Below are 72089 nucleotides of genomic sequence, written 5' to 3'. Positions count from 1 at the left end.
GTTAGGTTTTGGCCCATTTTCTCACCTAGGGCACCGTGCCCTTACTTGGTCAGGACCCGTTAAGTAACACTTGAATATCGGAAACATGGACTACGCTTTCACTTGGAGGTGGTGTTTGACCCTGCCTCCATTGTTCTGAAAACTTCCCACCCATGTTTTTATGGTCATTTGCATTGATTGTTAGTCCAGGTGGTCAGAAACCTTGTATAGCCTTTGATATCTTTTGTAGATGACAAATTTTATATTAAAAAACCTTTATCATTTTTTGGACTTAAAAATATAATTTTCCTTTGTTTTAATATGTGTTTGTTATATTCCTGATGCTTGTTTGGTTAGCAAATGACCTAAACAAACACACCTAGCCTAACCTAACCTCGGGTATGAGGTCCTTACCCTAGTGCATAGTAGTTTGAAAATATTCCATACACTTAACTTATTCTGATTGAGAACTATCAATGGGATTAACATCCTTATATTTCACTTGTTTAGTGTTTTCCCCCCACTGTGGCCCCCTGAATTATAGGATACCTAAGGGTTGGGTCCACTAAGTAAAAGTACTTGTTTGCTTGCAAAATGAATGTCAGAAATTTTTAAAGCACAGATTAAAAGAGGAAAATTATATTTTCAAGTCCAAAATATAATAACAGTTTAAAGTAAAATATAACCTTTTGACCAAGGGTTAGGCTAGCTTGGCATAAGTTAGGCACCCTGCCATAGACTTTTCCTAGCTAGACTACAGTAGTCTGTTTGCTTTTTTTGCTTAGTGTCCAAGGAATTATTGTTGATTTAGCTAATGTGTCATTATTTTTATTGGCCTTAGTGAATCTGTGCTACCAGCCTAGCTTAATATGTTGTTTTTACTACAGGTAGTTGCCCATAATAATTGACATAATTTCTGTATTTTCTTGTTCTGTCTATTTTGTCAGTTTCACCAAATTTTCTTGTTTATTTTCCCACACAATTGTACAGGTTAGTTACTGAGGTAATGGTATGATATGGAAATTAATACGTGTTTACATATAGTGCTAAACTTATTAAATTAAAATATTTTTCAAGTTGCATTTTTGCTGCTGGAGATATATTTATGATCACACTAGAAGCTCTAAACTAGGTGAAATATGGTTTTTTTATAGTTTTTGGTGTGATTCTGTCATAACTTTGATTAACTATTGTCCTAAATACATGGTTAACTCATTACAACATCCGTGTCTTAATAGAAAAAAAGTATAGGCAGTAACGTAACCTTTCTATCTAACCAGACCTGGGAGTGAGATAATGAAAATGAGTAAAAAATGGGGAGCCTGAGTCCCTTTTTGGAAAACATAACACCCCCTCCTAACTTAACCTGACCCCAGATGGTCACTACTTTCAGTCGTTGAAGTTTCATGACTTATATTCAAATCATTTACAATGTTATTGATAATGTTATCATGGACTAGTTTTAATACTGATTATTTTTTTCTGTTAAATCTGAATACATTACAAACTTTGTAGCAAACTACTGTAGTTAGAGCCACATTATATTTTCTGATCACCTATACTGTACTGTAAATGATTCATATCACAAATGATAATGTTTATTAAATATGTGGTGTTGGAGCACCTTAGCTGAGGTATGGTCTGTGGTGAAAACCACTGCCAAGGTCTAGTTTTTAACTACTTTTAGAATTACTGTAAATGCTTTGCTACACCACAACTGCTCTTTATCATTTTCTTTACATTTTTCCACTGCTTGCTCATGGTTTGCTTACTGAATAATTAATTTCTTTTCCTTTTAAAATTTCACTTCTTAGTCATGATTTGCTTGCTGAATTTTTTATTTCCTTTCCTCTTACAGTTTCACTTTCTTCTCTAATGTTTGAGAATTGTTTCCTAATTTTGGAGTATATAATTATGTTTTATAATGGTTCATCTAGGTTGTTTTATTATTGTTTGCTACTCACACTCATACGTAAGTTCCTTGTGCACATCTAGACCTTTTTATTTATGTTGATAATGATACTGCAGTCGAACATATGCAAAAAAGTGAATGATCAGTAAGATGGCTGATGCCATTCGCTTAGGTAAAAAGCAAGTGTGCCATTAATAACGTTCTTGGCACGTAGACAGAGATGTAATGAAGAGGAAGATCAAAGAGTTACTATCACTGATGCCTTACAACCTTCCAAGCAGTGTATAGAAGTTGTAAAGAATGACAAGAAAATACTAGGAATCATTAAACATCATGCTTTTAGAAAAATAGACACTATACTAACCAAGTGTAAGTATAATTTACCTGTCAGACCTAGGACATAGGAAGATTAGAAGCAGTATCATCAATAGACACTATGATTATAATGCACTTATTAGGCCTAGAACATAGGAAGGTTGGAAACAGTACCAACAAAGGAGGGTAGAACATCTCAGTTTGCACGCTATAGAAAAGCACCATTTAACAAGTCAGTTGATGGGAACATTTTCAGTGCTCAGAGGTATAAATATTGTAGGCTAAAGGTCTCTATATACATTTGTGTGGTAACCAAACCAGATCCAACAGATTGAAACAGGAATGATAGATGTTCTTCACCAGATGCATGATTGCTTTACTTGCAACATTTTGTTTTTTTGGAACTGACTACCAGCCAGGGTTGTAAATAGTACCACTACTGGCAAGTTCAGTAATGATTTGATAAAGTTACTGACAATGGCCAGTGATTTTTAGGTGTTCTCTTTCTCTTTCTTTTTCACCTTCTCTCTCACATCTACAACAAGAGTGTAGAGTTTCTTCTTTGTCGCCCCGGTAGCTTCTTTGAACATCTTTTCTGTAGCTGTTAATATTGGTTCTATATTTATTCCTATTATTTCAATAAATATATTTTGCAGGGCAGTTTTGCTTTTCCCAAATTTATATGGGTAAGATTATTTTATGTCAGTATTAAGTAATGCTTCACAATTAATCTTTGATGTGCTTATAATTCATGCAATTAATTGGTCCTTTTTCTCTTTGTTGTAGAATATTTCATATCATTATCATATGAAATAATGAGTGAATCAGAGGCCAAGAGAAAAATAGAAGAGGAGGAAGAGGAGAGTAGTGATGATGATGGATGGATAGGACCAAAACCTGAGGAAGCAGTAGTAGAGCCCAAACCTAAAAAGATTAAAGGTAAGGATTTTTTCCCCTGATCATTTTTTAATATGGGTGCATAAGCAAGCAGGTCTTGAAAAGGCTGGGGATGGTTAGTCAGTTCATTAGTGGGACTTGTGCAATATTATTGTTTTCTCGAACTCTGTTGACAAAGACCCTGATATAGCATCTAATGCTTGCAGAGGTGATGAGTATAATTGCAAGGATATTTTCATGAAGCATGGACCTTTTTAGTGAATTTTGAACCCAATATGAGTGAGGTTGGATCTTTGGCTGCAAGTAAGGATAGGGTCCAAGGTTTAGCTACCACACAGTTTCATAGTATAGAATTCAGTGGTTTCCTCATTCTTGGCCTGCATACTAACAGCCCAGTCTTTCTGTGCATTCTGGATTTATGTGCTTTGTAATTGTGTAGATTTTTGTTAATGTTTGTATACAAAACTGCTCAGTTTTCAGTGTTTTGTCTTATGGCAGTAATAAATGTTATAATGTAGATTTCCAATTAATTCAGTGTAATACCAAATAATTTGGATCATTATTTACTCTTGAATGACTTTATTTATCTTATTTAATTTTTTAATCACTCATAGTCGAATTACTAACTCATTTTTTTCCAGTGTTGGAATATGAGCAAATGTACCTGGACAATATGCCTTGTGCCGAGTATTATGAGAAGAGTTACATGCACCGTGACACTGTCACACATGTAGTGGTTACCAAGTGAGTTGTTTCTTTTTATTATTTTATGATACAGTATAGTTATCTTGCTTTGTCTTTCCTGTTAAAGTGTGATTACTCATATATGCAGAAGCAAAAAGTATGATACTTCCAGTGGCAATAGATAGGACTCCAGTCCAGACTTTCTGCAACATTATGCTGTTGGGTTGTTATTTATGATCATTGCTGTCTTGTTATTTCCATCTCATTTCCCTAATGGAGTTTATTGCTCATAAACCTTGGTAGGAATTGACAAAATTTGTGCTATAACTGTTCATATTAAAGATTAGTATCCCAAATGGCTGCAACAAGAGTACAGAAAATGTTTCTCTGTTTTTCGTTAATGAGTTATATTCCTTTATAAACATTATTTTTAAAAGTATGAGCATTTTTCAGCAAACATGTTACAGTATTAGTGTAGTAAACTGGCGAAGTAATAAGCTGCAGTATAGTCTAGTGGCAAAGGCTTCATGTGCAGAAAAATGATGTTTCTTGTGACAAATACACCAAATTTGATATATAAGTACTGTAATGTATGGTACATTTCTTATTCACTTATTATTTGTCTGTTATCAAAGTATTTATCCATATACATGACTCTGACCTTGTGGAATTTAAAGTGTTGTATGCTGTCAGTGTAAAATGCATATTTTTGTTCATATTTGTTGATAAGTTAGTAAACTCACTGAAAAAGATTTTGCAGTACTCCAAAATCTTTTGGACAGCACCTTAGAAAGTTCTATTTTTGCAACTTTCTACTGTATTAATGTACAGTATATAATTAATTCCCAGCTTTTTCATTTGAACAGAATTTTTCATTTACTCTCATATTGTAGCAATATGCTACTAAATTAAAGCATGTTACTATTATATATGTAGTTCCAAGGCATTTGTAGTTACAGTCAACCCCCAGTATTCACAGGGGATGCGTACCACTACCCCTGTGAATAGCTAAAATCTGTGAATACTTGAAACCCCTCTAAAAATGCTTATAACTGCCTGTTTTGATAGTTCAAAACACCAAAAAATCATCTAAAATTGCTTATACCTGAATATTTTAATAGATTTATCACAAAAAGTGCATTTAGTCACAAAAATCATATGAAAATACAGTAACTTGTGAATGTTTCTCTATGAAAAATACTGCAAATAGGCGAATTTTCTGCGAATAATGTGTATATATGTTCCATAGAGAAATCCGCGAATAGGTGAGTCCGCAAATCCGCAACCGTGAATAGGCAGGGGTCGACTGTATTACTATTTTCATGTGATATATGTAAACATAGGTCTATGAAAGTACACTATAGTATTAGCTTCAGTAATATTACTATTGTATTGTGATTTACATCAAATGCTGTTCGCATAATATTATAAACAAAACTTTTCATGAATAGCATCAAAGTGAATTTATTTTTAGCATATTTTGTAATTCATTTAACCTTATTCATTCTTGATCTTGTGTCAAAGAAACACTTGATACAAATTAATTGTACAGTCTTGTGCATTATTTTCGTGTAAGATAGAGAAATACGATGTTATAGTTGTGCTTACCTTGTATGCCAGTATATGAACATTTTCCCAGCAGAACAGACTTTGTTATTACTGGGAGCTGTGATGGGCATATAAAATTCTGGAAGAAACAGGAGGAAGGAGTGGAATTTGTGAAACACTTTCGAGCACACATGGCGAACGTGCAGCACCTGGCAGCAAATACCTCTGGTACCAGACTTGTTTCAATATCCAATGATAAATCGCTCAAGGTGTTCGATGTTGAAAATTTTGGTAAGATCATTATTTTGTTTTAATGTTATTCTGTATATTATTGACGACATAATTTCTATTGGTTGTTATGTATTCATTTGCAAGAGGGAAATCTACATAAAGTATATTTGTGTGTGCATTTTGAAATATCATTAAGAATTACTTTTTGTAACTCAATGCCCTGTTTCATAAGTTTTCTGGGTATGGAGAATAGTGCGCAAATTAGATACCTTTTAAGTAATAGCTGATGTATGTTTCAATCTTTTTACAGATATGATAAACATGATGAAATTACATTTTGTACCTAACACTGCTGAATGGATTCACCCTGTTTCTGATCCGTTGCATACGGTTGCTGTGTCGGATTCAGAATCTCCAAAGATTTATATTTTTGACGGCCATGGGACAAATGAAGCATTACATGTGCTTGATTCACTACACACCAAGCCAGTTACAATTATCAAGGTAAAGAAATAGGTTAAATATATGGCATTGATTGACATTCAATTTATAGCATATTTTTAATTGTTTTTAAATACAAAATCAGTGAGATTTTATGCTCTTTTGTAATATGTACAGTATTTACATTTTACAACTCAAAATGGAATATATTTTGCAATGTACCTTAAGTGGCTCAGTGCAGTGTTCTTTGTATGTTTGTTGTTTATGTTTAAGCTGGCTTTCTGCCAGAACAGGTTCTTGCTCATCGAGCAGCCCATAAGTGATTTACTGATATGAATGTGAAGGGTAGGATGCTCTTTGCAGCATCCTTTGTTCTAAAATACCTCACTTTCCCTCTTGTTTTCCCATTCCATTTGGTCTCTTTCTAAGTAGCTGTTTTTTACCTTAAAGTTTCACCTTGCACTTTGTAACAAATCTTTCTGACTAACCTTGTGAGTGATTACCAAGAGTTGTTACTCGGGTGTCTGGTTAGCTGAATTAAAATAACTTCTTTGCTGTATATTACTTGTTTGTTTACTTTATTTTTTTAGTTTTACAAAAAAGATCTTGCCTTTTTTTGTTGTTTGAGTAACAGATTGTTCAGTCAACATTCATGAATAATGAGATAGTACATGTAATGAGTAAGTATCTTCTTTTACAGCACATCATTGATGTCTGACATAGCTTTAAATATCTTTAGGTGAACATTGCCTTATGTAAGAATTGATTTGTCCCAGGGAAAACTTAGCCCCTAGTGCTAATATGTTTTTTTCCTTTTAATTGCCTCTTCCCTAATAATTTAAGGTTTGCTCCTCGAGTACATCTATAAAGACTCCTGTTCATTTCATCTTTTCCTCCAGAAGGGGCTAATGCCAGTGCACTGTAGACATTACTAAAGGGAATTTGCAGAAATTCTTCAGTCCCTGACTGCACCCACTTTGTGGCCTTTTACTTTAAATCTCTTCCTGCTTCCTGTCTTCTCTCTTGCTGCCAACCTCTTTAACTATTATTTCGTAGTACAGCTTTGTGGGGGAGGGCGTCTTGTCCTAGTTTCACCTTTAGATCTCATACTTCATATCATTTATTTTCAGGATCTCTCTCACCTTTCTGTCCAATTAGTGCTAAATGGCAGAAAATATTTTTAGCCCATAATTCACAGTTCATTCATAATTCATTTACTGTAATCTCTTCCAATCCAAAGTCTCTCAGTGTAACTCTTTATTGTTTCTGCACCTGACCTGTTGTCTTCCGTGAGATTGTTTTGCTCTTTCTTGTTCTTTACTTGACTTGAGACATTCCATAAAAGTCTTATCCCTTTTCCATATTCAAATACACTTAGGTAGTTTTTACTACACTGTTAAAAATGAATGCATACTCCCTTTTTTGTGGCTCTTTAGAAAATATCCTAATTTGTTCACTGAAAAAAATAAATTCTGAAGCAGTCAGCAAAGGCTGTATTTTAACATCCAAGTTTTATCACCTGATACTGACTTCAATTTTGTTCAGTATTTAGGATTCCTAAAATTTCCAGTACGGTTGTAGGCAAAGTTTTCATGGACCATCATGAATTTGGCTCTTCATGGGATAAATGTTATAGATTTGAGAATACTGTACCTTATTAGAGAGGATATTTAACGAAAAGTGATGAGACAACTTAGCTAAAACCTTCTTGGTGCACCTGTCATAAGCTAGAGGTCTCTTAGATTACTATTAATTATTAGTTATGTGGTTTAAAGTACTGTAATTAATACTGGTCTGTCATTTGTTAAAATGGTCCAGGGTATTTGGGGAATTGGGGTTTTGGCATGGAGTGTTCTTGCACAAGGTTTTAAATATGACAGAAAACGTTGGTGAGAATCATAGTAGAAAAATTCATATGAGAATTATACAGTAATTTGAGTCAGTATACTACACTAGTTAGTCATTAAGTTGATGGTCAGTGCTCAGGACTTGTGATTTAAAATTTTCAAGTAGAACCATCAGATCTGGTATTTCAGATTTTTATCTACCGTAACCTAAGGATGACATCATGGATGTGAGATGTAAAGGATGATATCAGCAGTATGACAGTTTCAGATCCTTGTGATATCGTCATTAACATGTGGTATCATTTATGTGATTAATAACGTTATGGTTTGAAGAGAGCCATGTTGCATTTATTAATACATATTGAGGACTTCCTTCAAGACCTAGAGATATAGTAAAACTGCTCAGCAGATCATATCTCTTTTTTATGCATATTTTTAGTTGTTATGCCAATTTATTCAGTAGTTGGAGGATTTTGATACAAATTTATATATGGTATTTATTTTTTTCAGTACAATGTGGCCTATGATGTTATAATTTCGGTTGATGAGATTGGTATGATTGAGTACTGGTCTGGAACGAAGAATGATTATCAGACAGCCACTTGTGTCAGCTTCGAATCTAAACTAGATACCGATTTGTTTGAATTTGTGAAAAATAAAACATTCCCAAGATGTTTAGCAATTTCGCCTCAAGGATCCCAGTTTGCTACCCTTGGTGCAGATAAAAAGGTAGGTCAACTTTGAAAGTACAGTGCATCCTCATACACATAGGTGTTTGTCCTAGAAATTCCTTAATTATTTATTAGTTTTTAGTTGTTAGTGATAATTTCACCCAAATCAAATTTAATCAAATCTCAGACTCTTAAATATGATATGCTATGTTTAATTTGTCTTTTGATATCAGGCTTAAAAGGGGAGTTTCGTGTTCACTTAAATTCATGAGTATGATCCATGTATTAGTTTATGAAACTTGAGTTTAGGCAAGTTCAGTTCTGTCATAGACCATAAATTTAGAGTACCCTCCAACCTTTTTTGTATTCACATGTTAACAGTAATCTGATGTATGGGTTGCAGTGGTGTAACCACCAGGTTTTAAAGGTTTTAGATACCTTTCGACTTGTGTCAGGAGTAACTGCCCCCATTATTATATGTACATTCATTCAGTAATGAAAATACTGAAAGAGAAGATAAGTTTAAGACCCAGTTATCCTTATCTTTTTCTAGTTTTTTCTATTGATTGTAAACAACACTTTTCTTTTGACTACAAGAGGAAATTTGCAAGTCAGTGCTGGATACTGAGGAAAGTCTTACCAACCTTAAATTCCATTGATACTAAAAGGCATTATACAGTTTTCACCCATTGAGATTCTGTCATCCATAGAAAGTTGGAGGAAAAGATTAGATTGTGAAATAGTTTAATTCTGTTTCCCATACAAGTAGGGGCCATTTAAAGAGAAATATTGTTTTACCAGTCCAGAAATAAAAAATCATGCTAATATTTTACCCTTCCTTATTTTTCATCACATGTTTTTTATGCAACAACTTACATACTAGAGATATATGTATATCATCTGAAAGAAAATATATTGTAATTTTTCGTTAGTGCAAAAGAATTCATAAATCTCCATTATGTTTTAGAAAATATTTACTGAAAGTGAAAACATTACTGTTCTTGGTTAACTCCAATATATTGATTTATTGATATAACTTTTTTTTTTACATTTTCAAAGAACCAAATTAAAATTCAATTATTCACCATCAACATAAAACCAAAAAATAGCATTTTATCACACACAAAAAAATTATAACTGTCAATAAAAGAAGGTAACTAATATTTTCTGAAAGAGGTCAAATCAGAGGTCAGCAGTCACTTGTTTGTATTAATAAGTATTACTTATTCATCATTGATATCCTTTTAAATGTAATGAAGTGTTTGAAGATATTTTTAACTTTCTTGTTATACAGTTCAGCCTGAGGAGTTTATTTTTTTTAAGACCTCATTTTGACCATAATCAAATTGTCCCAGTTAAGTGTCAGTCACTGTTGGTTAGTTTTTATACATGGTACCTTGCTATCAGGGGCAGAAAATATATGGTTTCTCGATATCATCTCTTTTTGTTGCTAAGAAGGCTTATTGTCTTTTCTCAGTTGCTTCTGTCATGTAAAAAATTAACATAATTTTTCAGTAAATGATATAACCTGAACTATTACAAAAAGATTGTATATTTTTCAGTTTGCTGACTAGTATTTTTTTATGCCATTTCATATTTCTCCTTTTGCAGTGTTATAGAAGCAAAATTAATTTAACAGTCAAAACCTGAAATGATGCGAGACCAATATAGTTTTACAGTACTATTGATGAGCAGTCTGGACTCTTAACATCACCGAACAGCAATAGTTTTTAAGCTGTTGCTGTAGGATTGACAAATGGTATTGAACCTGTTGGCTGTACTTTTACTAAATTTCACTCTTGAGTGGTTGGTTTCTGTCTTAAGTCAGTGGTAAGAATATTTTAACTAGAGGTGTCTTTTACCAAGACTGAGGTAAAAAAGAATTCCTCTATTTTTTCCATTTCTTCTCTCATCATATGCAATTCCTTTATGATGAAATGTGTAAAACTTTCTTATTGACTCTCTACAAGAGGTTAATGTGTTTTATCCTCTTAAGTGTACAGTTAAAAAAAAAAGAAATGGCTCTCTTAGCTGGTAGACTGACACAATGTAAGTTTTTAATGACTATATTTTAATTATGTAAGTTGTTTCCATGCAGGTTCGTGTCTTTAAATTTTTGACGGGCAAGTTAACCAGAGTGTTTGACGAGAGCTTACAGCATTACGTAGAGTTGCAACAGAAGAAACAGCAAATACCTAACATGGAGTTTGGACGAAGGTCAGTAAATAACTTTTGATGCAGGTACTGTAGTTTTCTTTTTTCCAAATTAGAATAAAATAAAATGATGAGCTATCACAGGATCCAATTAATAATTAAATATTTTTATTGCTACAGAATGGCTGTGGAGAGAGACGTTGAGAAAGGTGGTGCATTGGGAGTGTGCAACCTGGTTTATGATGAGAGTGGTCATTTTCTTCTCTATGCCACTATGCTGGGTGTGAAAGTTGTTAATTTGTTTACCAATCGCCTTGTGCGGACAATTGGCAAGCCCGAAAATTTAAGAATATTGAATCTTGCCTTATTCCAGGTAAGATATGTGTTAGTGACTGTAAGTGGTTGCGGTACCTTTGATAATACCATAAGAAAGAGAAACCATAAGATTTTGTTGTCAGAGTGTTATCACAATTTGTTTGTTATTTTAAGGGCACTTGCAGGGTTGATTTATAACAGAATAAGAAAGAGAAACCATAAGACTTTGTTGTCACAGTGCTATCACAGTTTGTTTGTTATTTTAAAGGCACTTACAGGGTTGATTTATAACAGAAAAGTCTTGTATATTTCACATTGTATTGTACACATTGTATTTTAATCATGGTTAAAGTTTGTTTATACTGTATGTGTTTCATATTTTATTGTGTTTTGCAGTTAGAAAGGAGATCATGTTTTATGCTGTTTTATTTCAGGGAAAAGTGAAGAAGAACAAAGGCACCATCACAATGGAAATGGAAGCCTCGGATAACCCAGCCTTAGATTCCGTGAAAGCTGACCCCACTCTAGTTGCAACAGCATTCAGAAAAAATCGTTTCTACCTCTTTACCAGAAGAGATGCAACAGATACCAAGAGTGTAGACACTGATCGTGATGTGTTTAATGAGAAGCCATCTAAAGAAGACATTATTGCTGCAACTGAACAAGGAGGTAGGGATAAGAGTGTATTACTAAGTTTTCTTTGCTAGGCACACAAAATTCTACAAAAGGTTTTTATTGAGTAGGATCCTTTAGTCCTCAGCTACATCAGTTTTATTTTTAATCTGATTTCTTTGGTCTGTTATCACCTAGCTGTCCATCTTTTTTTTTTTTTTACTTTGTTTCAATTTTCACCTTTTCTTCAAGAACAGATCCTTCATCAAAGCCAAAAGAAAGTTTAGAAATGTAAATCAGTGATCTTGTTTATCTACTCCATAATACTTATAATATTATTATTATTATTAGAGTATTATTTTTGTTGTTGTTGCAGCAACGTCACCTTTGTTGTTTAGCTCTTTTCTCTTTATGAATAAATTTTTTAGGATGTGAAAGTAAATCTCAAAATGATTAATGTCAGCGTTGGTGTCTTTACTACAAGGCCCAGAAATTTCACACAAATTATATCATGTATAACAATATTTGTGCCCTTGATTTTTGCTGTTTAGAAAATTAGGGGTTTATGTATGCATCTTAAAGGTATAGATCAGTTTACTGATGTGATATCCTTGTTTACAAATGGTCCAGTAATCTCTTTTCATTTTAGCCAAGCTGCTGCTACTGTGTCATGTATTGTCCTATTTTTACTAGATTGGCAATACAGTATGTCACCAAGATACTGGTATTGTTCTAAATCCTTCAAGGTCTTGCCCTCCATGTAACATAATTCTTCTGATATATTTTGGACATCAAAAAGTTCTTACTCTGTTTACATGAGGGAGTCCTTTTACACTCATCTTATAGTATGCTGTACTGCATTCTCACTTTCAGCTCTTCCTCAGCATCCACATAGCCATTTTCTGGAATGAACTTTGTGGCCATTTTCTGGACTGAACTTTGTGTTTTGCTCTGTTTCTGGTCGCTAACCTTGTTTTCTCTACGTTGATTTTCAGTCTGCTCTTTTCTGTTTCACACTGTCTTGTAAGCATTTTCAAGATTACTGCTTCCTTTATTTTTATTATCACCAGATCATCTGCATATATTTGTTGATGTATCAGGTTGTTGCCTACAAGCCCTTGGACACCTCCTTAGGATATGTGGTGGTTACTAGTTTTCGCGGTCTTTATATTTGCCCTCTCTTTTGGGTTCATCCCTTATAGTGCTGTGATAAACAATGAAGAACCCACTACTAATCCTTGAGGGACACCAACATTAGCTCAGATTCTTTCGATATACTTGTCGTTGTCGTCAGTCCAGATTTTGTGTTAAGATGTGCAAGATATAGATAACTTGAAATGGGGTGGGGTGTAGATATGTTCCTAGGGTTGCCATCTGCTTATTGCTTTGTGTGTGTTGGAGTAGACTGCATTTGTAGTGGGGTTTAGGCCATGCAAGGATTTAAGGATTTATCTAACATTGTACAGTTTTATTTGGTAAAATGTAATCTGTGATATCAGTCAGCTGGTATTAGGATGCCAGATTCCAGAGTGCTGTGTATGTTCATGTGTCCATTATTATCATTGTAAATTTTATGAAATTATAATTTTCAGGTGGGCAGAGACTCTATGAGACTGCCATCATTCACACATCCCTGGGAGATATTACACTGAAGCTCTTCCCAAAGGAATGTCCCAAGACCGTGGAGAATTTCTGTGTCCATGCAAAGAATGGCTACTACAATGGACATTTGTATCATCGTGTTATTAAACAGTTTATGATTCAAACTGGAGATCCTCTTGGTAAGTTAATAAACTTAGAAAGAACTTCTTAGTTTTTTTCAGGTATACTTCTCTGTGGTTATAGATTGCTGTTCTGGAATTCAGAATGAGATTACAAATAATTTCTGTGTATTGAGAAGTACTCCACTTTGTTAAGGGAAAATGCAAGATAGTATTCACACAGCTCGAGATTTCCTTAGAAATTATGTAAGTCATGTTATCGTACCTTTGGTTTAAAATTCTTAGTTTTGTAATTCATTTTCCAGATTTGTTTCCAGCATTTCAGGATGTCTGTAGATTTGAAAACCATTTGAAATGGCAGACAGAAATTATGTTGAATTGAGAAATTTCATGAGTGGTTGCATATTGTGCTTTTGATCTTGTTGAGCAATAGATAAATTATTAAGACAAAATTGCATAAACCCATTTCATGTACAGTACTATTGTGGAAATTCAAGTTAATATTACAGGTCTGTTTTTCAAGATCCCATATGTCATGTTCTCAAAGGACTGCTTTGATTTTAACTTTGATATGTATTTCAGTTGTTGATATAAATGGCAGTGATGCAGTTTGACTTCCAAGCATCAGTTATTATGTTTCAGTTTTTGCAAATTTTAATTTTGCATATTAGGTAGGACATTTTTTCACTGATCATTAAATGTATTGTTTCTCTCATAGGCACTGGAGTTGGTGGAGAGAGCATCTGGGGAGGAGAATTTGAAGACGAGTTCCATCCATCACTAAGACATGATCGACCATATACCGTCAGTATGGCCAATGCAGGTCCCAATACCAACGGGTCACAATTCTTCATCACTGTTGTTCCCACAGTATGTAAATTAATAATTTTTTAAATCCTACATATTACTGTTTGTGACTTACTATGTAATCAGTTCCTCCCAAATGGCATACAGCCTACACTGTGCCTTGTACAGCATGCTAAAGACCACTAAAATTTCTTCAAAATATCTCTTTGATCCCAGCTACATTGCTTTCTGATTTTTTTACTTATATCCATTCCCTTGAGTCTTTATTCACACAGCTGTCCAATTTCTTCAGCTGTGCTTTGCTCCAGTTTGCACCTCTCATTAAAGAACAAATCTTTGGGGAAAACCCTGTGGGTCTAGAAATGTGACTCAACAATCTCTTTGAAGTACTTTGTAATAAAGTATAGAGCTTTGTAATGCAGTAGAGAGCCTTTTAACCAGAGTTATCACACCCAAGAGTGTTCTGTATAACTGACCCTAGGCATAAAGCATAGTCTAGGTCAATTCAGTTAGCCTTGACAGTTTAATTATGAATAGATATATACTGTAAATAATGATTACATATACAGAAATCATATCAGACATTAAGGAGAAAATCTATTTCTGGAGAGGGGCCCGTGTCACCTGGTGAAATAGTCCATTCAGCACTTATTTCTAGGTCAATTCCGTTGCTAGATACCAGAGAAAGCTAAATGAAATAACAGTTTACAAAAACACGGAAATTCCCAATGTGAGTCCCATAGATGCATACTCGCGGACTACAAGGCAAATAATCCATTAGCACCCACCTCACTAGAATGAAGTTTATCAAGGGAGGGAGAGAATGAAAAACAGGGGTGGGTCACCGGGTGACATGGGGCCCTCTCAGAAATAGATTTTTCCTTTGTCAAAATCCTTTTTCTGGAACCCGGTGAAAATAGTAACAGAGAAATAAACCTCATTCTTATGCTATTAAAGACTTAAATAGAAACGTTGAAAACTAGGAGAATTCTACCCTGAACATAAGTAAGGTCCTCTAAGTTCATGTAATGAAAATAATGTAAGTGGTCACCGTCTAAGATCATGAGCTTAGAACAGCACCTGAATAGGCTTGTATTAAGAAAATATATAGCAGACCCAATGACAGTGCCCCCTTTTTAAAAGAGGACCTGACAAAATTAGGTCCTGTCTAAAAAGCCTGCAAGAAGAAAACTGGACACAGAAACAGACCTTGTAAAAGGGGGAGTACTTTGTTGAGGACCTTCAGATAGGTTAAGGAATCACAACACTAACTGATGAGGGGAAAGGGTGTTTATGTATATCCTACTTCCTTGTTCCTTCAGAAGGGAAAATGCTAACTGAGAGGGAGGGTGTTTATGTAGCCATAAGGGGCCAACCCATAACATGTTGATTAAATTGAGAGGGTAACAAAGCTAAGGTAGCTGTTATAAACACCATAAATCTTGATCTTTGTCTTGTACCTCAGGCCCTTTTATAGGTGTTCAGGGAGGTTTCAGGGGTCTCATTCAACTGCAAGATCCCCTGTATTTTGACAGGTCTTGTATCTGTCTCCTCATAAGGATCCAGGACCTTCTCAGGCCTTTTTGAGGTGTTCTTGGTCCATGTCACTAAGCCAGCTTTTGGCTTCTTTGCCAGAGAGGTTAGACAATCCCAGTGGGCCGTAATTCTGGTCAGAAGCCAGGTTTTTCACCTTTGGCTACTTGGGTATTTTCAGCATTATCACCTACTACTGAGTAAATCTTTAATTTAGGAACTTGCCTTTCATAGGGGGGCAACCGCTCAGTTTCTAACACCAATAATGTTATGGTACCATGATGAAGTCAACTCCTCTTCATTGGAGCAATTTTTTGCTGCAAAGTTTAAATTTGTCTTTGAAGACTGGGAAGGTCTTATGCTGCAAGGTGTATGGGTTCTGCTGCTGCTGTCCCAGCGCCTCTTGTATTTTCTGTGGATCCACAGTTTCCTGAGTTAGAACCTGATGGGGAAGAAGAGCAGGTCACCTCTGCTTTACAGAAACTTCATCTCACGACAGCCAAATTTCCTGATTTTTCTGAGGCTCAGGTAGTCCAGGACTCCTGGCCTCTTAGGATGGCCAGGTTGGAGCCAAGGGCTGAATCTTTGCCGACTCCTAAGCTAGCGAAGTCAGCACTGAACAGGTTGTACTCTGCCACAAAATTGCTTCAGAAAAAGTTTTCTTCTTCTAAGTCTTCCTCACCTTTTATTCAGTTGTTTATGAAGAGAAGGGCTTTCTCTGTTACAGAAATCATGTTCTTTACCAAAATGGCAATTGCAGCTACTGAAATAGTTTCGGCTCCTCCTCCAGGGAAGCAACAGTTGGGATGAAGTTTTCATGGTGTCATTTGTCATCATCAGAATCTCAAAGAGTTGATAGAACTGTTGGCATGGTTGAGGCTCTGTTACATGCATTTATTTGTGTACCTTTTGAATGATACCTACCAGTAAGGAATATCAAATTGTCTGTGATGTTCAAATGAATTTTGGGCAATAATCAATTGTACATAGTGATCCCCTATTATGGAGGTTGACTTCTGGCAAATTTATATGCAAAGTAGGTATTTTATGTGAAATAGGTGAATACATTCCTATCCACTGTGTATTATTCAGGCTGTGATGGGTTTCCCATATTTGTCACATATTTGTGAAGAATTGCTTTATACCTTGTATGATGAAAATTAGAAGTCACAAATTTTGTGGTCTTATTAGATCTGCCATTTGTCCTATATTATCTGTGTTGAGTTCTAGTGAGTATGAATCACATTTCCGAGTTCTAGTGAGTATGAATCACATTTCTGAACTAATGGTTTCTAAGCATGAACTATAATTGTTTTGTATTTTTCATGCAGTTTTAGCTGTATTCTTTTTTCCCCCTTTCTTTTTGTTTTGCGTAGACTAATTAATCCTGTAAAGTATTTACCTTCTGATTCTACATTTTTAATTTCTTATATCACTCATAGTCTTTGTATTGTTGTTCAGTGTTATAAGATATTTTGTGTACATTAGGTGATGGCACTTTGTCACGGATATGCAGTTTAACAATACTGCAAGGCAGTATGCTAATCAACTTCCATTTTCCATACAGAAAAATTGCGTTAACATTATATCACTTGTGTGGACTGCTTGCCCATCAGGTATTTAGTAGAGGTGTTGCATTAGTCTGTATATAGCCAGTTTGGAAGCATACCCATTCAAAATTAGAAGTGTTTGCATCAGTGTTTTGAGGGGCTTGGGATTTTGTCATCTCTTAGTAGCCCAGTCATTCTCTTTTATGTTTTGCCATTATATGGCCTGCAGCTGTTAATTGACTTCTCAGGTAGCAGGCTCTGCCAAAGTCACTTGTCGGGTAGACCAAGCTGTGACTATGTGAACTTTCCTTGCATTGATAATAAGGGAAGCTTATGCATCTAATGTAAAGGATAGCAGAAAAAGATGGAGTTGGGAAGCACAGTTACCCGAAAAGTAAGATCAAATTCTCTTCATTAGTATTTGGGAACTTTTTGTGGACTGATTTGAGGCTGATTTCTGATAGTGAGGTGAAATATCTAGAAATTTATGAGAAGCATGAGTGAAGGCACTGTATGTAGAAGCAGATGGAAATATTTTTGTTTTAGGATAAAATTTTTCCATTAAGTTTGTTAGACTTGATTTTATGTGTGTATTGTTTGTTATAATTTCAAGTTCTAAGACTACAAAAACTACATAAACATACTGTTGATGAGCCTGTTTACATATGAATCATCAGGTATTTTTACACAATTTATAATTATTAAATGTTAAATAAGATAATATTTCAATGCTTATTTTGTCTCTTTACAGCCTTGGTTGGACAACAAGCACACAGTCTTTGGTCGTGTAACTCGTGGAATGGAAGTTGTACAGAATATTTCAAATGTTAAATGCAATCCAAAAACTGACAAACCATATGATGACATAAGTATCTTGAATGTAACTGTGAAATAATGACTTTGCATTGTTTCTCTAGTAAATTTTTTAATGCACTATACTTTGGGTTTTTATGCTATTCATTGAAATGAGAAAGCTAGTAAGACAGGCCACAAAATTGCCTCATTTTGCTTCAGTGTATGAGAAAGAAAGTACTCGGAAAGGATAAAGAAGAAGTGAGTCGTTCCCAGGTGTTCAGTTTTGTTGTGTCTACCTCTTTAAGAAAGGATATCATAAAAACAATGGTGGTAAGATTGTACTCCAAGCCGTGCCATTTTTGTTAGCTGTAGTGAGTAGGGTTCTATCCTTATAAAACTATTCTTTTATAGAAATAATAAAGATAAATTTCCTGCAAGATATATCACTTGTAAAACACATTTTCAGTATTATACAATATCGTTGTGTTCATACAGATGCAACACATTTCCCATAGAACTGACCTGTGCCTGACTTGAAGGACCTTGAGCAGAATTGCCACATGCCATGGGATATCTTGTCATTTTTCAAAGCATCAGCCAAACTTGGGGAACATCCATATAGTTTCTGGAGCCTTGCTGATGACTTAGGGACCTCGCCTGAGAAATCCATGGCCTCCTAAATGGGCCTTAAGAACCCATAAAGGAAGACTCTTGTAAGAATCTAATCTCAGTGCTCTCCCATGTCTGGATCTATACTATGTTACAGAGTTGTAAGTATTAACCATGTAAGTTGAGCCTTGAGGGCTTGTTTTTACTCTGGACTTTGTGCCAAAAATGTCATGATAAGAAGGAAGACAGTAGAGTTCATTTGTCATCGTATTTTATTGAATTCACTTGTGAGTTAGAACAGGCTTTTATTCATTGTCTAACAAACCCTAACACGCTAATTGAGATGATGATGTCCCATTCCATTGTGTATACAGTATTGTAACCTTGTTATGATCTGTGATTGGTGAGTATCTTGACTTCATGATTTTAGTAACATTCCTAAAATAACTGCTTTTAAAGATGAATCCATAATTTCATAATTTATAACCTCATAGGAAAGAGAGAAGGGCACATGAATAAATGGACTAGTATAATATACATTAAATTATTACCATGAGTATCCAGATGTGATTCAAGTTGCCATGACATATTCCAGACTGGAAAATCCAGTCTGTTAGACAGTTTATAGCCAGACTACTCAGTACTTGTAAGTTGAGTAATTTTAATGCATTAAGAAAATTTGGTATATCAATTTTCAGATAGAAGCCATCGAGCCAACTCTCCTTTAAGGAAGTAAGGTTTGTATGTCAAATCCAAAGTAAAAAAAAACAAAGGTTGAAGCTGTTGATGTGAATTGCATAGTATGTATGGTATAGGAAGAATTTAAGTGACGAGAAATTTAGAAATCCATAGAAGTGGTGAAATGGTTAGCCTAGGTGAAAAGAATGGAGTGTGTTTTCAAATGCTTTGGTCATGTGGAAAGGATTCAGGACAATGTGTGATCAGGAGGGAAAAGGAAAAAAGTAAAAATTGCTGGAGAGATGGTATGGAAGAAGAATTGGAAAGCAAGGGCCTTGATATCCAGAAAGCATGAGAGTGCATGCAAGATCAATGATGAGTGTTACAGAGTGTGTAGGTGTATGGAGTGGTTATTGCCGTGGAAGTTTTTTGCCCAGGATTTATTTGTAATTTGTTGATTTAAGTAGTAGGGAAATCACTCTGTGTTGGAAAACTTTTGCATTGTTTACAGTGAGTGTTCTTGTAAGCTGTAACCCACCAGTTAAAGGTATGAATCCATTATGTTTTGTTGGTGCCAATGGAAAATGAGAAAGGAGGCATCTTCCACTGATGCCACCTTGCATGGCAAGTAATGACCACTAAAAACATACTGTACTGTGAAGTCAGGTAATGGTATGGTCTGGTCCTTAGAAACTGACAGTAAAAGCATTCTGTAAGACAACCATTTTTAGCTATAAAACTCATAGAATTTTAAGATTTGCCAGTTTCCTGAACATCAATTGCTTCGTAGGGGGCCAGCACCATCAGTGCACCTCATGTGGGTTGCAGTGCTCTTCCAGCCCCTGCCTACACCCACCTTTTACTTCTTGCGTATGTCCATCCCTGCTTCCTTTCTTCAGTCTTGCTTTCCAACCTCTGTAATTGTTACTTGTGCAACCTTTTGGGTTTTCTCAGTTTTATATTTAGATCCTTGTACTACTACTTTACTTTGTGAATCATTTTTATCTTGGTGTCCAACCAGTCCAGCTCCCTCTTTACACAGTCATAACCGTTGACTGACCAAAATTGCCCCATGGTACTTTCGGCCTAAATTTCATAAAGCAAATTCGTAATCTGAACATTCGTTAAAAGTGAGTGTTGAAGACTGCTTGCTGGGTGCTTATTTACAACTCTGTAAATTGGTACAAGATGAGTTGGTAAGTCCATACCCTTATGATTGCATGGTAATTCTGTTATTGTTGAGCAGTGATTTTGATATCGTACATGAAGGGAAATTAGCCATTTTGTGTAGCATGCACAGTATTTAAAACTTACTTCTGATGTAATATCATCATGAGGACACTTGGTTTACTGAAATCTTAGTTACATTGCACTGTTCCTCCTGCCTTGGGTATTTTCCTTCATTCTTTTTGTGGTATTTTAGTACCTTCAGATGATATTTCTTAATTATCATTTATATTTATTTGTAGATAATAGTTACAGTATACTGAGTAGAGGATATTGAATTGTATTAAATTTCTTCTTAGTGCTTCTTTATATTAATTTTCCATGGAACCAGTAATTCAGTAAGTTCTACCTTTGTTTACCATTTTGTTGAAAGATATGCTTAAGCATCTCTTGATAGGTCTGTTTGTCTTTTCTCTGGGATATATTTACTTTGATTAAAGATGGAACTTACTTTTATACCCATCTTTTTTGTTTTTAAACTTGGATGATGAGTGTATTTGAGTTATGTATCAAAGAAAATTTTTTTTTTTTTTTTTTTTTTGTTTATTGAATATTGCAAGATACATTATTGTATTTTGGAGGAAAATTTTTTCAATCTAAGTTGTCTTGTTTCTTTTTTCTGTCATTCATGATTTTATATTTCTTTTCACTGATTCATATTTATCCACTGTCATTTATACCACAAGGTTGAACCATTCGATTGACAAGTTCGGTTTTCAGCTAATAGTACAGTATATATATGTCAAGTATCAGAATCAAGTCCTTGAACATTTTCAGTTTTATCCCATGGTATTTTTAAGGAGTTACAAAATATCAAATAAGATCTGGTTGATTTATTGAGAACAATCCTTTGGGCCAGCCCTGTGATGGCTAAGAATGTTAACTCAGCGGTATGGTTAAACTATTAATAATAATAATAATAATAATAATAATAATAATAATAATAATAATAATAATAATAATAATAGGAGAAAAAGACCCATTGAGTTAAATTTTTTCTGTTATCTTCTTATACTTTATACATACATACATACATACATATATATATATATATATATATATATATATATATATATATATATATATATATATATATATATATATATATATATATACATATACATATACATATATACATATGAACAGTTTACTATTATTGTACTTAGCTTACAATGGCTTCTCATCTGAAGATGATAGCAAGAGCTATCATAAGCTAAGAGCAGTATGTAATGTGTCAATAGTTCATATGAAAAACAGTGTATAGAAAAAGAACATAGAAATGCAAATTGCATTTAATGGGTCCTTTTTTCATGTAATCAACTGGAATGTGATTGTTTGTCAATTGTTATCAGTAAAAATAGTGGTATCTATTGTTTGGCCGGTATGATCAGAAGCTAGTTTAAATTAATTTTCTTCTTTACCACAAATGTTAGTGCTATTTATTTTCTGTCTCTGTCCAAGATTGGTAGTTTTAGAGGCATATTTTGTATCAGATGTTCAATACTAGAATATTTTTACACTTGACTAGGATTGCAGTCTGACCAGTTATTCATCTTGACTATTTTACTTCAAGCCACAGGTGGCATGGATGCATTTTACAGAATAGGGTATGCCATAGCAGGTCTCTTCTACTATGGTGCAGACTTTGTTAAACTGATATAGTAGCATCTTTTCCATGGCTAACTGGATGATTGATTGGCAACCCAGAAAAGGGCACCTATTGCTTTTCTTTTTGAAAGTTTTTTTTTTTTTTTTGTATGTCACATAATTTTTACCACTTGCCATAATTTAAAAATGTGATGAGTAAATGCATCAAGGGAAAAAGCCATGGGGAAAATGTCATTTGGATGCTGTGGCAGAAGTGTGTTAACTAATGCAATACTATATGTTAAATGTAACAAGATAAAAGATGCTCATGAGCACAAGACATGAATGAAGTAAAGAATATTTTATGCCCAGAATGTGTAAGAGGATAATTGGAGAAGAACATTCTTGTGCTTTTTCCCTGAGTGAGGTACAAGATTTTAAAGCTGATAATAAAACCCTTGTCAAGAAACAAAAGCACTTGCCTGAATGGAGTGGAAAGAGATTACAAGACCACTGCTAAATGAAAGTATTGCATTATCAAACAGCAGGAACCTATGACATGTACTGTATAAGGAGTAGAAATGGGGATTTAAAAAAGATGTGACACACGATGCCAAGATTTCTCCCTGGAGTGCATTTGGAAGATTAAGCAATAAAATGGCTTGGACATGTGATGAGAAGAGGAAAACAGCAGAGTAGCTGGTTTAAAAAATAGGGAAAATGGACAAAGAAGGATGAAGACTATGGGAAGGCTTGGGGAATCTTTGAGAAGGACAGAGAAGAGGACCTTAACTAGATCAAAATTATGCCGAAAGTTCCCAAGACAGCAATAACTTAAGGTAAAAATTTTTATGATGATGTTCAAGGAGGCTAGTATGTAAGAATTGTTTGTATATCAAGAGTTGTTTAAGAGCGTGTTGGATATGCTGCAAAGCGTCGAGTTAGTTATACTAGGCTACTATCATTGCTTATGACTTTTCTTGTGTCACAGAAGCTTTCTAGTTATCCTTGCTCATCATGTATTCAAACATCTAAGTCTTTGAGATCACAGTTTTTTTTTTTCCAGTAATTATGTTACATCTCCCAACATATTCTTCATTCGTAATATGATCTCGCAGTCTTTCAGCCAAGTAATACAGCAATGAGCACTTCTTGTGGTAGGTAACTGTGTAAAAAAGCTGGACTGGTTAGATAGTTTTACTGATGAAAATAACATTGACATTTACAGCATATACGAGTATCATGGTAAAATAAAAAAAAAAAAAAAGTTGCATAATTTCATGATGGAATGGGGTTGAAAAGTTCTTGGCAGGCTACACTAATATTTGTCCTCTAATGAATATCATTGTGCTTGGTTTTACAGAAGATCAAGTTAAGCAAAACAACAGATAAGGAAAAAACGTGGGAAACAAGCCTCCAAACAATGATAAACTAAATATATAGTGATGTTGACAAAGTTCGGACGCATTGGTGTTTATCGTTAAAGTTGATTCCCATGTAGATCCCGAGTCATGCAGTGAAGCACAATTCAAGACATGGATTTGCAAATAGCCTCATGGACAACTACTTTTGTACATTGACACGCAACCTTCCATAACTTTCAGTAGGCCATGACTGTGGGACAGTATAGAAAGGTGGAGGCCTTGTCTGGACACTGACTAACCAACAGCGACGAATTGGACGCAACCAACCAATGAAAATTACCCAAGTAACCAATACTGTCTGAGTTTAACATTGCCGAGGCATTGAATAAAAAGATATATTTTTAGTGTTGAGGTTATATATAGTTATATATACTTTTGTTCAATCCATCATAAGAATTTCAGCCCAAATTGTTAGGAATAACACAAGTCAACACCACAAAGCACTGCCAAAGATGGCGGCAAAATGATTAACTGAACGGTGATGAGCATAACGGGAAATGACGGAGGCTGAGCACTGTAAGCGGTAGTGTATCTTGGTAATGGCACTCGATATCCAGTGGTCTCTAATGCCACGGTCTGCTAAGAGTTGTACACCTTTCCTCTACGACAAGATTACAGCATTTATGCTTCATTTATTAATTTATGTGAATTGCAAGTGCCTCCCAAGTTATATATTTACTTTCACAACCATTGTTTACATCCCACTTTCCATATCTACAAACATTTAAGGATTACCTTAATCTGTCTCTAAGTTTCGAATGAAAAGGCATAAAATTACATGAAACTGAAACTTTTATGTATTTGTGTTCATTGCATACACACAAGTAACTGCACCCACAGATATAAGCACGCGATTTTTCGTCAAATGAAAAAGAATGAAAAGAGGAAATGGCAAGTTGGCAACTCGACCACCTTACGACAGTGGAACTCGTTGATTTGAGGTCTCCACACTCTAGAATCCATTGCTGTGGCATGTTAGATTTGGGTGTGTTGTGTCAAAAGGAGTGCTGTGTTGTTGACTTCCTTCGATTGTCTCAGTTTATGACCTTTTCTGAAGATTTGCGGTAAGACAGCAATATGTTTTCAATCCACTAATAATCGTGATGGCTAGGCTATGCATGGTTGTTGCTGTAGCAACATGGGAGCCTGGAAGAGTATAAATTGGAGAGGTGTATTTCGCCATCAGTTTTCTTAATTATCACAATTTCCTCAAATTATTTCAACCTTACTGCCTTGCATACACCATTTTCCCTGTAGTTCAGTCAGAAAACTGTATAATTATATGATTTCTCCATGCAGAGCTCTTTCTTAGAATTACCAACGTTCAGGAAACTTAATCAGAATCAGAAATATCTGAAGTATCGTTGGGATAAAAATTTTCTCACTCCTCTTTCTCTGATTTTGGAGGCCCTGGATTTCAGACTGAGAATGGTAAAGCAAACCTGCTACAGTGAAAAATTGGTATAGCAGCTGGTCCCCTGGAAACTTTGTCGCAAAGAGATACCTAGTTACATGATGTTGGAAATACGGTGATTGGTTACCAGGCATCTTAGTCCAGTCTTTGACTTTCCTCCAGATTTTCATTAATTTTTGTGTGTATATCTGGATTATAAGGGTCCACAAAAGTTTTAGTAATTGTCTGATGTACATGACGCAAAGGCATCCAAGTCTTGTAGGCAGAGCACTCAATAGAGCTGCCAGGCTTAATATATTCTTTAAATTATAAGGCACTAATGTGGCAGCATCTTAGTTAAGAGCATATGGCTCAGTGAGAGGCACAATAAAAACCTTTTTAGATTCCCATTTATCTCCCCCCCCCTCCCTCCCCAACCCAAATATCACTATATTTCATGCTCAAATTTTTGCTTGCAGCTCATGTATTTCAACAACTGGGCCACCATTGGGTTGTAGATTAGAGAGAGGATACTCAGTCACCTCTGAACAAGCTCTTCCACTCTACAGCAACGTGACCCAACACTTACTTAAGAGGTCATTCATAAACTAAGCCAGTATCCATGCTGGAAGGTGTGAACCTTTCAGTACAGTTACACTTACTAATCATCTGTTTTTGGATTGGTTGCAATACCACAAGTGGGTGCTGAATAATCCTGATGGGTTCCGGAGCTTGGTCTGTAAGACATAAATTTCATAATCAGCCAATACCACAAGTGCCTTGACTTCCCTGTAAGTTAATGAATGATTGCTCTTACTGCAGTCTTACGAATTAGGAAGTACTGAATGTTTTCAAAGAAAAGTAATTGCTTGTCCCTGTGGAACATAAACAATAGCATGAAATTTAGCTCTGCAACCAAAATAATCCAAGGAACAAGTGTTTCACGCCTGCGCTGGAGGAGCTGTAACCAAGAACCGAAGCTGGTTTTTTCTAGCAATGCTTGAATTTTAAAATCCAACGAAATTGTTGAAGATCAAAACAAAAGAACTATTCAGGTTTCAGCATTGCCCACACACCCATTTTTCCAAGTGTAAACAAGACATTTAAAATACACAAACCATCCTTATCCACAGTAGACTATGATAAAAAAAAATTTGATCATAAACCCCACTCAAGTGAATGTTGAGATGTAAATTAAGAATTTAGGAAAAGTCCATTGGTAAATTTGGGTAAATAAATTTTCCGTTGGTTTTAGTATAATTTTCTTAAAGTCACTCCTCCTACAGTATAGTGGATTAAAAGGCCTGCTAACCAGTCGGGGTATTTCTACCAATGCAATCTAGGTTTCTCTTTGTTACCAAATTTCTTGGGGACCAGATGCTAACCCACATCCTTGTGTTTCGCTCTTTTAGTGTTTTCGCCTGCCTAAAAACCTAGTTTTCCCCACTGTGGTTCCCTCAGAATTGAAGGGTTTTTGGAGGTTATATCTATAACACAGTTCATTTGCTAATGAAATGAACGTCATAAATATTCACAGCACACATTTTTAACCGAAAAATCAGTTTAAAATCTGGAATGTGATCATGGTTTAAAGTAAAAATTTCCCAGGTTTTATGCTAACTAAAAAAACCATGATGGTTGTTGCATGGCATGGCTGGATTTTTTAGTATTTATAAATCTAATTACAAGGCCGTATCAGTGTGAAATCTGAGGGCAGCCATAATTCAAGTGTATGGCTATGGAAATAGCTATTTACTCCAACAGGGTTACAAACAATCATTTTTATGTTGGAGTATTCTTCAGCTAGGAGCTGATACTGATTATTGTTGATCCTTGGTAACATGGTAGTTTGAAGTATAGTTTGTGGAAGCCAAGTAATGATTATTTTAGATAACAAAAACGCAACTATTAGAAACTACATTCCATGACAGCATTCGATACAAGATCATTTAAAGCTAAAATTGTCATAACCTAAAGTTTTGGTATTCAAATTATAAGTTCAAATTAACATCTTATGTTTAAATCTTTTAATGGTTTAATCTCATTGTCGTTATTTCATTTTTGGATCGTTTCCCCCCTAAAAAAATTCGTCTACTCTGCTTTGTCAGCTGGTCATTTTCAAAGAAGACCTACTGTCATTGCTTACAAAAAATCTGTAAAAATGTTTTAATATTACAAAATAATGTTTTATTTATTGATATACACTCCTTTTATTGCTAATAATACTGTATTTGGTTGAACAACGAGTAATATGTGAAGATATGTGCTAATTAAGGTTTGGTACTGCAGAGAGTGGGTGAATTTGAAAAATGGAGAAAAGTAAATCTTTCAAATTCTACAAGATCTATAATGCAATACATGCACAATTATTAAAAAAGAAATGTGATACGAGGCATTGTTACACACGTACCTATAATCAGCAGAGCTAAGTAACAATGGGTCTTGCCAGGCACTTCACCTCAAAAGACAGAGAACTGGAAAGCTAACACCCTCTGGAACCTCAAAATACTGTCTGAGAACTGGCAAGTTAGCACCCTCAGGAACCCCAAAAGACTATGAGAACTGGAAAGCTAACACCCTCTGAAACCCAAAAAGACTGAGAACTGGAAAAGTAACACCCTCTGGAACCCCAAAAGACTGTCTGGAGAACTGGAAACCTACCACTCTCTGGAACCCAAAAGACTGTCTGAGGACTGGAAAGCTAACACCCACTGGAACCCCAAAAGACTGTCTGAGAGCTGGAAACTTAAACACTCTCTGGAACCCCAAAAGACTGTCTGAGGATTGGAAAGCTAACACCATCTGGAACCACAAGAGACTCCCTGAGAACTGGAAACTTAAACACTCTCTGGAACCCCAAAAGACTGTCTGAGAACTGGAAACCTAACAACCTCTGGAACCCGAAAAGACTGTGAGAATTGGAAACCTAACACCTGGAACCCCAAAAGGCTGTCCAAGAACTGGAAAGCTAACACCCTTTGGAACCCCAAAAAGACTGTCTGAGAACTGGAAAGCTAACGCCTAAAGCTTCTCCCTCAAAGGGGAAACGACTTAGTGGTAAGTGAAACAACTAGGACATTGCTACCCCACAGAATGCAAATGGTTTAGGGTACAGATATTCTTGGTCAAGTGCTGTTGACTACTTAGTGGGAGGAAATGCCTTCTGAAGGGCAAAGCAACCTTTGCCCCTGAGGCCAGCGGCAGGCATGCTTTTCACCACTGTGGAGGTCTGGGAAAAGAAAATTATAGAATCCTTGCTGCCAAGCATGGTGAGCAGCGCCATTTCCTGTTTTTATTGTGGGGAAAACTAGAGAGAATAAAATACAAAGTCTTGAGGGTTGAATGTGCTGGATGTGGTGGAGTAATTTTTTGAGGAGAGAGATATGGACGCTTTGACGCAATCTGATTTTTGTTTTGTTTTTTTCTGTAAATGCTGAACTATGTCAGTTGCTAGTAGTTGTTTTAAGTTTTATGCATTTAAGTGGTTTTTGTAATGACAATTTTATTCATATTGCTAAAAAGAATATTTTATAGTTTTAGTGCCTAATTATCTTTAATGTACAAAGCTAAATAGTAATCCCTATTTATAGATTGTTTTTGTTATGGAGTTGATGACTCAGTAGCTGTTAACAACATTGCAGTTTAAGATGAAACACTAATGATTGATAATTACTGATGAAAACTCACTTTTGGGTCTACTCAGCGCCATATCTACAGTATGAAAGTGCTTCTCTTCCATCACTATTCCTTCCTAAGCCACTCTTAATAAATTACAAGAAACGCTTTGTCACATATGCATCACATTATTTTTATCAGGTATCGTTCAGCCTTAGAGCATTAGGAGTCAAATTTGAAGAGTTTACATCTAAGAAAATCAATTTATACATAAGAATAAAGCTCACATATTCCCACCAAAAAATGGCATTCTTTCACTTTCAATATTGAGCCATGTGCATACATAGGAATTCAGTCGTTCCTCCAGAACACAGTATACAAAGAACAACCCCACTCCACTAAAAGTTATAATAAATTCACCATAACTGATAATAATTACATTCAGCTGCAGGCTGAATGTAATCCTTCCTTTTATGATCGCGTGATTTTTATGATGAAAAATAAAATTGAAAACGAGGAAAAATGGCCTCACAATTCTGTCGTGGCAAAGGTTCAAACTTCGTTACAGGTCTTTCCCATTTCACCCCTATGGCATACTACTCGAGGGGACCTCATTGTCACAAAACACACACACACACACACACACACACACACACACACACACACACACACACACACACACACACACACACCAAAAGTCTTACCCAATGAGAATGACAGATTAAAGAAAGGACAGTTTGGCTGGCTAATAGTACAAGGATACGTTAGTACCTGTCCCTCCTGGAAGACTTTTTGGAAATATTAGTCAAAGTGAATTTTAACCCCTATACATGGAGAACATGACTATTACTATTAATCAGAATTAATATGCAAGTCATTGAAAGTTGATGTTTCTCTGGTTTTGCATTCTCCCCACCAACATATATTTTTAACATTATATCAAGATATACACACACGGGAAGGGTTTTATTTTAATAATAATAATAATTATAATAATAATAATAATAATAATAATAATGAACACCAACATACGCTACTTTCCCATATTTTCAGTAGAGGTCAATGAGCGAAAGAGGAACAGAAAAAATGTAAATAAAAAATAAAGAGGTTTCTTAAGCACTGAGACGAGCGTAATAATGTGAAATGCAAAAATGAGAAAAAAATACAGAAAGCAAAACGAAGACCATAGAACGAACGAACGGCGTATGAGAGACGAAAGACGTGCAAACGTTTGTGGAATGAAACGTTCACCTAAGAAACAGGTCAACCTAAGGTCCAGAGAACAGTCTTGGGCCAACCCTCCCAGCGAAATACCGAAGGACGAGCTTTTGTGAATCATAATGAACGACTGTTTTTTTTCCCTTTCACTGTCCTTATAATTAAATACAACAACGATATGTAGAATGAGCGAGGAGAAAGATGCACCAGGAATCAAGAAAAGGAGGAAGTAAATCCTGTAAAGGAATGGAAAAGGACAATTTAGTAAGAACGTGAAAATGAGGAAAGTCCTGAATGATAAGCAAAGATTTCTGGACCACCACCACCTCCTCCTCCTCCTCCTCCTCCTCCTCCTCCTCCTCCTCCTCCTCCTCCTCCTCCTCCTCCTCCTCCTCCTCCTCCTCCTCCTCCTCCCAGACTAGGGAAAGACCATTAGCAAGCCTAAAACTAGTCTTCAAAATCTTGCAACAACGCCAAAAGGGGAAGGATCTTAAACATCAAGAAATCTAGTAATTTAAGGTACACCAAAACTGCAGTTAGCTTTCTTACCTGACACTGTATGTGCATATCAGATTTAACTAAACGCCCTGGGAATTAACTGTTGGTTGAAAGCCTGCACAAGCCTCTCCCAAACATTTTCAGAAGTCACGATAGGAATACGGTTTTTAGCAACTCACAAAGTTATAATAAAGGTAGTAGTATGGTATAACAAACGCTAAAGGGAAAACTAAAAAAATTAACGTGTTCACTTCTAAAGAAAATTATAAGTGCCACGTCGAGCTACATAAACAGGAAAAACATGATCGTTATGCCCTCAAGTTACCTGAAAACTTTATTATTAACATTCACCGGTCTCATTATACCAGGTAAATAATGCAGAGGAGCTTAAAAAAGTGTTCTACTATACGTCAAATCATCGCCATATGTAACACATGGCTCCCTGCAGCTACAGTAGCAATGCAGCAGGAATGAATAGATGAATGTAGGAATTACGAAAGAACAAGACAGTACCAGAACTGCTACGGATGTTGTCCACCTTCATGGCACCCCACCCCGACTCTTTTTAATAATGAGACTAAAATAATTCTTTTAAAGACAATGAACCAGATTTTGAAACCAAGCCTTCCCATTTTTTGTGGTCGTCATCCAAAATACCACTTCCGCTAAAAAAGCACTTTTCTTTAAAGTACATCAATCTTTAGATTCAATCCTCAGGGTCTAATGTGGACAAACTCCAATTTATGAATCAATATGAACGAAACCGGAGTAATGACCTCATAAAATACAGGCAGTTACGATCAAATCATAAAATCTAAATGCAAAAGTTGTCATCCACGAGGGTTCTCTTGAGTTAAGCATTAGAAAGTTTTAGAAATTGAAAATATCCTTTCACCTATATAGTTACAAGAAAATACCTGGTTGGTATTTTCTTGTCTCTCCCTAAAAACACACCACAACAAGAATTCCTCTCTGGATATCAGATTTTAAAGAACGTCCAAGTATAATTTGAAGTGCTTTACTAGAAAACACTTAGATTAATATTCATATTATTGACCGTCAATCTGTTATTTGGCCTTTGACCTTTGTCAATCGATTTGATCTTCCTGATTAACACTTGCTGTATGATCTATATTACCCAATTTTTGTAAGCACTGTATTCCACACAGTACACTGCACACTAACCTTGAACCTTTATACTGTTACAAATTTTAAAGCTAGTCTCCTCTGCATACTAAGACTATCAGTGGTAATATACCCTTAACTATGATTATCTTACATTCGTAGGAAGGTTACGAAGCTGTTAATCGTAAGTTGAGATTTTTAGACAATCTTCTGACTCGAGAGAAGACCAACTTTCCACGTCCACCGCAATGAACGCAACATACATTCAAATCTCACCAGAGGGAGACACTTCTTAGCCTTAAGCAGCACCTAAGAATTGTGGACTTTAAAACGAAACAATTTTTAGATCGTCTAAACTTCTCACAAGAATGATTTATACAGCCCACAGCCAATCACAGGCTCCGTGTCATTCCCTTTAAACTGAGTAAAAATTCCTGATCGGTTGAGGGGACAAACGAGACCATTTATCTTCTGAAATATAATGCCCTTTTAAAGACGTGACCTCACGAAGTTTAAGAGAGACTTCTGCTATTGACGTGAAAACTATGAAAAAACTGAATTTGGAGTTGTTCTTGTAACTGTGAAGTTAAATGCTGATTGGTGAGTTCAGCAAGCGTCACCATAAGCTTGTACAGATGTTCTCTAACATTTCTGGAACCTGTTGGACAATTGTTGTAGATGGAGAACAGGTAAATAATTAGCGATAGACAAAAGTTTACAATTAAGAAACCATTTAAACAAACCCAGATCTTTATCTTGATTGGCAAGCAGCTGCGACTATTTTGTTATAAAGGGAAAATATGAAAATCGCTTAATTAGTCGTTGATCGTGTTGTTATACTCTGTACTTTACTTCACAAGTATTTTATTGAGTCTCTTCACTTCATGTTAGGAAGATATTTTTGTAAACCTGTGCCATATGATTTGCTTTGTTGAAAGATTTACTACTATTAGCGCAATATTAACTGTTAATCAGTAGAATAAGAAAAATCCTGCTATCAGCTTGGTGTTTTTGTTTAAAAAGTATAGCATTAAGGTCAGTGATTTCACTTTCCAACGAAACAAACTAAGTAAGAGCCATTATATAGATTCCAATTTCCTAAGATTTCAACAGTAAGCAATGATACCAACATTTACTTCCATGTATCAAGAAAAGAAATTTTGTAAATCAAATTTTAAAAATTATGTAAAGTTAATGAAAACTAATTAATTTATAAAATAGTTTTAATTATATAAAACATTTTGTTTTTGAAATAATTTGTTCGAATATTGGCAAAATGTGGGTTATATTTTTCACTGTGTCCTCTCATTCTTTTGGTAACACTGAAGGATTTGTTTACGTTGAGGACTTCGTCACGCGGCCTTAAGGATAGTGTTGAAAATAATCGTTTTCACGTTACATTTGCATTACAAAAAAATAATTTGGCGTGTGGTTAGTAGTATTCTAATCATACTGAAGATAACTTGGGATAAAAACTTGATCTGCCGCAGGAAGACGTACGTGTAATAAAAGCAGGATGGAAGCCTGCCCAGATATGGTCCAGGGTTTTAAGGGTAAGAATATTTAGGTCACTTGTTCCGTTGTATGTATGTTTCGATAATTATGCTAAAATCAGCGACTAGGCCCTATACTCCAAGATGTAGGCTAAACCTAGGTTATCACTATTTTTGCCCAGGCCATCCAGGCACTTTTTGCAACAAGGCTAGGGCTATTAGGCAAGCATACCTAAACTTAGGCCAGGGGTAGAGGCTAACCTGAACAAATGTATGTTTTCAATTCTGGTTGATGATAGCAGGCTGGAACCATGGGGCGAGGGGTCACGTCCCGCCACTGATGATAGGGATTTCAGACTGCTTATTCTGGGGTTTTGTATACATTTCTGATCATTAGCCTAATGCAGGTGGGAACCGTTCATTTTGGGACAAGTGAAGGGCGATGGGCACAGGATTTTTCTTGCAGGTAAAAACAAACCTAAGCTTCCCTAGAATGCTGAGGTGGCGCTAACCAGACCTTACCCCTAACCTCATGTGAAGGCGTGAACCATGCTGGTGGATTTAAGATTGTGAAGCTTTGCCCTCCTGAAGGAACTTGAAGTAACACTAGCCCTATACATCAAAAATATGGACTAAGCTTCTGTTCGAAGGTAGGGTAAATGATCGGGACTGAACATCTTGCTGAATTCTCGATGCTTTGAACACTTCCAGAAAATGATTTGAATCCAGAACAGCAGCATCAGTGAGACTTACTGGCCCCTCTGTCAGCTGCATGGGGGCCTTGGGATCCTGGTATCAAAGCGTTGCCCTAACTGTTTTCTCATAAATTACGAAATAGGCCTGCTGGCTTATTTCCAACAAGACGGGTTCATTAAGGTTTAGACTTCCGTCAGGGGGCCGTGCTAACTTACCAGGATGAACAGCCTGAAATTTTACCATTAAAACACTTTAAATGAAGATGGGTGACACTGTCTCAATATTTACTGAGTCACTTTTGTAAACAAACTGCCCATTTCTGTGTTAAATTGGAAAAACTTTGTCGAAACGGACACACTGCTACCATTTCTCTTTACATCAGACTGGTTGATGTGTCTCTGGTGGCCATTGAGACCTGGAAAATATGAGTGGACAGTAGGAACTAGCAGAATTTTTAGGTTCCCCAGGATGCTGTCCATGAGGCTGGAACTAGATAATATTTAAAAAGGTTAGAAGCTAAACACCAGAATATAAAGGATATAAATTGAGTTTGTATGACTCTGGCGTTCATTATAATTCATTTGAAAATATTCATTGTTTTTGGAACAAATCCAGGTCCATGAGACAAATTTCATTGCTTTTGCTCTGTTGCAATGTTGAGCCGCCTGATGTAGCTATTTTCCATATTTTCTATCATTTTTTATTTATTAATATATATTACATACAGTGTCTTATATATTACATACAGATGGGAATTCCATGTTCCATACTTTCACTACTATAGGCAACAAAATGTTGTTTTATCATGCTGATTGCAACTAAAATCTTGAGCAATATCAATAAACTTTATATATATACACAATTAGTGTTCAGTACACCATTAAATGGGTGCTGGTGGTGGGTCATGCAAGTCGGTATCAGGGTGCATCACCATTTGCAGGGGACGCTGCGCCAGAAAATCGGGATTAGATTTATTTTTACGTGGCTAAGAACCAACTGGTTACCAAGGATGGAGATCAAGGACCTACAGCTTAGGAGAGGAATGGGGTTCACATTATGACTGAAATGAAAGCTATCACCAGAAATCTGGTGTCTAATTCTTCCTCTGGCCATGTCAGAGAGTTAAATGCTGTCGGCCAGCATCATCCTGCCAGCGGTGTTGTGCTCTAAAACCCTCCAATTTGAGGCACAAAGATTAGACAAGGCCACTTACAAGATGCAGTGCTACCCCGTTTTTTGAACGGGCGTAGAATATTGGCCTGGAGACGGGGTTGGGGATTAAGCCGGGGTCCATCTGCTGTGGGTGAAGCCAGGTTGGCGTTGATGGGCTGCTCACGCCTCAGTCAGGCTGGCAAGAAGCAGGAAGTGGGACACTTTGGGTAACTCAAACTCTTCACTAGGTACGTCAGGTATTTACTGTTGTTTATTAAGGAAATATTTACAATAGTGCTGGTAAAACATAAGAAATCAAAGCACGATCATTTTACTCATGAAAAAGAAAGAAAGAAAAAAAGCATGCAATTCACATGAAATCATTGGGCTAAACTGGATAAGTTTTGTGTATGATTGTCTACTCTTCACTGAAACTTGAGTTTGCAGCTTAGCAGGGTGTTAGTCGTTTTCCAACGTAATGGTTTTCTTACATTCAAATATTTTTCAGCAATTGCTTTTGTTAATAAATGTATATGATTGTCCAAAGGATCAGTATCGTTCCATATGATACCCAAAGTTAGTAAAGATTTCTTTGTCTTTATAGACTGCTAAAACTGATGTGGACTAACTTATGAAAATCTGTTTTTACTAAAGATTTTGTACAGGACATCATTTCTCTTAGTTTTAACTCATGAAAATTATACATATGTCTATTACATCATCTGATGGGTTTATCAATTTTCCTTTGGTTTTCAGTTTAATAAGAGAATGGCGATCACTGCCATTCAGACAAACGTGGTTGCATCAATGCATATTTATAATGTAAACCCTTTTTCAAAGAAATGCCTGCCAAACCCCGCAATATAGTACAACAATGTGGTTTGGACATTTTGTCAAATGGGTAGGTGTCAAAGAAACGAGAAGGTAAACATATTCATCATCACCAGGTTGTTTGTCTCATCCGACTGACACAGTCATCTAAAACTTTATTGACTCAAAAGAGAAATTTATAAACTCTTATAGATGCATTATTTCAATAAAACTTGCAACTGTTAATATTGGATACAGGATTTTAATGGTAAACAGTTGCCTTTAACAACATCCATTATGACATTTGTATAAATACGCATAAAGTAAAAATGATTAAAATAGGCAGACCTGAGAATTGTTTTAGGCGTGACTAATTGAGCTTGAAGAAAATGGGAAGTCACCTCCCAATCAGCGGAGACTTAATTAATTTGTCCAAAAAAAGCTCATCCTGGCGCCGATGGTCTTGACTTAATTTGCAAGCGTCACCAGAAATGTCAAGATGCCTCAACATTTCTGGAAATGTTATTGTTTAGATAGATAATTTAGCTATAGACAAAATTTTACAATTAAAAACCATTTAAACAAGAAACCCAGATCTTTTCTTGATTTTGCGACTATTTTTATTATATCTTGAAAATCACTAAATTTTAATTAGTCGTTGATCGTGTTGTTATACTCTATTACAAGAAAATCCAAGTATTTTTATTGAGTGTCTTTCTCTCTTGATGTTGGATGATATTTTTGTAAACCTAGATTTCAAATGCCATATGATTTGCTTTGTTGAAAGATTTACTATTAGCGCAATATTAAAGTTAATCAGTAGAATTCAAAACCACTAAATCAGCTTATATTTTTATCTAAAAAATATCTCAAAGAGGTTCCAGTGATTTATAAGAACAAATGATGTTCTTGTAACTTAACATTCATTTTTTCCTGAGACAAATATGTGCAGCCATTACAAAGATTTTGTTAAGATTTCAAATTGAAGTTCAACGTTTACTTGGATGTCAATAAAAGAAATTCAATGTATTTCAAATTTTACAAAATTACTGTCTTTAATGAAAACTAATTAATTTATAAAATAGTTTTAATGATATAAAACATTTTGTTTTTGAAATAATTTGTTCGAATATTGGCAAAATGTGGATTATATTTTTCACTGTATCCTCTCAGTCTTTTGGTAACACTGAAGGATTTGTTTACATTGAGGATGTCGGCCTTAAGAATAGTGTTGAAAAAATCGTTTTAAGTTACATATCAAAAAATAATTTGGCGTTGGTTAGTAGTATTCTAATCATACTGAAGATAACTTGGGATAAAACTTGATCTTTGGAAAACTGTAAAAGCAGGATGGAAGCCAGTTAAAAGATATGGTCCAGGGTTTTGATAAATATTTAAACTTGTTCCGTTTTATAATAAGTTTTAATTATGTTAACACACGACTACCCATACTCCAAGATGTAGGCTAAACCTAGGTTATCACTATTTTCTAGGCCATCCATGCACAAGCAACAAGGCTAGGGCTATTGGACAAGCATACCTAAACTTAGGCCAGTATGGCTAACCTGAACAAATGTATGTTTTCAATTCTGGTTAGATATACGAACCATATAATTTCAGACTGCTTATTCGGTTTCGTATACATTTCTGATCATTAGCCTAGTCTAGGTGGGAACCACATTTTGGGACAAGTGAAGAACGATGGGCACAGGTTCTGCAGACAAAAACAAACCTAAGCTTCCCTAGAATGCTGTATCCTGACCTAACCAGACCTTACCTTCCTAACCTCATGCCTTGATTTAACCTTGGCGCTTTGCCCTCCTTGGACCTACCCGAGTAACACTAGCCCTATACATCAAAAATATGGATTTTCTTCTGTTACAAGGTAGGGAAACTAAAAATGATTCAAGAAAGACAAGCAAAATTCGAATTTCTTCAACATCTTCCAGAAAATTTATTTTAATCAAAACTCAGCATCAGTGAGACTTGTGCCCCCTCTGCACAGCATGCCGAGTGGCTTATCAAAATATAACTGTTTTCTTATAAATTCGGTTGAAATGGCTTAGCCAACAAAACGGGTCAACAGAGTTTAAACCAAAACAGTAATCACCTGGGCTTGAAATTTTACTTAAAACATTTAAAAGAAGATGAGTGACACTGTCTCAACATTTACTGAGTCACTTGTGTAAACAAACTGCCCATTTCCTGTGTTAAATTGGAAAAAACTTTGTACCCATACACACTGCTACCATTTCCTTTACATCAGTGGTAAACACTAGCCATTGGATGGTGGAAACCTATTTTCGAGGGCATCAATTATTATTTAATTATTATTATTAATTACCAGAATATTATTATTATTATTATTAAATGTTAAATATTCATTATAATTATTTGAAAATATTCATTGTTGTTGGAACAGTTCTGTCATCCCTACAACAAAACCAATGAATTTTCTGTAAAGGAACTAAATAAGAAAATGTAGGGAAATCATTTTTTTATTTATTAATATTATTAGGGTCAGTGTAATATATATTACCACAGATGGGAATTCCATGTTCATACTTTACTACTATAGGTTTACAAAATGTTGTTTTATCATGCTGATTGCAACTAAAATTATGGAAATTAGAAATTTATAATTTGAAATTCAGTACACCATGAAATGTGGTAGGATCTTGTAACTTGTTGTATCTTGCTGTGCAACCAAATGCTGAACAAGAGCTTGGCATTCTTTAAAAATTAGCAATAAAAACCAACTGGTCCGCCTAGCAATGGGATAATATGGATCTGACTGATCAAGAAATGAACACTCTGGTTTACCAGAAATAAGTGTCCCTAATTCTTCATTGCCACGGTCAGAGAGTCGAATGCTGGGCCCAGCTGTCAACCTGACTTCACCCCTCCAATATGAGGACAAAGATCCACCCAAGGCCATTTCCAAGATGCAGTGCTACCTTACTGTTGCCAGTGTAACTGAAGCTAGGGCGCCGTGCCTTACCCGACCATGGGTGGGAGGTTGCCCTCTGGTCAGTAAGGTAACCTGACGGAGAGTGCCTTAAGTCTTAGGATAAAATACCCATATATTCCCTTAACTTCCCCAACCTAATGTAACTTCATGTGCTTGGGCCTACCTTTTCAGAGGCAAGCTACATTTGTAGACTGATGGCCAGGTATTGTTTGATATCATGTTTCTCTGTTGTTTGAAGGATATAGTAAAAAAAAAATATGGAAAACATTTGGACAGCAAACCTTTTTTATTAACATATTTAGCCATTCTATGACGACATTTTCTTCTACTAAGCCAGTCTAAAAGACAGACTTAAATGCAATACCTATATAGCAGTAAGAAAGTATATTTAATAAGCGTGCTGACACCTATATGTGGTACGTAGATTTTTTACAAAACCTGGAATGCTTCATTTGGATATTATTCATCAAATTTACATTTGGGGTTACTTTAAAACCTTTATATCTTTTCCCACAGTCAGTGCTATCATTAAATTCTAGTCCAGAACTTTCCCAGTGGCTACCATGTTTTGCCAAAGGATTCCAGTAAAGTAACTGGCTCCAGTAGTGAGGCAATGCATCCAGCTTTTGCCACAAGTATGTTATTATGGGACAAAAATTCGTTGTTCCTGGATTCACTAGGCTAGGCCACAATTAATTAATATAAGGCACAAGATCATGAGAAAAATTTGTTGCATGGCCTTAGCAGTTGCCTAATTCCACCTATTTGCCTTATCAAGCTTAAACTGGAACTTATGAGTCCATAGTTTAGTCTGTGACTTGCTTCAGTTTTCATTGTGATGCCCATACCTTCACGAGACCCAAAAAAATCTAATCACCTGAACCAGAAAAATCTGATTTGAGTTATCAAGTTTTAGCTTAACCAGTATTTGCTTAAGAGTTCATGGAACTCAGTACAGTATATATAAAGGAAACCTGGAGGAGGTCTAAAAATAAACTTGGAATTTCCCACCCATCAGAAATAAGTTCGGAACTGCATTTGATGTACAGTATATGTTATATTCTGTTAGCTTTTTATGTATATATTGCTGTATCTTTACATGGCATTTTGAAAATTTATACAGTAACGCATAGAGATAACAGACCATGGTATATCATACTTCCTGATATATCAGTGCAAAATGGAAATATTAATCGTAGGGTTTTTGCTTCCGGCTCAAGCGCTGAACTATTTTGTCAAATTAGGTGCCAAAAGGAATGCTGGGGGTTTGAGTGAGGGAGAAAGCACATCACCCACACATGACTACATTTTTATGCATACAGTACACTGTAATTTCACTTTACAATACTGTACTATATACTGTCCTGCAGTTTATATTGACCTGTTAAGCATCCTTTATGAGAGACATCGCCGCTCCCATATCGTCACATTTTCTAGCTCGCAGAGTGGTCGTTTGGTCTATGCTAATTTTTATGCTTTTTTATGTGTTCTTTTTTACATTGATATTGATTTTCGTATAAAGATGTTAAGATAATAAATAATGTAGAATAAGAAAAGATGAAAGAATTTGTTATGCATTTTTATATCCTGAAGATTATAAGCATGAAACATCAAAGTGAAAAAAATGATTCTTTCGAATGCCATTCCCTGAAACATAGAGCCATTAGATTAATGAATTGTTTCATTTCATTTTCATTTGTGTCATACCATTTTAGTGCACTTGATATTGTAGGCAACTTTCTATATACAGTATTCATCTAGAAACTGGGTGGAAAATGTGTTCGTTACTGCTACAATGTGCTTCATGACTTATAAAAAAAAAAAACTCCACAGGGTTTCCCTTATCCTGAACACTAAATTTCACATCTTTGGCTGAACGAAAGGTAAAGGGGACTCCACTAGGTTTCTCTTATCCTAAACAAAAAGAAGAGTAAATTAAAAAGTATGGGAGATGGAGCACCCTGTTTAGGTGGAAGGGTAAGCTTTAAGAGAGGTAGAACATTTGTTACCTCTTTGACACACTGGATTGTGAAATAGAGACATGAGCACTGACTAAGAAAATGGAGGAAATTTTGAAAAGGTTTGGCTACAGAATGCTAAGATTCAGTTGTAAGAGATGTAATGTCTAGCAGCTGGAAAATAGGTGGAGATCTCCAGTGCAGAGATAGGTTGGACATGTAATGAGAAATAGCAAGGTGAAGCCCAGTAGATGGGTTCAGAAAAGCATGGAAGAGGAAACAGATAATGGAAACTGAGGTAGAATGTATAGAAATTAGGCTTGATGTTTTTCCTTGGAAGCTTTGGTATCCAGAGAATTACAAATAAAAGCACACAGTCATTTTGTCGAGCTTAGCTAATCTTACGGATAACAAAAATGTTAAGATTTAAAAAAATGTTGGTTTAGGTGGCTCAAGTTTTGCTTTGGTCTGGGATTGAGTAATTGTTACTTTGGTTTTGACTATGGTTTTAATGTAAGAGTTTAGATGATACGGGCTATGCAGTTGTGAAGAGAGAAAAAGCAGTAGTAATGAAAATTATATTAAGCAGTGGAACTTGCAGTGACTTTTGAACATAATTTTTGATTGACCTTAATTTTTATCCTTATCTACAGTTATGAGATTGAAGTTCAAGGAGGAAATCAAGAGTTTTCACCACATTTTGTGGAAACGGCACAACGTACGCACATATGATGAATTGAAACCACCAGGACGCACATTGTTTGTTGTTAATGTTCCTCCCTATTGTACAGAGGTAAGCGTATCTGGCCATATTTCCAAGTAATTCCCGTAAGTGAGTGCATATGATGATAGTTATAGTATACTGCACTGTAAACTTTGTGATTAATACTTCTCATTTATAATTGTTTACCAGAACTGTGGTTGAAAGAATATCCACTGGAGGTTTTGCACTTTTTACGATTGCTTCTTCAGCTGAGCCATTTAATAGTTGAAGGAAGAGACTCTTTGTAAAAAAAAGTAATGATTTTTGTAAGAATGAGAATAACAAGGCTTTTAGCATCACCTTAAGACTCATTGTGATGCTTTCTTTGAGGATGTTGATCATTAGTTCCTGTGGATTTATAAATTTTTCAGAAGTTTTGCATTATGAATTCATTTCATATCACAATACAGATCAAAGTTTATTGTTCACTTCTCTAACAAATTTACTGTTTGTTGATGGACTTCTCACTATTAGCACTGTATTAGACTCTATTGTAACATTAATAGTTGGTTTTTTAACAGTTTTGAGGTAGGTTGTTGTAGTATAAGAAAATATGCATATTTTCCTTCAATTTTGATTAGTGAATAGTTTTGATTTTTTGCATAAGCCTTCCAGTAATGGTGGTTTTCTTGTGCTAGATTATGCTACTCAAAGCAAATGTCTTGGTTAAAGTTTAAAAGATATCAGTTTAGGGAGAGGTACTTATCCCATTCCTTGATCATAGCTAAAACACTACACTACGCTTGTTGCACACATTGAATACTTTATTGATGTGCAGATAGTGAGAAGTGTCAATTTTAAAACAGTAAGTAAATATATTAAGAGATCATTGAATTCCCTATCTAGTTTTGGGAGAGAGTATCTTGTCTACATTCATCTATGCCATTCAGCCTGAAGGTCCTTTAACTTGTCAAACCTAATTAGTACTTCTTATTTATTCTTCATTTACAAAGACCCAGGTGACATTTTCTGTGTACCCAATCAATTTGGGGGTGACAATAAAATAATTGCTGAAGGTTGCAGTAAATTGTTAGGTTCTGATAGTGTTTCTGATATTTTAAGCCTTGAATAGTGATTTGATTCAACTTCTAAATAAAAAGTTAGGATTTTGAAGGAAAGGCTATAAGATTTGGGCACAGGCAGAATTGGGTCATTAATTTTATTCTATGAATTATGAGTCCCTCTGGACTTGTTTTTGCACAGTAATTCTAAGCATAAAGATTATTTGTATGTTTTTTTTTTTTTTTTCAGAGCAACTTCAAGCATATATTCATGAAATATGGGAAAGTTGAAAATATATATTTCCAGAAGAAGCCTTCTTTAGCTACTACAGCACCACCAAAACATCCTAATTTCTCATTGGTAAAGCCTGTCGAGGTAAGGAAACAATATACTGCAGATTTAGGTATTGTACCTGAAACTGCTTTACTGATTGTATGGTTGAAAGTACGTCTTGGGTATTTTTTTCTCTACAAGCATTATATTTATGAAAAGCGCAGTCTACTGTATGGTTTAGAGAGGTCATTCACTGTTTTTGAGGAGGTGATGAATTCAGAAATAATGTCCTGTAAAACTGTTATGACAAGTACTCTAGTTGGATCAAGCCAGGGTTCTTTTTTAGGGCAGATCAAAGGATTTAAAATTTTTTTATGAACAAATTTGTTTATAGAGTGTTGTCTTCCTCCTGGCAGACTAACTGGCAAACCATCCTTTGGTAGCTGTAGTTGGTGTTGTTATAAAGTTGTTTAAAACAAACTGTAGTTATTTATATTTTCTGTGTTCTTAATTGAGCTTGTTACAAGAAATGATGTTGAAGAAGGTGAAATTTTGAATTAGCAATTTGGCAGCCAGGTGGGAAGAAAAGGGGAACCAATAAAAAGTAAACAGCAAAAAGCAGTGCAGCTAGGTTGAAAAGATGTTGCAAATAAGTTTTGATACTGTATACAGTGTGCTGCAAAAAGCAAACTTTTATTGCTATACCCTTTTTCACATAATGGAAAAAACTGTAAACACAAGGGTTGCTGTGTACTTGCTCATATCTTAAATTGTGTTGATGATTTGATTGTAAGCAGAGCACAACAGTAATTTTTTCATATCTAAGATTGTGTTGATGATTTGAATGTAAGCAGAGCACAAAAGTAATTTTCTTTGATATACAGAAACCATATGACAGTGCTTAGACATTATTACATTTTAAAGCTACATATGACAAAAATTTTTTATGTAATTTGCCAAGTTTTGTGCATTACTTTTTATGCAATTGAACACTCCAAGTTTGTATTGACAATAAACATTGAACCATATGTAATTTAGAAAATGCTTTCCCTCAAGAAAGTGTACTCAGTGGCGCCATATTAAATTTAGAAGTGGATAACATCAGTTAATAAATACTGGTACTGTACTGCCCAAATTTTTCATGCTTCGTTCTTCCACGCTGCACTTTGTCGCAGATTTGTGTGGAGCACATCTTTTGCGTTTCTGCAGGAACTTTCACCAACTTCGTGAATTTTTCTATGGGCCATATTTCTAAAATTATCACTAATTTTTTTTCGCATTAAATTAGGCAGTGAACTGTTAAAATAGGCAGTTATAAGAATTTTAGTTTAAGGGGTACTGTACATAGTATTTGGCTGTTATAAGCATCTTTAGGGGGGATTTTGCATTTCCACGGTGGGTTCTGGAACCTATCCCTGTGAAAAAATGGGTTACTACTGTATTAAAATAATCTTCATCATTCCCAAAGGGCAAACCTTGTTTCTGAGTGTGTGCAAATGGCTTTTATCTGCTGGCTTTCATTTCTATGTTGAAAAAACTAAAGCCATTATGATTCATAGAAATGGTAAATGGAAGCATAACTGTTGTTAATGAGAGAGACTGTTATCCTCTCTCCATCGGTGAAACTTTTATGCCTTATTTTTGAGTCATTAGAGTTGGAAAAACCACATAATCTTTGTGACAGGAAACAGTGAACATTTCTTAAAACTTAATATAGCTATATGAAACAACTGTTGTATCCATAATGGATTACTCATATCAGGACACTGTATATGGATCAGTGTCAGAATCATTTTAAAAGACACTCGAACAAGTTCATACATATTAGAAGTGGAATGTAGAGCTGTCAGGGTATGTCATGTGTTACACTGTAGTTTTTTACTAAAGGGTATTTGCAGCACCCTCTTGGTCCCAGGTTGCACCACTTATTTAACCTTTTACTTTACCTTCATTCCTGACTCCTTTCTTCTCTCTTGCTGTCCAACCTAACTAATGCATCTCAGTGTGGCTGTAGGGTTTTCTCCCATCTTTGTATCCTTGTACTGTACTTCACCTTGGTTCTTTTCTGGATCTCTTTTATTTTGCTGTCCAACCATTCCAACTCCCTCTTTTCACTGTCTTTAAGACTGAATGGCTGAAAGTGCTCCACTGCTTAGCTCTATAGCTTAAATTTCATGATTCATTTAAATCCCTGTACTCAGAAAATGCAGGTCAACATTAACAGTTGAACAAAGTATGTGTGAAGGTAAAAACTTCACACAGTCTTTGTAAACAAGGAAATTGTTTAAGCAACTTCATCATTTTTATGTATTTTAGAATGTGGGACTGTTTAATGTGCTGTGACTAACTTATAATTGAACTTAATTCCAGGGATTCAAGGTGGCTTATATTGTTTTTGCAAATGAAGGGGATTAAGGCAAGCCATGGCTTCATCTCCATCCAAAGATTTAATTTTGTCTACTCCAGATAATCCAGTTCTCACAGGCATTAAGAGTGAGTAGTTGTCCACATTCTGTTTTCCTCGGTGACATATCAGACGATTGTTGGAGTGAAGTGTATTTGGTTTTTGGTTTTATTCAGTTGAGTCATATGTTGTTCCTGGTGAAGAGGTTTACATGGTTATATATAAAAAATAATTTATTGTTGGAAGTCTTTAGTTTCTTCCATGTTAGATGATGATTTTCATCTTATAGTTTGATCAGGAAAGTCAAAATTGTCAGTTCCCTCAGGGATTAAATTTATAGTACAGAATATTAATTTATCATTTAACGTAAAAAGAAACAGGAATTCTCAGTCAAGTTATTTTTTCAGTTCAAGTTGTAGATTTTTAGTATTCTCATTATTGATAGTCATGGATCACCAGATTGTTTGAAGTTATAAACCATTAGACCTGTTTACAAAAACGGAAAAACAAAGGATAGCATTGTGATGTTTTTTCCCATGCCTCTTAAGTATTTGGACATTTCCTAACAGTTGAAATGTGATAAGTTTAAATGCTATTGTATGTAGATAAATTTTTTTGCTTATTAAAATTCCCTTCATAATGAGAAGGTATTCATACAGTGTGTAAGCCAGTATATCTACAATTGCCTCTTTTTCACTGCATGTTGGTTACCATATTCAGAATGGGGAGTAACAAACTCTAGAAAGGAATGTCCTTTCGAGCTAGTTTGTAGTGATGGGAGACTATGTAGATATCTTCACAGTTTGCATCAGCAAGACATTTGTATCTCTACCTTTTCCAGTCAATTAGTATAAAAAATAAATGACATTCTATTCATAGACAGTTTCAGTTTGGAAGATTTTGTCTTCCCCTCAGTCAACATCAGACAACTGATTGTGAAGTGTCATTCTTTCAAACTTGTGTACTTACAATAACTGTTGTTGCATTGAGATTGTTGCAACAGGTGTAACATGTGGACCTTCTTAGGGAAGTCTGACATTGACTTAGATTTGTATGGTATTCATACTTGAGTAGATTTTATCAACGTAACTTGAGTAGATTTTATCAACTGTTACGTCCTGAACCTTTGTGCCAGGTTGTTATGCAACATTCCCTCCAAGGAAGGTTTATCACTGGTAGGTGCCCAGATAGTCTCCAAACTGAGTAAAGAGCCATGGTTGGATATCTGTCAAACTAATTGGTCCATATACTGCAATTGGTTTATTAGAGAAACAAGCCTAAAATGTTGTGACTCCTCTTGATTGTGGACTTTGTGAGTTCTTCTGAGAGACAAGATGATACTTCAGATCTTGGTGCCAAAGAGTAACCATTCTGTGCTTACATGTCCTTACTTCTTGAACTTGACCTCATGAACTACAGTAAGAGAAACTTTTGAGAGTAAACTCCTTTTCCACTGTTGTCATCTTTGAAATTGGCCATGATTCTGATTCTTGCAACTTTCATTGTATCATATCAGCCCACCATCCTGTTAGCTTTTTCTTCAGGAATAGTTATCAGCAAGGCCTATGGATGGATAGATGTATGAAATTTAGGAGCATAGCCTAATTACCATGACTTTAGGATCATCTAGGACTTAATTTGATGAAAATTTTAAGAAAAGGACATGGTTATGAAAGAGACAATAAAATAAAACTTAAAAGTAGTCTTCATTTCACTGACAAACTTTTATTAATCATTCATACTCCTTTCATCATTCATTCAAACACATATATTTGTACAAGAAAAATAAGGTAGGAAAGTGAGAATATGTAGGCTAAGCAAATAAATTCTATAAAATAAGTTTGGAAGAAATATCCGAGTCAGTAATTCTACGTTGGCAGTCTGGTTAAGCTATCTGATAATAGTGTCACTAAAATTCAATACTATGTTGGAGAAGTTATGTAGGCCCTCCAGATTGTGTGGAACAAACTTTACTCCAAGCTTTATTGACAAGATTGTGGGTTGGATAAAGACATCCTGTTCACTGAAAAGATCTGGTTCTCTGCCCTCTGTATAAAAGACATTACTCACAAAGTGGTGACAAATCATGTATTCCCTTCATTGTTTATTTAATTTCATATCAACATACTTCATTGTTTTAGATTATGTTTGAGTCTTTTGTAACAGTCTTGGTATTTTAGTCAAATGTAAAGCATTTGAGGCTTTGTATTTATCATTGCTTATTCTTTCAGTATGAGTGAGATGATACCCGCTGCTCTGAAAGTGTAGTGAATAATAATGAATATGTTATTAATCAAGGACATTCAGTATGCAACTGTTTCTTACCTCCTTTGTAACTGGCATGAACACATGAAACTGTTTTTAAGGTATTCCCATCTTTCCTATGTACTGAATAACTTGTAGGTTGTGTATTGCTTTGCAAACAAAAAATAATTGTGCCATGGAATGAGAGAGGAGACTTTCTCCACTAGGGTTAAAGTACATTATGCACAGTATTGTAATTATGGGGAGTGATGAAGAAAGGTACAGTATTTGTGAAGCATGGGTTAGTAATTATAATTTTCAGCTTATAAAATGAAACTAAACTGATTTGCTGTGACCAGAAGATTTTTCAGTTTTAGAGTGAAACATATATATATATATATATGTGTGTTTTCAGAATGGCGCCAAGAGTATAACAGCCAATATGTTAGCCCAGAAGATCTCAGTGAAGAGATTAAAGCTGTAATGGAAAACTATGAGAAAGAAAAAGAAGAAATGCAGAAGGCAGCCAAGGAAGATGAACCTGATGAAGATGGATGGGTAACAGTAACCTCGAAGTAAGCATTCTCGTATTTATTTTTTCTCAGAATTTAGGTCGGTTGAAAGTATGGTTCAGGTATGATAAAGGTTCCTTATTTATGTACATATTGAAAATGTATATTTGGATACATGAACAAGTGTTTGTTCCTAAGGGGATACACACCTCTGCTTTTTATACGTAGAGTCACCCCACTGCACGTGCGCAGAAGGCTGTGTATGACTGAGAAAACTAAAGAATAATGCAGATAGGCACTTGGCATGATGCTTCAACTTTCCCAGCCTACTTAGGCCATTGTGATCCCAACCTTGATTGCATTCAGATGTATTGTATCTAGTGCATGATACATGTTTGCTGGCAACTTTTGTGTGTACTTTTGTGCCTTGTGGCAGATACATAATAGTGAAGTTTTGTGTACCAGCTCTTGTTTTCTTAAGATATTGAGCAAAAATTGTGAGGTTGAGAGTCAGCCAGTTTGATAGATCCATATTATTTATTTCAAGAAATGAAACACTGCCTTCCTGTGTTTCAACAGAATCATATAACTTGCATTAGAGTAATGGTAAGTTATTATCACTTTCAGTCCTTGCAGAAGTCTATACCCATCTGTCTTTTCACTTTAGAAAATATATTTATACAATATGACCGAGCATTTGCATAAAGCAAGACTGGATCAATTGACTGACAAAGCCGTTGTCCAGAAAAAAGAATGTCTGTATTTTGGAGAAAGAAAAAATGGAAGAAAATAGATAAGTTAAAGTAAACAAAGAATAATCTATAATTTATAATCTTAATAAGATAATGTTAGTTATCTTGTGTTATTTGGATTTTAGATTCTATGTAGCTCTGTAGAGAAAAATTTAAGGTGATCTGAATGCCCCCTTCAAAAACAGAACATGTAAACTTTCTCTACATGATTGCTTATTTCCCAGTGCCTTAGATGTTAACACATTTCCTGGCATCAAAGGCACTCCAATCTTGAAGACGTACCCAATTTTGAAGAGCAAAATTTTTAAAAATAGAAATATAAAGTTGCACCATTGCACAAGTTGAATTTTTGTTTTCATTGGTGTGCTACATGGATTCAGCTACGTAATACAGTATATTGATTACAATAAAAAATTTTCCAGTATCCGTCTCCCATCTACGAATTTCAATCCAGGTTCCTTTTCCAAAGCTGTTTGTTATTATTTCTACTAAAGGAGGCCCCCTCTCATAAATTGTATTGGAATGATAAATTGCAGGCCATTTGATGATAGTATCCATCTCTCCATTCCAACTCTTTATTCTCATAAAGCTTTTGGGTTTCTACTCTTAACCCATCATCAGCTGTAAATGTTTATCTTTATAGTTTTAATAGCAAGTCAGAATTAGTTATAAATTGATATGAAGGTGAACCGTCAGAAAGCAAAGTACCACAACAGTATAAGTTAAAAATTAGAGACATTTGCTGAATAATATACCAGAATAACCAAAACCAAAAAAATAGTTTTAGCAATATATAGTAACACAGTGATGTAAGTTGAAAAATACAATATGTAAAATATGTACACTGACATATGAAACCTTATAAGCTGGAATATTCAAGGGAATATTCCAGCTATCATTTTTTAAAGTTGGCCTCAAGGACTTGATAGGGAGACTCTCGACAATACAGATCTCTAATAAATAATTTCCTTTATGTACAGTGGAAAATTCTTTTAAGATTACTGTTTTATCACAGATGTTCTCTGAGTGTTCCCTCATGGATGACTGCAGTGGTTAAGCAAGAATATTTTTTGTTCTGTAGCGTATTCCTGCATGTTTTGATGCTCTGACCATGAGGTGTCTATTGCTAGATCCCAAATAGCAGTTACTACAAACTGCTCACTTGAACTTGTAAACGATGTCAGAGCACCATTTAGGAGAGATCTTATCTGTATGTTATTATAGTAAAAGCCCAAAGATGATCAAAAATGTATAAAGGAAATTAATGTTGAAAAGAAAAATACAACATTTTTAAAAGAAAAGTTTTTACAAAGCCTTTAATCATAGTTAACCTTATTCCGTATAAAATAGACCCAGAAGATAACTATGGAACTGAGGTATTCAAAGGAATGATGCCAAAGCTGAGGATGCAGATGCAGTGTGCCCTCAAAAACAAGAAAAAAAGGGAAAAGCAGGATACAGGCAGTCCCCGGTTATCGGCGATCTGGTTTTTACAGCGCTTGTCTAGTGACGATGATAACTGAATTTTTGACACATATTCCTGATTATCGGCGCCGATCTCCGGTTATCATCGCTGATCCATGGTTATTGGCGGCGCTGGTCCCAGGTTATCGGCACTGATAACCGGATACCGGTGCCGATAACCAAGGATCAGTGCTATTATCGCCAATTTTTGGTTGTTGGCGATTTTTGGTTATCACGCTGTTGGGAACGGAAACCCGCCGATAACCGGGGACTGCCTGTAGTGAAACTTGGCAAACGTTAGTTGAAGACTTTATCTGAACTTCCCTCAGCTCCCATAGTGAGTGGAGGGTTCTCCATGGAAGGGAGTACATCAGACTGGATCTAGAAGAGCATGCCTCCAAGCATCATTGTAGCTGCAGGCATGTAGGACAGGGAATGAACATAGAGAAGTAAGACATTACTGAAGGAGATGAAAAGCTTAATGAACCTAGGTCATAACCAAGAGAAGAGACTGGCCAAATCAGTGATTGACAGATGGACCAGGGAGCCAGAGCAACCAAACAAAACCTTCATGGAAAGGGAGAGAACAAACCTGGAGAAAATTCTACATTTAGAAACAAATAGTGGGAAGAGGAAATCATGTCAAGCTCCTTAAGGGTTAACAAAAAACTGCTCAGATGGCAGTCTTCAAGTATGATAGAAAAATACTGAGACCCAAGCATGCTAGAGAAAGATCAGTGCCACCATCTCAATACTGCATTGTTAAACTGAAGGGCAGCAACTGTGCACCTTGAAGAGGATGAATGAACAGGCAGTAAAAGAGATCAGCAGACATAAAGAAGTTCTCTGTGTAGGAAGCATTATCCTGAAAGTGCTAAGCAGTTACAAGGAGGATGGAAACAGGCATGGTAAACATGAGAAGATTGCTTGTAGGGAGACCTGAAGATGTCCAACAGTTGACATTAAACAGGCAAGAATGGAATCGCTTTAGATGTGGTAGATACTACAACAGTTGGATGTTGTTGCAACTCGTGGGCATGAGTGGGGAGAAGAACCTGAGGGACAATCAGATATCAAGCAGGACTTAGGGAGGCACTTCCCTTGGAGGTGGCATGAGTTATGACTTGGTCATGAGATAACAGGAGACCAAGGAGCTCCCACCAACATGATTCCTGGAACTGATGGGCATGGGATGAGGGAGATTTTCAAGGGGAATGACAACAGATACTCCAGTGAGGAATGCAAACTAGAGGACAGGCAGCAACCAGAGAATATTAAAACGGTTGGTCATGAGGATACCAGCACAGTGAAGGGCACCAGAGGATGACGAAGAATTGAGAATGTTCAACTCAGCTGATGTTGAAAAATAAAGTGGGACCTGACCAAATGAGAAAGATAATGTTATTGTCACCAACAGTGACACTGCAGATGAAGCTGGATGTGTAACAAAACACGTTCATGTGACCAATTCGACAGCCAGGGTTCCAGAGAGTGAAGAATCAACTTTGCTGAACAGGTGAGGAGTAGAATCCATTGTGGAAAGGTTGCAGGCCCCTATGCAACTTCCCTTGAAAGAACACTTTTGGAAAGAGAAACACTTCCATACCATTTCCACACCATTGTGTTAGAAAGAAAAAGGCCTTATCACTCACACCAAGAACATAGCACAGGAAGGGAGGCGGAGCATATGGGGAGCCCAAACCATGCTCCCAGCATCAGTGATAAGATTTAAGGAGGGAGAAACATTTGAGCAATGGGATGAGACTCAAGAGGAAGAAGCTTGCTCACAGAGTGAAGGTGGCACTGGAATGTGCGGCATCCTATGTGAGGCACTGATAGGCTGCCGTGCTGCTGATGAGTAAGAATCCAGAGGCACCAATAGTCAAGCACTACGTTACACATTGTTTCCACATTGAGGGGAATACAGAATCCTTACACAATGTGAAAAACTAAGCATACCATATTGTTAAAGGAGAAAGGTGACAGAATATTTCAAATGGTAGAGCTCATGGAGCATGAGGAGTACTGTACCAGGATTTTTTTAAAGTAACCCAAGAACCAGCTGTCATAGTTGACCAGATTGTGTGAAAACATGACAATTGAAGAGATTGGAATGGAAGATTGGAAAAACAGTACTATTAATAATACTGTTTATAGTTTGTACAAAGGAAAAGTTGATGCACTTCATTGTGAAAAGTGTAGAGGAGTTTGTTTGCTGGGGCATGGTACGAAGCTATTGAGAATTACTGGAAGAAGGTTTCAGAAAACTGTTTCAGATTAGCAATTATTAGTTAATCCTTATCCCAGGGAAGTAGGCACAGGCAGTCAGTCTTTGTGATTTTGCAGTTTGATATGAAAGATTTGATCTTATATCCTATTTTTGATCTTGAGGAGGGGTTTAACAATGTACTAAACAAGCATTTAGATGGGCTTTATGAAGCAAAGGGTACTGGAAAGGTTCACTGAACAAATGATTGTATCATATTGTGACCAGTACCCAAGGTTATGACAGTGGAAGGTATTGAAAATTTATCATAGTAAAAAGGAACTTACAAAGAATATAGAAAGTAGTCTCTTAGAATTATTATTATTATTATTATTATTATTATTATTATTATTATTATTATTATTATTATTATTATTATTATTATTATTATTATTATTATTATTATTATTATGAAGTAGCCTGCCAAGATCACCAAGTCACACCTCACGTGGTGTACTTGACACATTACTAAGTGATGTTGCAGGATCCTTTCAGCTCCTAGCTCCACCCACTTTTTAGCCTTTTACTTTACCTCCAGTTCTACTTCCTTTCATCAGTCTAGCTGTTTAACCTCTGCAACTATTACTTCTTTGTGCAACTGCTGGCTTTTCTCTCAGTTCCAACTTTATCTTGCTACCCAACTGAATGGCTGAAAGTTACCCAGTACTTGGTTTGACAGCCTAAATTTCATAAAATTAAGTCAGATCAAGGAATATTTTAAATGAAAATAAAACTAGATACAGTTAAAGGAGTTGAAAAGTACAAACAGAAAGCAATGAAGCAAGTATCATTATTATTATTAGCAGAAGTTCAACCAGATCAGAGGGAAGATAATCATCTCTTTGAACCAGGAAGAACATGTATTTCCAGATTTACGTATTGCAAGAAGATTAGCCAGTGAATTGGTTTATACAATAAGATTTGAACCTTTAAACCTGCCATACATGGTAAAGGCCTTTGTAATTAGCAAAGGGTTTTGGGACACCAGTGAGTTTTAACATACAGGATATTGATATTGTAATCCAAAACCAAATCATGATGTCAAATATATTGCAAGTTGTTGGTGAATGCTCTGTAAACAAATTAACATGAGTAAAAAAATTTTTTTAATCAGAAAAGTTTGTGTATAAGATCAAATTTAAATTTCTGGTTAGTGTGACTTGTTTTGGTTGTTTTCATCTCTTTTGATGTTGGATTTATTCGTATAACATATATCTTTTACATTGTTCTTGACATGAACTGTTAAGTTATTACTGGAGCATATAGCTTGTGAATTATTCTGTCCTTGCCTCCATTTGGTCAATGTTATTGTATGAGTAGACTGTCTTTGCTTGAAAAATTTTTTATTTATGATAGTAAGATGGAAATTCTTTATGTTTCAGGAAAGCTCAAAAGCCAAAATTACTGAAAGAGACTGAATTTAAGAAGAAACCCAAGAGGAAGAAGAAGAAGAAGGAGATTGAACTGGTGAAATTTTATGCCTTCCAACAAAGACAGAGCAAAATTGACAGTGAGTATGGTTTATGCATGCCATTTTGTATCTGTCGTTAGTTGAATTGCAAGCCTTCAGAATTGGGCAGATTTTGAGAATTTAAATATTAAGCTGAAAATGAAGAATGCTTTTTGCACAGGTATCTTCAGAACTGTATGACACTCCAGAAAAATTTTTTCAAAGGAAATACAATACACATCACTGTATCAGTAGGAATCACATGGAACTGGCTCATAAGAGAGGGAAATTAATTGGAGTAAGAAGGAAAAGAACTGGGAAAAGTTCAGAGTTTGGAGGTAGTGAGAAATAAATATGTAGTCAGCATTGCAGATCTTTGTAAATACGTGTTAAATATAAATTTTGTAAATATAAAAACAGTAAGAATGGCAGTACCATTTGAGAACATGACCCATGCAGCTTGTGAAGAGGCACCTATTTTGTTTATTGGCCAGACTTTCATGAATGCAGATACAGAATGTTACTGTGCATCAGTTACTTCTACTGAAATTAAAATATCCTATAAGGTTCTAAAAATCTTTGGGGAAACAGGCACTCGAGTAAACTAACAATCTTCAGTGAATTATGGGAACACCCTGTCTTTTGAAGTTATTGACCACATCATTCAAGTGGCAATCCATTCATATTTCCTTCTCAATATTCAGGCAAAATGCTGTACCATTATTGTACTCCAATTGTTAGTATGTCAAAGCAGAGAACCCAGCTTGAATCCAAGGTTAGCCAATTAAAGTTGTATTGTGAATGACGTCAATGTTCATTGATTCACCCTTGCCACTCAACGAAATAACTAACTAAATGAATTGCCATTTTTTATGATCCCCATTCATTTTTCATTACACCATATGGAAGCTTGTATATAGTACAGTATTTAGTATTGGACATATTATGTAATTGATTTCCAGGCAACTTTTTATTTATTTATATGCATGTAGGATTTATATGTATATATAAAAGAAACTTAGCTGTTAATTCTTCTACTGACCCATTTTGTTTATAACAGAATTATTTTAATAAGGTGAGATTCTTCCACAACTTTAGCTTTTGATGAGCTCAGTTGCAATGGGCTGAGGATCAAGCCCAGAATGAGAGAAGGTTGGTAGTTTCATATTACACCCCCAGGGTATTCTATTTAACTTAGGTGAAATGGTTGTAACAGCAGATACAGAGAATAAGTCTTAGAATTTTTTAAAAGATGGAACTGGGGGAAGGCGAAGGGAAGGTAGAAAGTTAATGCAAACAAAACGCAGCATATGAAGAACAGAATGAAAACAAAGGATAAAGTCCAGCTGATAAAGTGTCCATATGGATATTAGGGGGAGGTGAATAGATAATTGCAAAACTCTACTTAGTATCAAATGTTCAAGTGTGATACATAGGGCTATAGGAGATGCTCAGAGTAAAAAACATGGAGTAATTGTTATTGATTTACCTGAAATGTATATGATGAACTTTTCGTGAAGAGAGAGGGAAGAGGTCCCAGTTGCTGTGGAAGGGCAGGCCTTAGAAGATAGAACATTTATGTTAATTTTCAACATTTTGGGATGATTGTAAGAAAAACAGGCAAACGTTTGGGTGGAACGAGGAGAAATTCGTGAACTAGTGGCAGATAGCTATACCCTTTATTAGAAAAAACCTACGATGCTTGTATAAGGTCTGTACTTCCTTTTACATGGAGACATGGGGTCTTACTAGTACATTGAGGAGATTTTGAAGAGTTGTGATTACAAAATGCAGAAGTTTATGACTGGAATGCATCAGAATTAAAATGAAGTTGTGGAGATATGCTACCATAGGTTGGAAAATAAACTTAAAATCACAGATTTAGATGGTTTCAGTATGCTATGAGATGGGGAGAGGAGCACCAAGTCAGGTAAGCAGAAGATTTGAAAATAGCAGGACAAAACAGTAGTTTCAATTTTTCCATGTGCCTTTTTCTGAAGGTTCCATTCTATCATTTGCATAGGAAGGTTCCTTCATGAAGAGAATTCTTAGGAAGAAAATTATAGAAAAAAAGTAGAAGTGAAGACTGTGGAATTCAGGCAGGAAGTGCTCAAGGCAGAGGAGAAGGGAGGGAATTCATTACTTGCTTCACCCTATGAAGGGAAAGCCTGAGTTAAGGATGATGGTGTTGTACAGATTAAATGCATTTTATTTATATTCTGGAAGGCTCTGAAATGGGCAACTTAGTGAGTGCCCATGTCTCACCCATGACTGAATGATGAAACAAGAATAAATGTGTGTAAGGAAAGAAAATATGGACATTATTCAGTCAAGCAAAAGACATGACCATACAGAACAGAATAAATAGATTGTGAGAATTTGGAGTAGTTTAGCAAGGCCACCGAGTCATTCCCTCACTCAGTGCACTGTAAGAATTACTAAAGGTTCTTTGCAGCATTCCTTTGGCCCCTAGCTGCAACCTCTTTCATTCCTTTCACTATTTTGGTGTTCATATTCTCTTCCATCTTACTTTCCACCCTCTCCTAACATTTGTTCCAAATGTTGAGACCTCATAGATCCCAGCATTTGGCCTTTGGCCTAAATTTTATATTCCAATCCAATCTACTGAGTCATTCATCTTGTCCCAAAGGATTATTCATGATTTAGGGGTGACAGTTGGGCAAGACAGTTGAATTGGGGATACACCAAATATAACAGGGGAAAACTAAGAAGCAGAAAGTAAGACTTGTGTTCTTTTCCTTTCCAGAACTTGCCCAATTACGAAAGAGGTTCGAGGAAGACAAGAAGAGAATCAACATGATGAAATCATCTAGAAAGTTCAGACCCTGATGAAGTATCCTTCATGTAAGATTTGTAATATAATGATTTTTTATCAAATTGCACCTTTCATTTTCCTTGTTACCTATCACTTGTATATTGTTTTGGGTTGGAAGTTGGTATTTTAGGTGCATGTGATGTAATTTTTTAAGTTATTTGTGTGTTGAATATGTTAGAATATTCTGTAATCCACCTAAAATCAGGGTGGTTTCAAGGTCACTTACAAAATGAAATGTCATAACATTTTAAAAGAACATGCATGTCTCTTATGTCCAAGGGCTAGCATTAAGGATTGGTTCTAAATGAAGTGTTTAAAGCAGGATTAAGTTAAAGAAGTTGGACAGCTAGGTGGGAAGAGCCCAAATTAAAATTATAAACTTACAAGGCAGGGAGCAATGCAGCTCAGGGGTGAATGAATGGTACAAGAAATCTTTAGTAATGCATATACATAATGCATTACACAAAACACACTGCAGGTGAAATGCCAGAGCAGAACAGGGACTATTATATGTTGTGGTCTTTCATAAATCCTGTTAATCATAAGTGTTTCTCAAAGAACTGTTTTCCATTCCAGCACATTTAGTTTATCCTGTTATCAAATAATCAAGAACTTGTTCCCCTTGAGGGCGTTATGTGGTGAACTGTAGATTGTACTAAGTTCTTTGTGGCATTCCCTCTATCCCCACCTGCATTCATTTTTACTTTTCATCTGTTCCTTTATTGTCTTACCAACTAGATGTCCAACTTCCTTTAATTGCATCCTGCTGTAACTTACACCTCTCATTGAAGCAAATCCTTTTGGCCAGTTTAGATAAAATTCTAAGTGTTTATTGGCAAGTAGGATCATCAGCCATAGCATAAACCTTCTTTTGATGTAGTTGACATCTCTAATTAGTGGTATAATTACTTTATTAATATTGTAGTTGTGTTGGTGAATCTTCTAAAATTAGCAGTTGGATTGTATTAAACTTTTCATTGAACCTGTAGCATTCTGTAGTAGAAACAGTAGTTCAAAAATATTGTGCTAGAGTAATATGATTTACAGAGGATTAATGTAGAAAACAGTGATTTTTTGAATGTTGAGTTACAGTAAATTCACATTGATAGGTTTATCAGAAAAATATGCAAAATATGTATTTGAAATGTTTCATGTGTAAGTTAACATGGTTCATGAATGAGTACTGTACCGAGTTTTCGTAAAGGCTTCACTAAGATCTAGAGCACCCTGACGTTTGTAATGAATGACTCAATACATATAGTCTGTTTTGTCTATTTAAAGTGGTCTCACACTATCCCCATAACATCATTTGAGACAAAAAGCGAAGTACAGTTCTGCTAAGCTACAGCTCTTTTGTGTCCATTTTCCAACAGTTTTTCAATATGCATTCAGTGTTTGTATATTACTGGATAACATTCCAAAATAAGGTGAATGTACAGGCAGAATTGTTAGTTGAGGATGCTTCATCTATTCCTTTCCCTGTTCATAGTGTTGTCCCTAATGTTGTTCTGTCTCCATCAATTATTTTCACTGCCAAATAGATTTGTGATACTTTCCTGTCTCCTGTAACTTGATTGCTAATCCCTATGCTGTTCTCAAATCCTATTTCCCGAATGTCTTATTCTGAAACTTACTCTTTGGTCTCACTTGTTGTTCATGTAATATTTTAAACTGTTTTTCAAGTACATGTACAAACCTTTCCAGACAAATATCTATGCTTGTAATATGTTAGCAAACAAATTCAAACATACATTTATAAATTTACTATGGATGTGTTATGTGTACATTCTGTATGTACTTCTCTAAGAAGTCTCATAACTGTCATTATCATCCAAGCTGCAATCCTATTTGGAAAAGCAGAAAGCTACAGACCCAGGGGGCCTAATAGGGAAAACAGTTTAAAAGAGAACATAATATTGAGAAGTAAACTATGAAAGAGACGTAACCAAGAAAAAGAAGTAGGACGCAACAAATAATATATTTAACCAAGTAAAATAAATACCAAGACATAAATAAAATATGAGGTTAGACTTATGTCCAGCATGCTCAGGAAAGTATGTATTTGCACTAAGATTGAATTTATTTACCAGTTATTCAGCAGCATAATTACAAAGATTATTATAATAATTTAAGATATGAGCCAGTTGCTTGAGACCAAATAGGGGAATGATATTTAAATATGGAAGATTAAGAGAATTAAAACATTTCCTGAGGATAGACAGGTCTCCAAGTCTTTTAAGGCTTTCTCACTTTGCCAATGTTTTTTCCACTCTAAAATGTGAGAGACCGGTTTTTTCTCAAAAGTGAATTGACAATCAAGGGTGCTGCCTCAAACTTTAAGTGAGCAGCAGGTAGTTGAAGAAACTCTATCATTGGAAAGATGTGAGTTGGGGAGATCCTTGGCCTGAGCCTGCAAACAATCACTTGGAGGTTTGTATGATTTAATTTCCTCCCCAAATCTGCACCATGCTTTAGATATAGCTAAATCGCTGTTAAAAGTTTAGCAAACACAGATGTAAATGTAAGATATGGAACCAATGCTAAAAGAGTAGCATCATCTGCATAAGCAATAAGATTATTTTCAAGGCCAAACCACACATTGTACTTGTTTTAGTGTAGAATTATGGTGACCCCACTGTCCACCTTGAATATGTTGTGGTTAACCAAAATTGATGCCTCTGCTAACTGATGCAGCGCTTGGCTCACAACAGATCTGTGGATTGCTCATGAGCCACTGTCCATCAGTCCACCCAGATGTAAATAAGTTTGATCCTCTGCTTGGTTTAGGAAAATAGCCGTATTGCTTATGCAGATGATGCTATACATTTTGCATTGATCCCATCTCTTGAGTACAAACCTGTGGTTGCTGATCCTGATCTTTCAACAGTAATTTAGCTAAACTAAGGCATGGTGCACATTCGTGGGGAGGATGTTAAACCCTACAACTCTGTAAGTATGAGTGCTAGTAGGACTAGGCAAACGATCTCCCTGATCCAAGAATTTTCATTGACTCTGTTTCTTTAATTACTCTTGATTGCCAGTTCAATTTTGAGAAACATAACTGGTCTATCACATTTTAGATTGCGTAAAAACTGGCAGAGTATATAATGTTTGGAGCCATACAACCTCAGCCACAAAGACTTAATGAAAAACCTGATGTATATAATATTATATATATATATATATATATATATATATATATATATATATATATATATATATATATATATATATATATATATATATATATATATATATATATATACATATATATATATATATATATATATATATATATATATACATATATATACATATATATATATATATATATATATATATATATATATATATATATATATATATATATATATATATATATATATATATGTATATATATATATAATATTTTATGTATATATACCTTTGCATATATACATCACTTGTCACTGTGATTTTAAGCAATACAATACTGTACATACAGAAAATCAGCCAAAACCGTTATTAGGCAGCAACTATGGGAATATACAGTAGTAAAAATAAATGTCAGTACAGTGCTGCGTTTTCCCGCTAATAAGTTGAAGTCTAGCATATGCTTTGATGTTTTGTAATTTATGAAACTGATTTGTCATTTAACTGATGTATGAGCTTCTGATATCGAAGAAACTGTGTTATTTTGATATTTTTAAAAGTTAATGACTATTTATCAATTGTCTGTATTTGATGTCCAAAATGTTAGCAACTTGTTCCAACAAAACCACTTCGTTGATATGGTGTTACCTACTTGCAAAGCTTAATACTGTACAAGAAAAGTTTGTTGTAACTAACATGAAAAGTTAATAACAATTTATCGGCTTCCTTGTAATAAAGTTCTCCGAAAACGTTTGATATTAAATCATAACATACTGCTTGATTTGTGTTAAAGAATTCCCGCCGAAAGTTGGCTGTTTCGGGAGGAGGAACCCGTTGTGTTCACAGCTCCATCAGCTCGGAGTGGTTGTTCCAAGTAAGCGCGTTCCTCGTTATGTAATTCTCTTCTCATTTTCGCCAAGTTTTCGCCTATCACGCCGAGTGCGCGAGTGTTCGTGAAACGTGTGCTGAATGCGATTTGCATAATGTCGGGCCCGACAGTAATTAGGAATTCGGCTATTGTTAAGCGATTATTATCAAACGCCATCGGCTCTGCCGTTAGTCGAGCCGGCGAGGAAAGCCCTCCCTACTACCCCCGACCCCTCCTGAGTTTTCAGGTGAGTCTACTAATGTCAGCTAATGAGTTGTTGATAACGATTCCGTGGTTACCTCTGAAGAGCGCTGTTTTTCGAGGATTTTAATGGCGTCATTTCTCTCTCTCTCTCTCTCTCTCTCTCTCTCTCTCTCTCTCTCTCTCTCTCTCTGAGACTGCATAGCGCGGTGGTAGAGCTACGTTAGCACTGCGGCTTAGAACTCAGGGAACTCGTGTTTGATCCCAGGACGAGGAAGGAATACATAGTTGTTGAATGAAGCAGCGAATTAAGTACGCCCATATTATCAGAGTTATGGTTCGTAGAAAGAAAGAATAGCAATCAAAAGCGTACAGCGCTTCTTCAACATATTAGACGTTCTCTCTCTCTCTCTCTCTCTCTCTCTCTCTCTCTCTCTCTCTCTCTCTCTCTCTCTCTCTCTCTCTCTCTCTCTCTCTCAATATTGGGGTTGTGGCAGCAACATCGTTGTGAGATCATTTTGATGTGTTCTTAAGCAAGAGAGAAAGAGGATTTAGTGATGTTAGTGTATTGTGTCTTAATTCTTTAGCCATCCTGGTTTACCGCTGAGGGATGTTTCGACATAACGTGGAAGGGCTTTGGACCAATAATCACCAATTTCCACAGATCATGCTTAGGCCTACTCGCCAGAGACCGGAGTGTGAGCTATGCGTAGACGCCTAGATCAGTCACACGGGCATAATTTCCGTTGTTCTGCGGCATTCATTGTTGACATAAAAGGAAGCACTAGACTCATAAGACACGGTACAACAGTCACTGGGCGAGGACTCCATAGCAGGTAATAATTCGATGAACACAAGGCTTTTTAATTTACTGAATTATATTAATATTATCATTCCTAGCCACGAATTCAGACGATATTCTTGTGGAAACTGACTAGAATTTCTAGGCGCACCTCCTGTAACGTTCTTGATAATTTTGTAGACTGTTATTGGAACCCTGGTAACAAGTATAATAAGTTCAATATATCATTATGACTCTCAGCTTGTTAACGATTCCAACGATATCTTGCCTTTGCATTTCGTGTTTATGCTTTATGGTGGGTTTAAAGTAGTCCAAGCAAATACATTCTCTACATACAACATAGATTGTATGATTATTGTTAATAATAGTATGGTGAGTTTAATGGAACCAATAACAACTTTTGTATTAATATTAATATTATAATGATGAATTTAAATGCACTTATTATCCATAACATATTTGTTTAAGTAGTCTTTTGGCTTCTTGGATCCTTAAAGATTTCCATGTGGGGCCATTGTATCTATTATTATTATTATTATTATTATTATTATTATTATTATTATTATTATTATTATTATTATTATTATTATTATATCCGTACCGTATAAAAATGAGGGTAAAATATGAGAGGGTCAAAACAGCAATGAACGAAAACTGGACGAAGGTGGTGAGAGGGGCTGGGCCTAGGCCCCCCCCAAAATGACAAATAAATAAAAGCTTGGTATTCTCTGTGGCAACGTCAGGAGAGTTTCATCAGTTCAAAATGGATTTTGTTGGAAGAGCCACCATACATTTCACTGCTGTTTTGAGAGCAAGGAGGAGGAAAAGAGAGAAACCAGTGAGGCACTGGGTACATCCACTAAGACGGCGCTTGGTAAAGGGGGAATATCATTAGACATATGACTAGGCAACAAGTCACCTTGATAACTTTGATTTAATTATTTCAGAAATTCAGTTATTTCTGCCAATGCTGTTGATATTAAATCCGTTAGAAAGGGTTGCATTTAGAAGACTTGAGCACCGATTTTGTAGCTCTACTCTACTAATCCTGGTCTGTACAATCCAGCTGAACTACGTTTCTCGTTTTCGGGAGCGTCGCTGTAGCCATATTAGGTCTATAGACCTAGTATCTGTCAACCTATATCTATAGACCTTGGCTGTAGTGACCAAGAAGACGTAGGCGACAGCATCTGATATGGGCCATGATGCATCCTCATGTTGCAAGCATAAAAGAACGTCGCCCGTCTGACTTGTCCCATTTAAATACACGTGTTCCATTTTCTGAAACGATCAAGAACGCGGAAAGTTGCTCGCTCTGCCACGATCCTGAACGTGAAGTTCATTACCCGCAGACTCGTTTTGTTTCACAAAAACAAGTGTTATATACATTTTATTATTATTATTATTATTATTATTATTATTATTATTATTATTATTATTATTATTATTATTATTATTTATTATTATTATTATTATTGTTGTTTTTTGTTGTTGTTGTAAAAATGAATATTTATTATTATTATTAATATTATTATTATTGCTATTATTATTACTGAATAAACCAAAAGGAATGGAAAATAAAACAAAGAAAATGACAAGCAGTGAAGCTCAAAATATGTGAATAATTATCAATGAACATATAAATAGCATTAAAATACTGACCCTGTGCACCCTCAAGCAAGGGAACTTGAAGGAAACTGGTTGCCATTAATTATGACAGCAATTATAATAATAATTACATCGGGACAGCAATTATCCCTTCGCATGAGTTGGGGACGAATTTGTTTTGCTCGATGGAGGAAAACTGTTATATGAATTTCTTATTTGGTGCTCGTGTTGTTTTCGTGGGAGAGACGCGCTGCTCCTTTGGGCTAAATGTGGCTTCGCACGTTTTCAGGAATATTTGCAGCGTCGGGATTGAGTACGAATTATGTATTTATCTGCATAAACAACTAGATAATACACACACATACATATATACAGTATATATACACTGTACTGTATATATTATACTGTATTATATATATGTATATATATATATATATATATATATATATATATATATATATATATACACTGTACAGTATAAGTATATATATATATATATATATATATATATATATATATATATATATATATATATATAAATTGATTGATTGTTTATCTGTTGGTTTTAACAGTTCGTGTTTGAGTTTTTAAATAAATGTATCAGGGTCTTGAGAGCACACACAGTTTCTTGAGCAGTAGTAACTAGCAGTCTAGAGGTACATTCTAAGTGTTAATTCCAAAAGAGAGAGAGAGAGAGAGAGAGAGAGAGAGAGAGATGAATTTCAAGTTTTGTTATGTTTAGTGATTCTTTTTCCATAACTTCATTTATCCATGTATAGAAGTGAGTTAGACATAAGTCAAATTTTGAGGATGATGAAGTCAATTTTTGTTAGTTACAACAGAAAAGATAAATACCAAGTTGCCGTAGGGGGTTAGTGCCGTCAGTGCACCTCACGCAGTGCACTGTAGGCATTACTTAAGGTTCTTTACATCGTCCCCTCGGCCCCTAGCTGCAACCCTTTACATTCTTTTTACTGTGCCTCTGTTCATATTCTCTGTCTTCCATCTTACTTTCCACCCTCTCTAACAATTGTTGTATAGTGCAAGTGCGAGGTCTTCCTTCTGTTACACCTGTAAAAACTTTTTACTTTCATTTTCTGTTTCAGCGCTGAATGACCTCATAGGTCCCAACGCTTGACCTTTGGCTGAAAATTATATTTTATTCTGTTCTAATTCCCAAGCAAAATGGTTTGTTTATTACGTCACACCCCAAACCCAATACTGTATATCAATTCTTTTCTCAATTCCAAGCAAAATGGTTTGGTTATTACGTCCCGCTCCAAACTCATACTGTATATCATTGCAGTTTCAGATTTTATATTTTTAAGATATGCACAATATTCATGTCTTCAATTCTGCTGCATCTTTTTTGGTGTCAGTATAAAATGAATATTTTGAAAATGCGACCTGGAGAATGATATTTCTGGAAAAGGGGTAAAAGTACATGAGAAATTGAATGAAAAGACGATCCTGAGAGTTCGTCTTTATGGAAAAACGACTTAAGTGTATGAGAAGTCGCAGGGAAAATATGGCCTCGTGATTAGTCTGTACATGAGAGGTATATATCACTTGAAAAATAGGGACCCGAGAGTGATTACTGTGGAAAAGGTGCCCAATATATGAGGAGACATAAGGAAAATATGGCCCTGAGTGTTGTTCATTGAAAACCATGTGCAGAAAACGGTCCTGAGGGTTCTTCTTTTAAAAATCTTAAGAAAATTGGGCCCTGAATGTGGTTCTTTGAAAAATCTTGAAGAAAATACGGCCTTGAGGGTTTTTCTTTGAAAAATAATGAAGAAATACAGCCCTGAGTGTTTTTCTTAGAAAAATCATGAAAAAATACGGCCCTGGAGGTTATTCTTTGGAGAATCATTAGGAAAATACGGTCCTGGACTTATTCTTTGAAAAATCCTAGGAAAAATACGGTTCTGAGGGTTGTTCATTGAAAAAAATTGGAGGAATAAATGGCCCTGAGGGTTATTCTTTGGAAAACAGAAAGGAAAATACGGCCCTGAGTGTTGTTCTTTGATAAATCATGAGGAAAATAAGTCCCTGTGTTTTTTCTTTAAATGAGGAAAATACGGCCCTGAGTGTTGTTCTTTGAAAAATCATGAAGAAAATACGTCCCTGAGTATTGTTCTTTGAAAAATCATGAGGAAAATACGGCCTTGAGTGTTGTTTTTTGAAAAAACATGAGGAAAATACGGCTCCGAGTGTTGTTTTTGAAAAACCATGAGGAAAATACGGCCCTGAATGTTGTTATTCTTTGAAAAATCATGAGGAAAATACGTCCCTGGGTATTGTTTTTTAAAAATCATTAGGAATATATGTCCCTGACTATTGTTATTTGAAAAATCATGAGGAATATATGTCCCTGTAGTTTTATTCTTTTGAAAAATCATGAGGAAAATATGCCCGTGAGTGTTGTCTTTTGAAAAATCATGAGGAAAATATGGCATTGAGTGTTGTTCTTTGAGAAAAATCATGAAGAAAATACATTCCTGGATGTAGTTTTTTTTAAACGAGGAAAATACGGCTATGAGTTGTGTTCTTTGAAAAATCATGAGGAAAATATGTCCATGAGTGTTTTTCTTTGAAAAATCATGAGGAAAATATGTCCCTGAGTGTTGTTCTTTGAAAAATCATGAGGAAAATATGGCCCTGAGTGTTGTTCTTTTAAAAATCTTAACCAGATTACAGCCCTGAGGGTTGTTCTTTAAAAAATGATGAGGCAAATACGGCCCAAAGTGCTGTTCTTTGACAAATCATGAGGAAAATGCGGCCCATAGGGTTGTTGTTTGGAAAATCTTTAGGAAAATACGGCCCTGAGGTTTGGTTTTGAAAAATCATGAATACGTCCCGGAGTGTTGTTCTTTGAAAAATCATGAGAAAAATTTGGCCCTGAGTGTTGTTCTTTGAAAAATCACTAGGAAAAATATGGCCCTGAGTGTTGTTCTTTGAAAAATCATGAGGAAAATATGGTCCTGAGTATTGTTCTTTGGAAAATCTTCAGGAAAATACGGCCCTGAGAGTGGAGTATTTTGGAAAAATGGAATGGCCTCATGAAATCGTATGGACAGTGCCACCCAGAGTGGTTTGTTATGAAAAAATATCTCGAGTACATGAGAAATCATAAGGTAAATAGGACCAGGAATGGTTCATTATAGAAAAGGTCACGGTCTCGGGACTCGTGAGGAAATTAAGCCCTGAGGAAGTTTCACGGTGGAAAAGACAGCAAGAAAATGGAAATGTCATAGGGAAAGTAGTGCTTAGGGGACATTAGTTAAATGTTGGAGAGGCTACAATTACATGATAAATCCCAAAGGCAACACGACCCGAGGAAAGGTTCAGTTTGAAAAAAGTCGTAACTACACGATAGGTCCTCGGGGCAGTACGACCACGGGGTTTGTTAATGATGGAGAAATACTCACAATCGAAGCTTTATACAACCACGAATCACCTCACATTGTGCACTGCAGGCATTACTCAAGGACAATCAAGGTCTTTGTAGCGTGCCTTCGGTCCTTAGCTGCAACCCCTTTCATCCCTGTTATTGTACCTCCGTTCATATTCTCTTTCTGCTATCTTACTTTCCACCCTCTCTTGACAATTGTTTAGTCGTGCAACTGCGGGTTTTCCCCCGTCACACCTCAGAAGCCTTTTTGCTTTTAATTTCACTTTCAGAGCTGAATGAACTCGTAGGTCCCAGCGCTTGGCTTTTAGCCTAAATTTTATATTCCAGTTGCAACGCTGACGAAAAACGTCTTGGGCACATAACCTGTGTCCAAACAATTCTCGTAACACTGGTCTTATGCGGTGCACTGTAGGCATTACTTAAGGTTCTTTGCAGCCTGCCTTCGGCCCCTAGCTGCAATCCCTTTCGTTCCTTTTACTGTACCTCCTTTCATATTCTCTTTCTTTCACCTTACTTTCCACCCTCTCCTAACAGTTGATTCATAGTGCAACTGCGAGGTTTTCCTCCTGTACACCTTTCAAACCTTTTACTGTCAATTTCAGTTTCAGCGCTGAATGACTTGATAGGCCCTAGTACTTGGCCTTTGGCCTAAATGCTATATTCAGTTCAATTCAGTGCAACATTGGTTTTAACTTCCCACACTAATCCCACTTCCCTTACGCCTACGACCCGGAACTCTTCTTCTTTGGGAATTGTTACCTGACCAAGAGGGCAAAGGGAGTGGGGAGGGGGGCGGGGGGAATTTTGCTCCCTCTCCCCTTTCATGTTCCCAAAATAGTCGGATTGTAACTGGTTAAACCCGATAAATAATAATCTCCAAATGCTGAGAGGGAAAGGTCACGGTTCGTATTGTAAGGGATAAAGTGCTGCTTTCGGTTTTTTATTTTGTTTTTTATGTATTAAAATTTGGATTTTGTAGAGGAGAGTGACTTCGATTTTCTCGAATCCACAGTTCCGGTTGACAAATTTAAAAAAATGTGTCGAGTATATGTATATATATATATATATATATATATATATATATATATATATATATATATATTATATATATATATATATATATATATATATATATATATATATATATGTGTGTGTGTGTGTGTGTGTGTGTGATATATGTGTGTATATGTATATGTGTATATATATATATATATATATATATATATATATATATATATATATATATATATATATATATATATATATATATATATATATAAGGATTTAAAGGCGTAACTGTAAGAATTCTGAAATCATAAAATCACTTAGGATAGGTATGTGTTAGTGTTTTTATTAAAAAAGTTAGATAGATGACATGAGGTTTTGTAGGGAAGAACAGTGTGCAATTAGACAAGAAGAAGAATGTGTGGAACAGATTGTTTTGAAACAGTTGTATGAGAAGTTCGAACGTGAATGGGGGAAAGCTGTTTGTGGTATAAATGATCTCAGGAAATTCTCGTGACAGAATTGATAGAAAGTCAGTGTTTAGGATTTTAAGTTGTTGAAAGTAATAAATAGTTTTTAAGATGGAAGCAAAGTATGAGTTGGAGTATAGAGAAGTAAGGGTGGCTGCTCTGGTGTAACAGTTGGTCTGAGACAAGGCTGTGTTATGTCTGCGTGGCTCACCAATATCTTTGTGGATGGTGTGATGCCAAAGTCAAAGAAAGGACAGCAGAGGCAGAGGAGAGTCGTGGGATGAGAATACGAGTCGTAGAGGGAATGCAGAATGCTTGATGTTCTCAAATGATTCAGGAATGATTGTGCATGGTGAGGAGAAACTATAGGCAGTAGTGAAGAGTCTGAAAGTGTTAGCTTGTTTGCAAGAGGAGAAAGTTAAGAATACATCTGGACATTAGGAAAGTTATGAACGTATGGAAATTGAGATGATAGGGACTTGGAGTGTCTAGGAAGCCAAGGTGAAAATGTATGAAGGGATTGTTGAGCCTGCCCTTTTTATGGAAGTGATGTGTGGAGGTTGAATGTGTATGAAACAGTGATTGAAGCTCTGGAGATGAATTGTTGGTGATGTGAATGTGGCGAAAGAGAAACTAAAATTGAAATATATAGTACTGGTAAAGAGGTTAGTTTAAGTACAAGAATGGATCAGACAGAATCTAGGATGAGTAAGAGTCAGTGCTTTTAGAGAAAAATGACTCTGTGTAGGGCAGTTCGGCTCAGTGCTGATGGGCTTATATTCAGATGTGAGGTGGTTAATGCTATGGAAGATGTCTGCAAAGGGGGTTTACCCGCGTTTGATTAGAACAGATGCAGTTATGTGGGATTTTATCCACCTTGTTATGAGGGATATATATATATATATATATATATATATATATATATATATATATATATATATATATATATATATATATATATATATATATATATATGTATGTATGTATGTATATACATATATATATAGACATTCACACACAAACTATATATATATACTCCATTATCATGGGAATACTTCAGACGTAGCTTAAGCCCACGAAGTCTCTCTCCTGTCTGTCTCTTTCTTTCTTTTCTCTGGGACATCTTTTTCCAATGTAATTATTTGAAGTTTTAAAATTATTTTATCGGAAAAAAGTGTGATTTTAAAATGCCTTTTATTATTTGGGGGAGGCCCTGGATAATTGAAAATACATTAGGAACAGAAAATTAATGTATTGTTGTTAGTGAAAGATGTAAATACATTAGGCCTACACGGGAGCTGGAAAAATAGGCCTACGACAAAGCTACAAAGTGATTTTTTCTGCCAGTAAGCAAATAGCATTGGTTTTTTGTCAGCCTTACAATAATGGCAGGATCCAAATCCTTTGTTTATTAGGCAGCGTAAAAAAAATAATGATGTATTTTCAATTTCATTACTGAAATGGAAAAAAAAAAAAATAGCTGCCAGTTCACATTAGGATATTGGAAGCCAAACTTCCCTACTTGCCAAGTTCGGAGAGAGATGTTCCAATACTCTCCCTCCAATCGATAAGATATTCTCTCTCTCTCTCTCTCTCTCTCTCTCTCTCTCTCTCTCTCTCTCTCTCTCTCTCTCTCTCTGAGGAGGAGGAGAAGGAGGATGAACGCTAACTTCCTCGCTGTTATGCTGAAAGACAGGAAAAAAGTTGCTGGTCAAATTGTTTGTTTTCGTACCAGACTTTCCTTCATCCAGTTTCCCTTAAATAATTGCATTTCTTCGAGTAAAGTTACGTCTTTTACACGCACTACAGTAGCAGACTATTTCTGCCTCCCCGCTAATTCTATCCGCGCTTCAAGGAGGCGTTGAGAAATAGTAATGGAGAGGATTTGGAATATTAATGGGAAGGCGTTGAAACGTTCCAGTTTTATTAGTATTGACTGGTTTTAAATGAGAGCTTTATAATTGAGCCACCATAATTGTCTGGCGTTCTTAAGGACATTAGGATCACGGTGCGATAATAGTCTTAATGGTCATGGAAATTGGAAATTCCACCTTCCCCCATTATATATATATATATATACAGTATATATATATATATATATATATATATATATTTTTTTTTTTTTTTTTTTTTATATATTTTTTGTGTATGTATATATATGTATTGTATATATATATATATACATATATATATATATATATATATAATTTCGCTTAACAAACTGTTTTCGGAGAAAAACAACAGTGGTCACTGCCATATTCTTACCTCTGCTGCTGAATCGTGGATGAACCTGTTTGACAAAAAAGCCTCCACCACTTTGGCTGCTTAATACTCGTATTTTCTGTACAGAAGGCTTATCAGAGTATACAGTTTTACACACACACACACACACACACACACAAACACACACGCACACGCACACGCACACACACTCACACTCACACTGCGTTATTCACCTCTTATCTTATTTGCACTACCACTGGTTCTCGATATCAGCGCCCCTACTTACCAATGTTTCTTTCGTCATTCCATCCAGCGCTTTTTATAGGTCTTCCTCCCTTCCTCCTCTCCCTAACAGTTTCAAAGCGTATAATCTTTTCACCAATCTATAATCTTCCATTTTTTCCACACAGCCAAACTCTCAAATCATATTGATCCATCTTTTCACCTACGCCAACCTTTTTGCCACTTCTGAATATCACTTCATTTCTCACCCTTTCAGTTTTTTTTTATGCCACATATAATCCACAAAGAATCCCAACAGCTTCCACTTCTATTTTTCATTTGTATTCATCATACACACTGCACTTCCATATAGGAGAGTTGGCTTAGCAAACCGTTTATGTATTCCCACTTTTCTTCCATAGATACTTCAAGTCTTCCCAGTCTTTTGCGCACATCCTGTTTCCTCTCTTGCTTTACCTATTGTGTGACTTGCTTCTCCATCTCATCCATTTTCCCGGTTTCCATTTACCAACATAATCTTATCATGCTCACATTTACTCAAAACTTTCTCTTCTTGCCAACACTCCCAAACTCTTTTACTAGCTTCTGGAGTTTCTCTTCAGTATCCCCAATTTAGACTGTATGGTCTGGAAACATTAACTATTCTTCACTTGATTTATGACATTTTGTTATTCCACATCTTTGCACCTATATCTGCTCCCTTTGACTTCCTACATCACTTCATTCAGAAAGATATTGAAGAGCCATGAAGACAGAACACGCTCTTATCTTAGACCCACTTTAACACCATCGAAGTCACGCTCCCATCTTCATATTCCAACAAACACTATTTTTATCAGAAGAACTTTAAAAATCTCTCTTGGCAACTTATCTTTTCTACCAGACATCCTCAGAACCCTCCACGTTTCCTATCTATTGATTCCGTCATGAGCATTTTTCAAGTCCATGTATGCAACATACAGCTTTTTCTTTTCGCTATCAAACTTCTCACATACTGTTTCCTGAAAGATATTTGATCCACCCACCATCTTTACAGCTTAAATCAAAGCTTCTTTTCTCCTATCAGTTCTGTCTTCAAATTCCTATCATACACTTTCCCTGGTGTACGAAGTAATGTTATGTTCTTGTGAATTTTACTGTCACCTTTACTTTTGTAAAAAGTAAAAGAACGAAAAACATTTATTTCTCTCAACCGTGTATTTGGAAATTTCCCGCGTCCAGAAACATTAAAAGCCCTGTTGAGCATTCACTCACATACCTTCCCATTTGTAAACTAAGCAATATCTGCTGTCAGTCTGTTCATCAGTTTCTTAATTGCTCTCCTTATGTCTTCAACAGCAACTTCCACAAACATTGTCAAGCATACACTAGCATCATATAGCTCTGAATCTTTCCTTCTTTCATATTCAGTAGATATTCCAGAGAGTCCAAGAGTCACTCCATCCACCCAGAACCAGATTCATTTCAGGCAGCATCTCTCCAATTGTGTCTTTTTTTTCTGATATCTATTTTCAATAACCTTTCTGTATTTGCTTTCCTGTAGAACATCTTATTTCGCCTCTCTTTTCATTGCTTACCTTTTGTTTCTTTGTCACTTACTTCTTGACAACCATATCCTGTACATGATCAAGCACTTCCACCTCAGATAATCTCCTGGCCTTCCTTAAACTTGTTATTTCCTCATTCCCCC

General features: G+C 35.6%; 2 protein-coding genes across 3 annotated transcripts in view; both read left to right on the top strand.

The window, feature by feature from the left end:
- LOC136834981 (peptidylprolyl isomerase domain and WD repeat-containing protein 1) overlaps positions 1–18444 on the top strand; it is a 19380-nt gene extending 936 nt beyond the window's left edge. Inside the window, exons 2-12 of one of the 2 annotated variants that reach the window (XM_067097965.1) lie at positions 2993–3145; positions 3745–3847; positions 5430–5626; positions 5877–6070; positions 8365–8583; positions 10624–10742; positions 10860–11052; positions 11429–11663; positions 13199–13387; positions 14046–14197; positions 17969–18444. In XM_067097965.1, coding sequence (XP_066954066.1) covers positions 3022–3145; positions 3745–3847; positions 5430–5626; positions 5877–6070; positions 8365–8583; positions 10624–10742; positions 10860–11052; positions 11429–11663; positions 13199–13387; positions 14046–14197; positions 17969–18112 — 1869 coding nt within the window. In that variant the 5' untranslated portion in view covers positions 2993–3021 and the 3' untranslated portion in view covers positions 18113–18444. Of the gene's footprint in view, positions 1–2992; positions 3146–3744; positions 3848–5426; positions 5627–5876; positions 6071–8364; positions 8584–10623; positions 10743–10859; positions 11053–11428; positions 11664–13198; positions 13388–14045; positions 14198–17968 lie in introns of both variants that reach the window. The other variant, XM_067097964.1, reaches the window with a different exon arrangement.
- Positions 18445–32710: 14266 nt separating this feature from the next.
- LOC136834980 (ribosomal RNA-processing protein 7 homolog A) lies at positions 32711–56494 on the top strand. The gene is given in 8 exon segments (XM_067097963.1): positions 32711–32939; positions 41120–41259; positions 42481–42606; positions 44875–44905; positions 44908–44997; positions 47568–47727; positions 53529–53656; positions 56364–56494. Coding segments are annotated over 8 exon segments (795 nt in total). The 5' UTR covers positions 32711–32902; the 3' UTR covers positions 56447–56494.
- Positions 56495–72089: the final 15595 nt, after the last annotated feature.

Source organism: Macrobrachium rosenbergii, chromosome 54 (genome assembly GCF_040412425.1).
Source record: "Macrobrachium rosenbergii isolate ZJJX-2024 chromosome 54, ASM4041242v1, whole genome shotgun sequence".
In the NCBI taxonomy this organism is placed as follows: domain Eukaryota; kingdom Metazoa; phylum Arthropoda; class Malacostraca; order Decapoda; family Palaemonidae; genus Macrobrachium; species Macrobrachium rosenbergii.
Note: the sequence above shows the minus strand (reverse complement) of the source record. Positions and strands in the feature narration are given on the sequence as shown.